This window comes from Lithobates pipiens, unplaced genomic scaffold, assembly GCF_037356315.1.
Source record: "Lithobates pipiens isolate NorthernLeopardFrog02 unplaced genomic scaffold, aLitPip1_a1.2 Scaffold_28, whole genome shotgun sequence".
Classification (NCBI taxonomy): Eukaryota; Metazoa; Chordata; class Amphibia; order Anura; family Ranidae; genus Lithobates; species Lithobates pipiens.
This window is the reverse complement of record NW_027507789.1, coordinates 170,339,214-170,411,302: the sequence shown is the minus strand read 5'-3', so window position 1 is coordinate 170,411,302 and position 72,089 is coordinate 170,339,214. Positions and strand designations below refer to the sequence as shown.

General features: G+C 43.0%; 2 protein-coding genes across 2 annotated transcripts; both read left to right on the top strand.

Moving 5' to 3' along the window:
- The first annotated feature begins 3,807 nt into the window (after positions 1-3,807).
- LOC143935784 (keratin, type I cytoskeletal 19-like) lies at positions 3,808-12,945 on the top strand. Its single transcript, XM_077459894.1, has 8 exons — positions 3,808-4,569; positions 5,123-5,205; positions 5,286-5,442; positions 6,291-6,452; positions 7,032-7,157; positions 7,765-7,985; positions 8,314-8,348; positions 11,574-12,945. The coding sequence occupies exons 1-8, from the start codon at positions 3,808-3,810 to the stop codon at positions 11,672-11,674; spliced, it is 1,647 nt and encodes a 548-aa protein (XP_077316020.1). The 3' UTR covers positions 11,675-12,945.
- A 14,736-nt stretch (positions 12,946-27,681) lies between these two features.
- On the top strand, positions 27,682-39,186 carry LOC143935783 (keratin, type I cytoskeletal 19-like). The gene is made up of 8 exons (XM_077459893.1): positions 27,682-28,404; positions 28,938-29,020; positions 29,101-29,257; positions 35,463-35,624; positions 35,912-36,037; positions 36,198-36,418; positions 36,751-36,785; positions 37,796-39,186. Exons 1-8 carry the CDS (start codon positions 27,682-27,684, stop codon positions 37,894-37,896), a joined length of 1,608 nt encoding a protein of 535 aa, XP_077316019.1. The 3' UTR covers positions 37,897-39,186.
- Positions 39,187-72,089: the final 32,903 nt, after the last annotated feature.

Here is a 72,089-nt window from a genome sequence, read left to right as displayed (position 1 = left end):
TGACTTTAATGACTGTTCTAAACACGGGAAACATGTGCCACTTCACAGGCATACTATAGACACCCCCCCCCCCCCCGACGGGCACGATATTTAAAGGAATATTTCACTTTTTTTTTCACTTTAATCATCATTAAAATCAGTGCTCCCAAATTTTTGGCATTGACCCATGTCCCCTGGGGCAGGAGCCGGGTCCCCAAACCCATTTAAGGACACTATCTTGCATATCAGCCATTAAAATTAGAACTTTTGATTTCGAATGTTCGAGACCCATAGACTTCAATGGGGTTCTAAAGTTCGAACAAATTTTCAGTTAGTTCGAAAGTTCTGGTGTGAACCGAACCGGGGGGTGTTCAGCTCATCCCTAATGGACAGCTTTCTCATCCCTGAAGATCCTAAGAGAAAACATAAAACATCACATCCTACACTCACATCTACCTATATACTGTAAAAGCTTCTGCTGGAAGGGGGTTAGCATTCTTCCACCAAATAATAAAAGGCAACACAACATGTACATTTTTGCTTGCTTTGTTCTGTCAGAAGGGAACTATAACCTAACAAACAGAGCAACAACAACAAAACATACATATTTTCACAATGAACAATCCTTCTTCTGCTCTGCCCCTCCCTGAAGAAACAGGTTCCCAAAGAGGTGAGCAGGAACAGTTACACCCAAAGTGTCCATGAACAGACAGTCCCTTTGTTAGTCACACAGGGTGGCAGGCATAGTCTGTTCCTGCAAGTCAGGGAAATAAGGAAGAAAGGGCACAGTCTGCCTCTCCCACAGTTCAATTACCTAGAGTTTAGGCGTTGTACCGTGGGGCTGGTAGTCTCTTCCAGCCTTTCTCTCCTCTGCGGAAAACAATTGTATAGATGCTGCAACCTTCCCACATAAAAGCTTTGTCTGGTGCTCAGACCTTGAGGCTGCGGACACCTTTAATGTACCAGATTAAGAAAAAAAGATGGGCGCCACCCAGGATGACATCCAAAATAGTATTCCTTTATTAAATACATCTACAGAGCTGTAAAACAGCCTACGCGTTTCGGACCTTAGTCATAGCTGATAAAAAACAAAATTAGTAACACCTAAATAGTATATAGAGTGCAAAAGTCACATGATTAACCAACACAGATGACTTGGCAATCCTAGTTGGGGTTTGGTCAGGGCTCCCAGATACACCCTATATCACTCCAATCAGCCCCCAGATCAAAACAAACAGGCCTAGCTTTTATCTAGGGCTGCCTATATTTACCTGCACTGGCTGAAACAAAAAGACTTCTATCTCTAGCAACCTACCTACCTAAGATAGAAGGTGCTACACTTGCATGATAGAATGTCAGTTATAAAGCAGCATTATCACTCATGTGTGCCCAGAACAGCTTCATCAAGCTATGAACCTCCATAAACAATCTACCTAAACCACTGTGTATTCTTAAAGAAAACTAATTATTTGAAGTGTGCAACATAAGTGTGGTTGAAAGTGGAAATATTAGTCGCGGTGAACAAACAATTCTTAAAAATGTTCTGTGAATATTTTCCTTATGTCCAGAGCAAATCAGCTAGTTCTATTTAGAAAAAAAAAGTATATTTAAGCTCCTAATAATTTCCTGTATTTAGTTTAGCTCAAAGTACACAAATGTAAACCTAACTGTCATTAACCCTTGCTTGGCTTTCATGCCAAGTACAGTTAGAATAAAAAGAAATGTGCCTAAGAAAGAGAAATATTAGTTACGGTGATCAAAAAAAATAATTAAGGTGATCAAAAAAATCCTTAAAGATTTTCTGGGAATATTTCACATACAATATATCCAAAGCAAATCAGCCAATTACATTTTGAAAAAAAGTACAATTAAGCCCCTAATAATTTCCTGAATCCGGGGTCATGTTATTCTCTGGACTGCAGAGTGGAAGGGCTCTTCTTTGGGTATCCACGCTGTTACCTATATTATGTAGACGCTTCTTGATTGTCCAGTGGCAGAGTCCCCTCAGGCTCTAGAAGACTGCAGTAGCATTCTGATGTCAGGGAAAGTAGCAGCAACAAAATTGCTAATGGCAGTCCCAAACTGTAGTCTTGGATCGCTGGTCTCCCAGAAAGGAATCAGAGAGAAATGTCCCTCAGTAGATCTTCCTCAGCAACAATATACCTCGACAGCATTAATGAACCCCCCTGTAACAATGGATTGCCCCCAGTGACAATTGATTCCCCAGCAGCCAGCATCATTGAACCTTTCAGCACACTGCAGCACCCCTCTGCATTACATAGATTCAGTGCTGAAGGTGCCGGAGCTTCCATCCCCTGTGTTCCTACTGAAAAAAAATCCTGTATATGGTACATCTGCAAAGAGGCATCTGTATCTTCAGACAACCTTAGCTTGCAGCATTTATTTCAAAGGACCAAAATCTCTAACTCAAGGTGCTCTTGGACAGATAGGTTTTTCAATTTTTGTTTTGTAGAATAAGCTATGAAATTCTGTGGAGAACATTGTTTCCTCTATTTGTAACTAAACCTTGTTCTCATTATTAATAAACGTAGGTTATGGCAATGCATTGGTACAGTGGCTTTAAATTGTCAATTTTAGCTTTTCTGCCAAAAATTGAACTGTGGGTTCTGGTCTATTCTGCTTATTAACGTTTTTAAATTGTTTTACAGCCTTCTAAATAAAAGAATAATAACTTACATTGAGAAACATCTTAAACATGCTTCTTTAACTGCTCAGCTGTGTGGTCAGCAATTTCTTATTTTCGCTCAGCACAACTTGAAAGCAGGTCCTCTGTCCTTTACCTAATTTCTGAACAATTTGTGAGAACTTCTTCTGAACCACAAGTTCTTGCAAATGGCCTTTTCAGAATATACTATGTCTGAGTATTTTCTTCTGCAAATTTACTTGCTACCACCTTTTCCATTAAGCTCTATTGGTCATAGATTTTAAAGGGTGTTTCTGAAACCAAAGACTTGCATGTAAACCATTTCAACACAATAGCGTAAAGACAAGCTAAAGAGGCCTGTCAGTCAATATTATAATATAACTTTTAGTGTGCCTTTAGTGATACTTAAATGCTAAAGAAAGTTAGTGATTTAGGGCCAATGACGGTAACTTTACTAAGGACACTGGGTAAGCTTTATCAGAGAGGTTCTCTTGTGTCTAACTGCACTCTCAATAGGAATCAATTTACAGACTGTGCCTATTTGCCTAAACAGTGTCCAAAATACAGGTCCTCAATACAGTAAGGAATATTTTGAAATCTTGACTCTTTATTGAACAGAATAGAGAAATTATATTTTCATAAAGAAACAAAATCTGCCTGCTGATAAGTGCATAGGCTACCTAAATATATATAAATGGAATACCGAACATTGTTTGGGTAGTACCCAACACTTTACCACTGTAGTTATATATTTCAGACAAGCTTGATCAAATTGAAAATACATCTAATGCATTGTGTCCAGCTTTAGACCAAACTGTATACTGTTATTATACGTTTCATTGGTTTATCATTGCAATATTGCATTTTGAGTGTTTTATTTGAGGTGTGTTCAGCCAAGTCAGTTTTATTTTCCTTTATAGTTTTTTCTTTATGGTGGAACGAGCAAAAGTTTCTAATGAGCTGGGCAGCACTAAACTAATTATTGTGAAGTTATTTTTACAATTCTCTAAAGCTTTCCAAGCAGATTACCAAATGTTTAATGTTAAATCCTAATGTCAAGCATGTAAAGCAGTGGATAGATGAGCAGTCAGATACTTGTAAACATTAGTATTAGTAATTAATGTTTTGAGACACTCCCAGTCTTCCATATATAAGAAAGAAGAATGAATAGAGACCATATTGTGAAGGAAATCCATTTAGAAACACACACTTTTTGGTCATCTGTACCACCTAAACCCATCATCATGAGTTACAGTGGTCACCCCTCTGCTGGATCACACCATGGAAGCTGCCATGTTGGTAGTCATCTGTCTAAGATCCCAAACCACACATATGGTGTTCCTCATGGAGGATCTTCTATTAGCCATCATGGAGGATCCCCCTCTTCTCACCACCATGGGGGATCTTGTGCTTCTCATCATGGTGGATCCCACTCTTCTGATCACCACGTGGGTTCTAATGCTTCTCATCATGGAGGATGTCCTAATTTACATCATGGAGGTTCCCATACTTCCCACCATGGATTTTATTCTACAGGTTGTCATAGTTCTCATCATAGAGGATCCCATGCCACGCACCATGAAAGTTCCCATAAAGTCCATCATAGTAATCACTACAGAGCCCCCAGTGTACATGGAGGATCAGGAGGCAAAGGAATCTCCATATCCAAGCACACTCATGGAGGTGCTCACAGCAGCAGCCATAAAAGCATTATTAGCCATCATGGTTTGTTCAATGTCAATGGGAAGGAAACCATGCAGCATTTAAATGATCGTTTGGCTTCCTACTTGGACAAAGTCCGCTCCCTAGAGCAACAGAACGCCCAGCTTGAAAGGAATATCCGGGAGTGGTATGAGAGGAATCAGCCCAGCACTTTACCTGACTACAGCAGCTTCTTCAGAATCATTCAAGAGCTTCAAGGCCAGGTAAATAAATGATACATTTATATTTTTTAAACTCACCCTGACACTTACATATTTAAAATATAAAAACAGATTAGGAATATTAGGCATCTCAAAGGATATCAGATTATATATGTTATACAGCACCCGAAATGGGTCTCAGTGCATTTCGTTCATACTTTTGAGCACTCTGATGTGCATTACAGAAAAATACTCACATGCGCTTTTTTTCGCCAGCACACTAGATGACACTGGAGGATACTGCAACCCAGGGCTGTGTAAAGAGCTGAATCGAGTGTACACTTTGAACACTTTCAATAAAGTTAATAAAATCATAAACAATGTCTTGCATTGTAAAACCCATGGCACCGCTCATCACCATTGCTGAATACCAGCTGGATTCTAAAAGGGAATGTTTTAGCATGTGGCTAGTGTAAATGTACCCTTAAGTCTTATTACAGTGCAAGCCATTATAGATATGCAGTAAGCTACCTTAATTGACACAGAATAAAGCTTAGGTAAATACACTCTATGAATTTATCCTTTGCAATAAATAATTAACACCTATAATTTCCAGATTTCCTCAACTTCTGTGGAAAATGCCAGGATTGTATTACAAATAGACAACGCTCGTCTAGCAGCAGATGACTTCAGAAACAAGTAGGCCTTTCTATATTTCATGTCTTTCATGATTATTATCAATATCAGCATTAATTGCTTTGTCTTTCTTTTGTCACCAGGTATGAAATGGAACGCCAACTGGCAAGCAGTCTTGAGGCTGATGTGAATGGACTTCGTATACTCCTGGAAGAACTTACCAGGGAAATATGTCATCTACAGGCACAAGTAGAAAACCTTCAGGAGGAGCTGCAGCTAATAAAGAGGAACCAGGGGGAGGTGGGATAGCTGTTACCCCTTTTCAAGATAAATCAGACATTTATTTTAAGAAAAATAATTCTATAATGTGTTGTTACAGGGCAGGTGTAAATATTGTTGACATCACTTTTGCTTTATAGGTAGGCTGTCATCCTGGGCTATCTGTGAGAAATTGACAACTGTTAACACATTTTGTTATTTTTTTTAATCTTTTTTTATTTGTCAATGAATTTGAAGTGTTACTAAACCCAGGACACTGCATTCACTATATCAGGTCTCCCACAGTACACAGAACATGGAAATGAAATTATTTTAGTAAATAAAAACTGCTAAATATATTTTCTCATTAGCAGTCAGAGCAGTCTTGTGACTTCTATCAGTGTCAAGCTGAGCATTGGTTAAAGCTGGTAGGAGGAATTTTCTGACTGTCCTATAAAACTACAAGACTCCTGACCCTCTGTTTGTTTAGTGCCGATTGGCCCTGTGCTGATCACATGCACTTTACCAAGAAAAATAAAACTCTGTACTAATACACACCAAACTGTGCATATGCAGCTTGACTCCATAGGCTCTGTGTTATCGGGAAATTATCAGGGGACATTGGAAGGAGAGGAGGATCAGAGAAGCCATAATCAGTCTTTTTACACAATGCAGAGGATGAACCCCTTAGGTTCCACAGGGGGTTTAGTAACACTTTACATTATCTCAGAAAGGCCTCAATCAATTCTCAAATGCATCTAAAAACCCACTACATTTTCGCATTGACATAAGCCCAAAAGCCGAGTCAACACAGGTTCTAAAACACACATTATGGAGATCTGCAGAAATGCACCCATAACACAACTAGATTCTAACATTTTTACTTACAGGAAGTAAACGCTTTGCAAGCTCAGTTGGGTGCCAGGGTCAATGTGGAAGTGGATGCTGCTCCATCAGCTGATCTGAATAGAACCTTGTTTGAGATCAGAGAGCAGTATGAGAATCTGATGGAACGGAATCTGAGGGAGGTGGAAACTATTTTCCGACAACGGGTAAGTCTTTTTGTAGACTAAAAAAGCTTCTTCAACCTGTTAGAAAAATAGTGGGATAGCAATCTATTACATTTTGATCATTAGGTCCTATTACTTCAAGGTTATATTCCAATAAACAATAAATATTGATGAGAACATGTTCAGCTTTAATGCTCAGTTGTAATGTACCACCCCAAGCTTCACATTTCAGTGAACATCAGGACCACTGCTCTCATACAAAAATCTTCATAGGTCCGCCACACCCCTTGCACAGTCACAACTACTCTGGCCAATGGCCATGCTCATGTGACCTGATCAGGGATGTGAGTGTTTATTGGGGCACTGATGCAAATGGGCTTTAAGGCTGTTGCCTAAGTAAACAAAGGAAAAAAAAATGCAGTGGCTCAACTTAAAATATATAAAAACTAATATAAATGTGCAAATCAACTTAAGCCTAGCTACTGTATAGTAAAAATTTGTGACATGTTTCTTCACAGAAGACCAGAGATAAACCTCCTTTGAGTTTATATATAAAAATGTGGAAATCAGCCTCCATATACTAAGTTGTACATGACTCTGATAAACTTTCTATTTATATAGACTGAGGAACTGAATCGTGAAGTTTCTTTTGGTTCTGAACAACTCCAGTCTGTACAAACTGAAGTCATTGACTTGAGACATTCCATCCAAACCTTGGAAATCGAACTGCAAAGCCAGCTCAGCTTGGTAAGTGTTATTGCCAGCCAATTAATAAAGCTTGTGTCAATGACCAGTTTCTGGTCGTTTTAGCCCCTGTACACACAGTCGGAGATTTCTACAACCAAATCCGTCGGATTTTCTCCATCGGATTTTGTCCATCTGGATCTTGTCCGAAACTGTTGCATACACACAGTCGGACTAAGTTGTCGAAAAATCCGATCTTTCAGAATGTGATGACGTAATTTCGTTACGATGGGACTACATTCAGGCTAGTAGCCAATAGCTTTGATGTAGGAATTTGATCTGAGCATGCGTGGCACTTGGTCCAATCAAAATTCGCTACACATGATCGGAGTATGTCTGACTGGCCCAGTTGGTCAGGAAATATTTCCAACATGTTGGAAAATTGGGTCCGATGGATATTCCAACGGAATCAGTCCGATGCATACCACACACAGTCAGATTATCCGACGACACGGTCCGATAGGACACATTCCGACGGATTCTCCGACCATGTGTACAAGGGCTTAGTCTGTTTGCATTTTCAGTTCATTCTGTAAAGGCTAACAGTATTTACTGCAATTACCTGTTTTGTTTTGTTTTTCTGTACAAACTTTCTCTATATTTTCCCCAGAAATCAGCTCTAGAAAACACTTTGGCAGAGACAGAAGCCACATTTGGGGCTCAACTTGCCCAATTACAATGTTTGATAAACAATGTAGAGTCCCAGCTGGCCCAGATGCGATCTGACCTGGAACGTCAGAATCAGGAATACAAGATCCTGATGGACCAAAAGACTCACCTGGAGATGGAGATCGCCACCTATAAGCGCCTATTGGAGGGTCATGATATCCAGTATGTATTTCACACAGGACAAGTAACTGAACTAATATTCCTTAAAACATGCAGGCCTCAATTTATAGCAACATCTATTCACACCGAATCTTTTACGAGGAGAGAAATAATTGTTATATTTAATATCATTTTTATATAATTTATTTGCTATAATATTCAATCAGCTACCAGAATAGCACAATAGAATTTGGAGAACAGCTTAATTCTAAAACCAGACAGTTCATAAAATGTTTCCATTTTGTTTACCAATATATTATTTAAGCCATACAGAATAGTCAGAATACTATATATTTCTTCATTATTCTTTACTGTGTGTTTTACATTTCAGCACATCAAGTCAAGGTTTTTTAGGAGACAGCCATGGTATGTAAACATACATTGTCTTAAAGTGATTGTAACCCTATATATTTAAAAAAAAAACAATAGTAGCTTGCTATGGAGACACTTGTGGGGGCTTGCTCCCAACCTGTCCATAGACACACACACAATATGGCTTGACCCCCACCCCCGATCCCTCCTCAATGACTGTGAATGACTGTGATTGACTGTCCCTGTCTCTTAATCTATGAAGCGGGAGAGAGCAGAGAGAGCCACTGATCTCGTGCACAGGGTTAGATCAAGGTTGGGCTCAGGTAAGTATAAGGGAGGGCTTGGAGGTGCACAGAGACAGTTTTTTTTTTTTTTCCATAAAAGTTTTATTTTTCATAAAGGAAAAAATTACAGATTGTGTTACATAGTATGCCAGAGGTACAATCAGGCAGATAACATATAAGTAACCATCCCATACATAAAAAAAACTATAAGGCAAACTTGTTACTGGGTATGTGGTCTAATGAACCCGCAAAACGTTTCAATTGGAAAGGTAAAAAGGTAAAACGGTCCCCTAACCCCAAGAGCTTTGGCTAAAAAACGTGAGTGTAAGCTTCGGAGGGGAGAGAGGGGAGAAGGTGATTCCTAGATGTCAGCCTTTGCGCCGGAAAGAGTTCTATCCGAAGTCAGGGAAGAGAAAAAGGCACCTTGGCGCTTGATGTATTCGGGGTCTGATTGGTCCTTTCCTTGGAACAGGGTGAGCTGTCCTGGGTATAGCGTGTGCCTAATGGTCTCAGATTAACCCGGTAAATAGAGCGGTCGTGTCAGTCTTTCGTGTAAGGGGAAGGGGGGTAAGCATCTGGTGTCAAGTCATAGAGCACTGGGGTACTGTCAGGGGGTCTGGGATGGGAGGGGAAGGAAAAGGGGGAGGGGACAGGAGGGAAGGGGAACACATCAGAGGGGTCACAGAGAAGGGGAGAGGAGAGGGAATAAGGACCTTTGTGGTCTATCCTCTGACTCCCACCAAGACAAGTCTTTCATAGGGGCTGGGTATGGTAGCTCCAGTTCCGGGTGTGAGGAGCCCCATTAGCCTTGGGGCTGATATGAGGGTGATATGAGGGACCTCCTCCAGTCCCGGACGCGTCATCATGTCAGGGGGACATAGGGTCAGTTTCCTTCAGAGGCTTGGGCGTTCCTAGAATCGTGTGTGAATGGGCTTGTAGGGGAACCGCTATCCGCCGAGGAGCGGAATTGGGTCCAGCGCTCCCATGTACGTGCGTATTTGTGGGGGGAGTCTCGAGCAATATGGATGAGCTCCTCCATTTCCGCTATCTTCCCTACCCTGTTCAGTCATTCAGAGGTGGTCGGGATCTCAGTGGATCCCCAATGTACCGGAATGCATAACTTGGCAGCGTTCAACATGTGCATGCCCAGGGACTTTCTGTAGGAGGGAGTAGAGTTGGGGGAATGGTGTAGAAGAAGCCTAGCTGGTAGAAATTCAATTTGCTGATTCGTAACTTGAGAGGTGATTGTGTGGACCTGCGCCCAGAAAGTCTGGATTCTGGGGCATGACCACCAGATATGAATGAAGGATCCCGGTTCTGTCCGGCATCTCCAGCAAGTTTCCGGTATTGCGGCATTAAATTTATGTAAGCGAAGCGGTGTACGATACCACCTGGAGAGAAGTTTGTAGTTGTTTTCTTGTGTATCAGTTTTTTTATCTTAATGCAGAGAATGCCTTAAAACTTTTAGGCACTAGAACCACTTTAAAAAGCAGGGAGCAAGCTGGTGGAAATATGTGTAGAATGTAAATTAAGGGAAACATTTTAACTAGTACCTGGACATAAGTGGCATTTAGACATCATCCCATAGGGATTGGACCTCATTGCAGATCTTTTAAAAGGCGACCCCATACCTTTACCCGGGGGCTAGATTGCCAGGATGGGTGTGCCATCCTATTCCTTCCTTCCCTCCCTCTGAATCTCACCCCACCCAACAACCGTTGTCCTCCTATGCCCCCCTTTGGTTCTCCTATCATCCCTACCTCCCTTATTTGCTTTTGTCCCCATTAAGAAACTCTGACACAGAGACCTTCTTGAGAGATTGGAAAGGATGATTTATTTATCAATACTAACTCTTTTCCTATACATGTGCTGTACTTGGCCTATGGTAGCTTCCTCTATTTGCCATTATTATTCATTATTCCTTCTGGAATTCCAGCAAAACAAAAAAAGTTATTTTCCTACGTCTCATGTATATATTTATATGCCTCAGTCTGCCACCATTTTCTATCCCATATTTTCCCTACCTTTGAGACCCCTGTTTTGATGGTCCCCCATAAGACTTTTTGCTTTACAGTTATTAAACAAATCTTTTAGACTATTGGTTTATACTGACCTTTGTCAGATTATACAAAAATTATTACAATGACTTTTGTCTCCCGCAACTGTATCATTTTTTTGGCCACTTGACCTGCATTTTCTGTATAACTGTTGATCCTTGTTTTGTATTGTATTACGAAAACTTTTAAATAAAGTTCCTGTTTATTAAAAGGCCACCCCATCTATATGATCTCCATCTTAATGGCATTCATTTACGAAAACCCAGTACCAATCACTTTAATCAGTAGTTATACTCTATAAATATTTATTTTAGCCAAATATATTTCCAAAATGCTATCTGAAATTCATGTTGCATAAATCACTATGCCAGATATTTCCAGGCTCTTTTTGCTAAATTGGTCCATGGCATTTACATTATCTGCTGTGAATTTTGATATGCCCGGCTTGTATATGGGACAAACAGCATTCAAAGTGGCAATATTATGAATGATTAGCCAGCAACCTGCTTCCCTTCCTACCATGTGCCAATGGTGGGCTTTGGTCCAAAAACGACCCACTGTAGTTTTCGGCTGTGAAAATGTGGAATAGTCTTGCACAGGAAGTTATTCTAGCTGTAGACAGTTTGTACAAAAGTTGTGTGCAATACTTAAAGGAATAACTAAATTTTCAAATGCATAGTTGAATGTTTGTCCAAGATAACCTTTCTCAACTTGTTTACTAAATAAATACATTTCAGATCTTGAGGTACCCCTTTTTAAATTCAATATATCTACAACGCATGATACATAAGCATGTTTCTAAACTTGACCAATTATGTAACAATAACAATGATAATTGGAATATGGTAGATTTATATGAGAAACATAAATAATTTGCATCCCTTTATTATGTGACATAGACCTTTATTAATTTGAACTATCATATCTTCTACTTTCAGGATCTCACCACACAGTGAAAGTTCACCATGTGACTAGCCCCAATCATTATAGACATCATCAAAGTCATCATCAACATCATAATCACCATAATGTTTGCTAATGTGTTTCTGACTCTTCTGGAGAAACCTGTGGATAATAGTATTACACTATCTCTAGAACGTCTTTTGGTGTCTTCCGCTGTCTTCTTCTTATATGGCCATCAGTATCTGCTTCAACTAGACAAAACTTGGCATGAGACATGAATTAGATCCACCAAGATAACCAGTAGACACAACTGAAATTATGCAAGGTTTAGGATTAGTTAAATACAGTATGTGTTCATCTTTAGATGTTAGTGGTAAACTATTCAAGTTTACCTAAATTGCAAGTTAATTTCAAGATGTTAACACATGTGTTACAAAAGCAATGGAGTTCAGGCCTTTGAACACTTTTAAAGATCCAAAATGAAAGAAGATATTTCCGTGTACCCAACATTATTTAGGGATTACATTATGCTAGCACATAAGATATGACTTTTCATTTCACTTTTTTCTTGGAGCACTTTCAATACTTTTAGGACCCAAGCACATTCATCTTGTTACAATAATGCCTTTTAATATGCAGATGTTGTGCCAACATGTAGTACAATGTGTTGAAGTGCCATTTATTGTGTAACAGCATTGAATGCCATGCAAACGCATGAACAGAATGCATCTATGCGATAGTATGATACAGTACACAACATGGTATGATATGGGTTACATTGTAGTGCTTTGGAGAAAACAATAGAGCGCAAGCATTTTTACCTAGGACCCTTTCAGAAAAAATAACCTGTGGTACCACTATGTCCTAAAAAAGTAAGTTGTGGTGAATGTGTTACCGTAACACTTTCAAGTGTAAACATGCCCTTATGTTACATGCAGTTGCAATGAAGTTTTCTTTATTCAGAAGAAGTGAGTTGTTTCATAATCGGTCATTTTGAATTACAATGATCATATGCAAAATGAGTTAGAATATGAACCAGTCTGATCAGTATAGAATAGAATGTGAATTTTTGCTGAATTCTCCTTTGCAATGTAGTTTCCGATTAAAAAGACCCAAAAACAGCATCTTGAAATGTGCCTATAGTATGTGAATGCACTTATAAAACATGTGCTTAATTCAAGTGGAATTCTAGTTTTAGGTTGTGAATTTAGTGGGTATTATTAACATAATTGTTTGCAGGTTTTATTATAGAGTTGAAGCATCGGTTTTATAATAATATGATATGAACCCATTTGTATTGTCTACCATTGTACATATTAATGGACTATTAGCATGCAATATGCATATTTTATTGTGGTGGACATACTAAGCCCTAGATTCTGGTCATTTAGAATGTTTTTGGATTATTGTGACTATATATATATATATATATATATATATATATATATATATATATATATATATATTCTGGTGTACTACTGCAGTAATTTGTTGAATTTTGATCATCATTCTCTTGTCCTTGTCACCTACTATTTTTTCAATAAAACAAATCCTATCTTCATGCAATCAGCTGTGTGTGTGGTATTAATGATGTATATGATTTTTCCATACTAAAAAAATAATAAAATAAAAAAAATTCTGAATAGTCTTTCATATAAGTTCCCACAAGACACTCTTGGACCAGTGCTTAGGGCACCAAGATTGCAAGGGCCAGCATATCTCCTTTGGAAGCATAGCCCAAATGCCACCTCTAGTAGTTTCTATTGTATAATTGTGTAGTGGTGTCCCTGTGGAGTCACTCAATGTAGTTGTTCCACCCGCCACCCTGCTCAGTCCAGCATTCACCTCCAGTTACTCCTCACTGAACAATGAACAATCCATCAGCTTGTTTTTGTGGTTTTATTGAGGGATTTGACTTGAAGGGAACATGAGATGCCAAGATAATTGAATTTAAGTGAATGAAAGATATTTGGAATCTGTATTTGCAATCTCTGAAGCTCCATACTCCTCCAGCACATCACTTATGAATCATCTTTGCTTCCTCTACTGCACAATACTTGATTTCTGGCACAGCTAGCACATGGTTAGGCCCCACACTGACCATGCCCCAACAGTTCTGGATGTCAGGGCTGGACTCAACCTTCCTTCTCTTTCAGCCTTTCAGCTGTCGGCCAATTGCCAGATCCTATCTCTCCACAGTTGCTCAGCTGTTGATGATATCCTGCTCGACAGCCCTACCTACTTAAGAAGTCCAATTCAGAGGAGCTCCTGGGCTTGATCACATCACAGAAACTATCTCCTGCGTTCATTTTCAAGACATATTTTGCTGACATCCCTTCTGGCTTCAGATCCTGCTTGCTGTTCTACTATATTGAACTCTGACTTCTGGCTTGGCTGACTATCTGTTCTGGCTACTCAACTTTGGCTATGTTTTGACTACGTTTGTTCTTTTTACTTTTATTATTAAACAAGTGTGATTTAACTGTACTTCTGTCTTGACCTGATTTAATGGTTTCTGACACTGGATTCACCATTTGCTGGCAGGGGTCTGTAGTCTCCTTTGGTGTAACAACCAATAGCAACTAAAAAGAGTCTTTTATTCTAGCTGTGTTCTAAGTGAACTACTGGTCCCAGTCAGTCCTGTGAAGACTCTGCTAACCCTCCAGGCTGCAGAAGCCTGTCTCTATCCCCAGCGACATCACAGTCTCTCTGGCTCTACATACACTCCTGGCATGTCTCTCCCAGATCTCCTCACTGTGCCTGTCAATCACCGATCCCGGATGGATCCCCCCCCGATGACTTGCCCTGCCATGATCCCCGCTGTCCTTCTCCTGCTCCTGTCCAGGACATTCCTCATTTGCGTTGTACGGAGAGATTCCTTCCCAGCTCCCGAACTCCAGGCCAGGCACACTCCATCACTCAGTTCTTTGACCCGACAGCTCCTCCCCCCAGCAGGCCGACCCTAGGTATATATAGGAGGCCTGCCCCCTACCAATCCTAGTTGGGGATTGGTCAGGGCTCTCAGATACACCCCCATGTCACTCCAATCTTCTCTCCCCACCTCTTTTCCAGAACCTTCCATAAACCAGAGGGAGGCGTCACAGAGATGAAGCCACATGACCAGATTAAAACAAACAGGCCTAGCTTTTAGCTTTTAGCTAGACCTGCCTAAATTTTCCTGCACTGGCTTAAACAAAAAAACTACTACCTATAGCAACCTACCTACCTAAGGTAGACAGTGCTAAATTCACCCCCCCCCACACCAGAAATAAGCTGGTCCCCAGCTGAGAACATGTGAAAAAATGGCTCCTGAACTCAGGAGCAAGGGCATCCCATGAAATAAGTTGGATGGTGGAAGGGAAACAACTTGGATCGGGAACTGCACAAATAAATATCAATACAAAAATAGATATATGCATTTTTGGTGGGTATTTACAACTGTACAGCACAACTAAGACACTCCTAACTACAGGTCCCTGCAGCTAATAACATATACACATTTTTGAGCCAGAGAATCTCTTTCTAAAGCCGCGTACACACGGGCGGACTGTCTGGCCAACTAAGTCCGTCAGACAATCCGACAGACAGTCCGTCCTACTTTCGAATGAACGGACTTGACCACACACGATGAACAAACAGTCCACTGAAAGCTTGCGTGATGACGTGTACAGCACGTACGACGGGACTAGAAATACGACGTCCAATACACTGCAATGCAACCTTTCGCCGTGTAAATCCTTTCTGAGCATGCGCCATACTTAGTCCGTCCAACTTGCCTACTCACGAGCGGACTGTCCGCTGAAACCAAAGTTGGACGGACTGTATTATGGAAATTCCGAAAAACTTAGTCCGCCAGACTGTCCGCTGAAAAAGTCAGCTGAAGCCCACACACGAGCGGACTGTCCGCTGAAATGTGTTTCAGCGGACTAAGTTGGACAGACAGTCCGCTCGTGTGTACGCGGCCTTAGAAAAGATACTCTCGCTGGCATTCTTGTCCTCTGGAACGTTTGGGAAAGACTGCCATCCCATCCCTGAAGATCATAAGAGTAAAAATAAAATCTGATCGTGTGTGGGCTCTATCGGACTTTTTCCATTGGAAATTCCGACGGGAAAAATTTGAGAACAGGATCTCAATTTTACGACAACAAAATCCGATCAGGCTTTTTCCGATCGCTTGCAGAGAATTCCGATCGGACAAAGTGCCACGCATGCTCAGATCAAAGTAAGAGAGCAAAGCTATTGGCTACTAGGCTGAACGTAGTCCCGTCGTAAAGAACGAACGTCATCACGTTCCGAACTATCGGATTTTCTGACAACTTTGTCTGACCGTGTGTATGCAACACCAGTTTTGCACAAAAATTTTGTAGTCGGAAATTCTGACCACGTGTACAAGGGCTAAGTCATGGCTGATAAAAAAATAAGTGACACTTCAATAGTATATACAAAAGTCCCATGATTAACTAACACAGGTGAATGCCTATACATGCAAAAGGGGAAAACCCGGCATGGAACACATAAAGTAAACATATGAAAAACCAGGCATATGAGTTACCCATAATAGCATGCGTAGTTTTGTATTTTTTCCAAAATGGAACATCATAAAGATAGTGGGTGCTATAACATATATTTTTAATTCACCTGTGTTGGTTAACCACTAGGAGCCTGCGCTATAGCCAAAAAAAGACAGCTACAGCGCAGACTCCAATTGCTGGGAGGACGTCCCTGGACATCCTCCTGTTTACTTCCCCAATGCGCACCACCACGCATTGGAGAAATTCTGTGTTGGCCATGTCCCTTGGTAAATGGGCAAACAAATACTGGTTCAATGTCTTTCTCTGTTCTTATGCTGGAAACCTGAGGTAAAGACTTCTCAGATACAGCTGTATAAACATGTGCTGGTGTACTTTCCTGAAGATGTCTTCCTTTACATCCATCTGAATGTGTTTGGATGATAAAGCTCTGAATCTTAGAGGATATGTTTTCCGACATTCTCTAAAACTATCTTTCTCAAAAATACCTTTTAATGAGCAGTCAGGTGTCTGTACAATGATTTTGTTTGATTTTACTATGCTCTCTGTAGCTTTAATTGAATAGTAAACATTTAGCAGTTGCTTTACACCTGAATCAAAAGTTTTTTCTAAAAATTATAAAGGTCTAGAGAAGTAGGCAATTATTTTCTCCTTACCGTTTTGTAATTGAGACAACGTTACTGAGATGGCATTCTCAGATACATGAGTTTTCAAAACAAAAGATGCTTCAAAACAAACCTCTATTGTACAAACCTCTATTGTATAGTTTTATGAACGACACCATCACCAATACCTAGGCCAGGTATTAATCAAGTGAACGTATAAGTCTCTTTTCTGAATGTGAGTTTGTATTGATAACTTTTAGTTAAAGGGATTGAAAAATGACTATTAGCGATTTCTAGTACAAAGAATACTGTACTCAGGATTCAAATTTAACATTATGTTCAATTTATCAGGAAGGACTGGGTTATTTCTGATATGTTTATTCAGTGTCCTTAAGTCAACTGATAAAGAATATGAATTATCAGCTTTATTGATAGGCCAAATACAGTTATTAAAAAAAAAAAACAAGCAGCACCAACCTAAGTGCAGTAGTATTGTCATACTTTTTAATTTTAGTAGAAATGCACTCACTCTGAGTAGAATAAAAGCAGGCACGTCGTAATACAGTCCAGTGGACACGAACACGAACATGAATAACCAAAAGTGCTAATTTTAAAGGCTTATATGCAATGTATTGTCATAAAAAGTGTTTGGGGACCTGGGTCCTGCCACAGGGGACATGTATCAATGCAAAAAAAAAAGTTTTAAAAACTGCCATTTTTTTCAGGAGCAGTGATTTTAATAATGCTTAAAGTGAAACAATAAAAGTGTAATATTCCTTTACATTTCGTACCTGGGGGGTGTCTATAGTAAGCCTGTAAAGGGGCACATGTTTCCTGTATTTAGAACAGTCTGACAGCAAAATTACATTTCTAAAGGAAAAAAAGTCATTTAAACCTACTTACGGCTATAATGAATTGTCGGTCCGACAATACACATAAAAGTTCATTGATAAAAACGGCATGGGATTTCCCACAGGGTAACCCCGAACCAAAATTACCAGGTCTGGTATGGATATTAAGGGGAACCCCGCACCAAAATCTTTTTAACCACTTTCAGACCGGACCATTTTGCTGGTAAATGACCAGAGGTCTTTTTACACTTTGGCACTGCGCTGCTTTAACTGGTAATTGCGCGGTCATGCAATGTTGTACCCAAACAAAATTTGCGTCCTTTTCTTCCCACAAATAGAGCTTTCTTTTGATGGTATTTGATTGCCTCTGCGATTTTTATTTTTTGCGATATAAACGTAAAAAGACCGCAAATTTTGAAAAAAAATGATATTTTCTACTTTTTGTTATTAGAAAAATCCAATAAACTCAATTTTAGTCATACATTTAGGCCAAAATGTATTCAGCCACATGTCTTTGGTAAAAAAAAAGTCAATAATTGTATATTTATTGGTTTGCGCAAAAGTTGTCACATCTACAAACTAAGGTACGTTTTCTGGAATTTACGCAGCTTTTAGTTTACGACTGCCTATCTCATTTCTTGAGGTGCTAAAATGGCAGGGCAGTACAAAACCCCCCCAAATGACCCCATTTTGGAAAGTAGACCCCCTAAGGAAATTGATAAGAGGCATGTTGAGCCCATTGAATATTTTATTTTTTTGCCTCAAGCGATTGAATAATGACAAAAAAAAATTTTTTATTTTTTTTTTACACAAAGTTGTCACTAAATGATATATTGCTCACACATGCTATGGGCGTATGTGAAATGACACCCCAAAATAAATTCTGCTGCTTCTCCTGAGTATGGGGATACCACATATGTGGGACTTTTTGGGAGCCTAGCCGCGTACGGGGCCCCGAAAACCAAGCACCGCCTTCAGGCTTTCTAAGGGCGTAAATTTTTGAGTTCACTTCTCACTACCTATTACAGTTTTGAAGGCCATAAAATGCCAAGATGGCACAAAACCCCCACAAATGACCCCATTTTAGAAAGTAGACACCCCAAGCTATTTGCTGAGAGGCATGTTGAGTTCATGGAATATTTTATATTTTGCCACAAGTTGCGGGAAAATTACAAACTTTTTTTTTTCTTTTTTTTTTTAACAAAGTTGTCACTAAATGATATATTGCTCATGCATGCCATGGGCATATGTGAAATGACACCCCAAAATAAATTCTGCTACTTCTCCTGAGTACGAGGATACCACATATGTGGGACTTTTTGGGAGCCTAGCCGCGTACGGGGCCCCGAAAACCAAGCACCGCCTTCAGGCTTTCTAAGGGCGTAAATTTTTGAGTTCACTTCTCACTACCTATTACAGTTTTGAAGGCCATAAAATGCCAAGATGGCACAAAACCCCCACAAATGACCCCATTTTAGAAAGTAGACACCCCAAGCTATTTGCTGAGAGGCATGTTGAGTCCATGGAATATTTTATATTTTGCCACAAGTTGCGGGAAAATTACAAACTTTTTTTTTTTTTTTTTTTTTTTCACAAAGTTGTCACTAAATGATATATTGCTCACGCATGCCATGGGCATATGTGAAATGACACCCCAAAATAAATTCTGCTGCTTCTCCTGAGTATGGGGATACCACATATGTGGGACTTTTTGGGAGCCTAGCCGCGTACGGGGCCCCGAAAACCAAGCACCGCCTTCAGGCTTTCTAAGGGCGTTACAGTTTTGAAGGCCATAAAATGCCAAGATGGCACAAACCCCCCCCAAATGACCCCATTTTGGAAAGTAGACACCCCTAAATTTAGGGGTACACTAGTGAGACTAGGTAATAAATGGCGGGTGCCCTGAAACTATAAAAAAATAACTAACCAACCAGCGTCACCTGTAACAGTTATATGGTGATCACTGGTGAAAGGGTTAACTAGGGGGCAATTAGGGGGCTTTATGCGGTAGTATATGGGGGTCCCTGGCGCTATAAAAAGCTGCAGCGAACCTAAATACCTACCTGCCTAACTAGCGTCACCTGTGACACTAATACAGCGATCAGAAAAACGATCGCTTATTAGGCTGGGTTCACACTGGAGCGATGCGGGAACGCCACGAATGCGCGGCGGGTTCCCGCATCGCATGCCTCCCGGCGGCAGTTCACACTGCCCTATGCGAACTGCTGGGAGTGTCAGTGAAATGTTAATGACACCCCCAGATCAGTTCGCATATCGCAGTGCGATCTGCAAACTCGGATCGCATGGTGTGAACACCCATGCGATCCGATTCTGCTGCGGGCCAAAAAAAGGGTCCCGTGCGAATTTGCGGCGGGTGCGGCGAATGGCTGAACTCGAATCGCACAGAGATCGGATGTGATTTGCACTGCAGTGCGGTGCGAATCACATCCGTTCTCATAAACCGCTGCAATGTGAACCCAGCCTTAGTGACACTGGCGACGGGGGGTGATCACGGGGTTAAACCTTTATTGGGGGGGTTAGGGGGGTACCTTAGAACTAAAGGGGGCTAACCCTAACTGCCCTAACAGTTATTAGTCACAAATGACACCCGCCGGGTGATCAGGGGGTTAAACCTTTATTAGGTAATAAATGGCGGGTGCCCTGAAACTATAAAAAAATAACTAACCAACCAGCGTCACCTGTAACAGTTATATGGTGATCACTGGTGAAAGGGTTAACTAGGGGGCAATCAGGGGGCTTTATGCGGTAGTATATGGGGGTCCCTGGCGCTATAAAAAGCTGCGGCGAACCTAAATACCTACCTGCCTAACTAGCGTCACCTGTGACACTAATACGGCCATCAGAAAAATGATCGCTTATTAGGCTGGGTTCACACTGGAGCGATGCGGAAACGCCGCGAATCCGCGGCGGGTTCCCGCATCGCATGCCTCCCGGCGGCAGTTCACACTGCCCTATGCGAACTGCTGGGAGTGTCAGTGAAATGTTACTGACACCCCCAGATCAGTTCGCATATCGCAGTGCGATCTGCAAACTCGGATCGCATGGTGTGAACACCCATGCAATCCGATTCTGCTGCGGGCCAAAAAAAGGGTCCCGTGCGAATTTGCGGCGGGTGCGGCGGGTGTGGCGGGTGCGGCGGGTGCGGCGAATGGCTGAACTCGAATCGCACAGAGATCGGATGTGATTTGCACTGCAGTGCGGTGCGAATCACATTCGTTCTCATAAACCGCTGCAATGTGAACCCAGCCTTAGTGACACTGGCGACGGGGGGTGATCACGGGGTTAAACCTTTATTGGGGGGGTTAGGGGGGTACATTAGAACTAAAGGGGGCTAACTCTAACTGCCCTAACAGTTATTACAGTCACAAATGACACCAATGCAAAAAAAAAAAAAAAAAAAAAAAAATGACATTGGTGTCACTGTGACTGGGGGGCAGGGGTAATTGGGGGGGTGATCGGGGGGTAAAGGGGGGGTGTGAGTGTGCCTGGCATGTTCTACTGTGTGTGTAGAGTGTTGGTGCAACTTACTGATCCGCTCTCCTCCGTGTCGGAACGAAAAATACCGACACGGAGGAGAGAATACATCACTTCCTCTCCTGTGTTTACATTACAGGAGAGGAAGTGATGTCACCGGGGATTTCTATTCGTCGGGAGCGATCGCGAGGGGGTGGCCATGAATGAATGGCCGTCCCCTCGTCCGGGATCGCTCCCGTACGAATACCGACCGCCGCAGGCACCGGGCGGGGGCCCGATCGGGCCCCCGACCCGCGGGAGGCAAGGGACGTACATGTATGTCCTTATGCCTGCCCGTGCCATTGTACCGACGTACATCGGCGTGCGGCGGTCGGCAACTGGTTAAATTCCATATCAGGCTCTTCAGGTCTGGTATGGATATTAAGGGGAACCCCAAGCCAAAATGTAAAAAAAAATGGCATGTGGGTCCCCCTCAAAATCCATACCAGACCCTTCAGCCCTGGTATGGATTTTAAGGGGAACCCCATGCCAAAATGTAAAAAAAATGGCGTGGGGCTCCCCCAAAAATCCATACCAAAACCTTATCCGAGCAAGCAACCTGGTAGGCTGCAGGAAAAGAGGGGGGATGAGAGAGCGCCCCCCTCCTGAACCGTACCATCCCACATGCCCTCAACATTGGGAGGGTACTTTGGGGTAGCCCCAAATCACCTTGTCCCTACATTGATGGGGAGAAGGGCCTCATCCCCACAACCCTTGCCCAGTGGTTGTGGGGGTCTGTGGGCGGATTACATGTGAATGTCATAACCTCGCAAAAACTTAGAACCTTGTGTGGCATACATTAATTTCTGCTAACTTCAGCAATATGCTATACAAAAGGAGATACTAACTCAGAGAGTCATATATAGAGTTTGATTGACAATCCCATATGTAACACTTATATAACCAAATATCTTCTAATATGAACACATTTTACCAATTTTAACTAAATGAAGTAACTATATATTAATACTTATTAATATGACTGAGAATACAATAAACTATCTTAACAGGATATAAACAAATATGTATTATTCCTTTAGCTACATCAATATGTATCTATTTTAGTCTTCTCATAACATTCTATTCCAAGATACCTTATATGTCATTCTCATACACCAGAAACTTCCAGCAATACTCAACTTTAGATGAAGAATCATATCAAATCAATTGATCAAGATAATTCACACATTCTATATTTATTATGACTAATCATAAAACCAAGAATGTTTTGCAAGCTTGCCATGAATAATATATAACACCTATACGTGCCGAATTATGAACTTGGAATGATATTCTAACAACCCTGGGGATTGGGGATTGGTCAGGGCTCCCAGATACACCCCATGTCACTCCAATCCTCCCTCCCCATCTCTTTTCCAGTACCTTCTAGAAACCACAGGAAGGCACAAGAAAGATGAAGCCCCCAGATCAAAAAAAAAGCCTAGCTTTCATCTAGGCCTGCCTAAATTTACCTGCACTGGCTGAAACAAAAAACACCACTACCTCTAGCAACCTACCTACCTAAGGTAGAGGGTGCTACACTTGCATGACAAAAGGTTATAAAGGAGCATTATCATTCATGTGTGCCCAGAACAGCTTCATCTAGCTATGGACCTGCACCCAAATTTTCTGGGAATATTTCACATACAATATAGCCAAAGCAAATCGGCCAATTACATTTTGAAAAATGGACTGCAGAGTGGAAGGGCTCTTCTTTGGGTATCCACACTGTTACCTATATAATGTGGACGCTTCCCCTTAATTGTCCAGTGGCAGAGTCCCCTCAGGTTCTAGAAGACTGCAGTAGCATACTGATGTCAGGGAAAGTAGCAGCAACAAAACTGCTAATGGCAATCCCAAACTGCAGTCTTGGATCGCTGGTCTCCACTCCCAGAAAGGCATCAGAGAGAGATGTCCCTCCGTAGATCTCCTTCAGCAACAATAGACCTCCCCAGCATTAATAAACTCCCCTGTAACAATTGAACATCCCCAGTGATAATAGATTCCCCAGCAGCCAGCATCAATAGACCATTTAGCACCCTGCAGCACCCCTCTCCATTACATTCAGTAATGTAGACTCAGTGCTGGAGGTGCCGGAGCTACCATCCCCTGTGTTCCTACTGAAAAAAATCCTGTGTATGGTACATCTGCCAAGTGGCATTTGTATCTTCAGACAACTTTAGCTTGCAGCATTTATTTCAAAGGACAAAAATCTGTAATTCAGGGTGCTCTTGGACAGGTTTTTTATTTTTTGTTTTGTAGAATAAGCTATGAAATTCTGTGGAGAACATTGTTTCCTCTGTTTGCAACTAAACCTTGTTCTCATTGTTAATAAACTTATATTATGGCAAGGGGCTTTAAATTGTCAACTTTAGCTTTTCTGCCAAAAATTTAAAACTGTGGGTTCTGGACTAATCTGCTTGTTAACTTTTTTTTATTTTTTTACAGCCTTCAAAAAAAAAGAATACTAAGAACATTTAGAAACATCTTAAACATGCTTCTTTAACCACTTCCAGACCGGCGCACGAAGATGTACGTCAGCAGAATAGCATGGGCAGGTACATTGGCGTACAGGTACATCTATTTTAAATTGCTGCCATACCATCATGTGCGCGGCCCGGCGGGATGCACATGTGCTGGTCGGGACCCCCGTGAGTTCAGTCACGGGTCTCGTGGACTCGATTGCCGTGGGGATATCCGCGTTCGTCTCACGGGGAGATGTAAACAGCATCTCCCCGTTCTGCCTAGCAACAAGTGACACTGATCTCTGCTCCCTGCGATTGGAGCAGAGATCAGTGTTCACTAACACACAGCCACTCCCCCCACAGTAACATGCCCCTAGGACACACATAACCCCTACACTGCCACCCCCGGTTAACCCCTTCACTGCCAGTGTAATTTACACAGGAATCAGTGCATTTGTATAGCACTGATTGCTGTATAAATGACAGTGGTCCCAAAAATGTTTCAAAAATGTCTGATGTGTCCACCATAATGTTGCAGTCACAATAAAAATCTCTGATCGCCGCCATTACTAGAAAAAAAAAAATTATTAATAAAAATGCCATAAAACTATCCCCTATTTTATAAACGCTATAAATTTTGCACAAACCAAAAATGGATTGCTTATTGCAATTTTTTTTTACCAAAAATATGTAGAAGAATACGTATCGGCCTAAACTGAGAAAAAAAATGTTTTTGGGGATATTTATTATAGCAAAAAGTAAAAAATAATGAGTTTTTTTCAAAATGTATGCTCTTTTTTTGTTTATAGCGCAAAAAATAAAAACCGCAGGGGTGATCAATACCACCAAAAGAAAGCTCTATTTGTGGCCATTTATGCCATGTCTGAGTATTTTCTTCTGCAGATTTACTTGCTACCACCTTCGTCATTTAGCTCTATTGGTCATAGTTTTTAACCACTTAACAACCGGCCCATAGCCGAATGACGGCTACAGGGCGGTTGTTTAACTCTGGGAGGCAGTCATATGACGTCCTCCCAGAATTCCGCTCTCGCGCGCCCCCTGGGGCGCGCACTCGAGAGCATCCGGGACCGCCGGGTCTGCATCACGGATCACGGTAAACGGCCGCTCATCACGGCCGTTTACCATGTGATCGCTCCGTCAAATGACAGAGTAATCACTTGTAAACAAACCGGCGTCATGTTATGACGCCGGTTGCTCCCTCCCCCTCTCTGTACCGATCGGTACAGCGGAGGGGGAAGAGATCAGTGTCAGCAGCGCTGTGGGCTGCATCTGCTGTGCCCACATCGCTGCTCACCGAAATGTAACCCCTCAATTCCCTGCCATTGCTCTGCAATACCCAGCAATACTCTGCAGTACTCTGCAATACCCTGCCATTACTCTGCAATACTCTGCAATACCCCGCCATTACTCTGCAATACCCCGCCAATACTCTGCAATATCTCGCAATTACTCTGTGATACCCCGCCATTACTCTGCAATACCCCGCCAATACTCTGCAACACCCGCCAATACTCTGCAATACCCTGCCAATACTCTGCAATACCCTGCCATACTCACCATGCTCGGAGATACCCAGCCATACTCGGAGATACCCAGCCATACTCGGAGATACCCAGCCATAGACACCCCCCCCTCCCGCCGCCCTCCGGTGCATCTACCGACTCGCCAATACGATCAAAGCCAGAATCTTTTTTTTTTATTTCAGGCTTCCCAGCTTAGAGGTGAGATGTGGGGTCTTATTGACCCCATATCTCACTGTAAAGAGGGCCTGTCATGCCATATTCCTATTACAAGGGATGTTTACATTCCTTGTAATAGGAATAAAAGTGATCCAAAAATTTATTTTTGGGGAAAAAAAAGTCAAACTAAAATAAATAAAGTAAAATAAGCAATAAAAAAAAAAAAAATGTTTTAAAGCGCCCCTGTCCCAATGTGCTCGCATGCAGAAGCGAACGCATATGTAAGTCCAGCCCACATATGAAAACGGTGTTCAAACCACACATGTGAGGTATCACTGCGAACGTTAGAGCGAGAGCAATAATTCTAGCCCTATACCTCCTCTGTAACTCAAAACATATAACCAGTAAAAAAATTTAAAGCGTCGCCTTTGGGGATTTTTAAGTAGCGACGTTTGGCACCATTCCACGAGCGTGTGCAATTTTGAAGAGTGACATGTTAGGTATCTATTTACTCAGCGTAACTTCATCTTTCACATTATGCAAAAATTGGGCTAACTTTACTGTGTTTTTTTTTTTTTAAGCACAAAACAGTTTTTTTCCAAAAAAAAGCATTCGAAAAATTGCTGCGCGAATACCGTGCGAGATAAAAAGTTGCAATGACCACCATTGTATTCTCCAAGGTGTTTGCTAAAAAAACATATATAATGTTTTGGGATTCTATGTCATTTTCTAGCAAATAAATGATGATTTTTACATGTAGGAGAGAAATGTCAGAATTGTCCTGGGTGCTCCAGAACGCCTGATGGCGCTCCCTGCATGTTGGGCCTCTGTATGTGGCCACACTGTGTAAAAGTCTCACACATGTGGTATTGCCATACTCGGGAGTAATAGCAAAATGTGTTTTGGGGTGTAATTTGTGGTATGCATATGCTGTGTGTGAGAAATAAACTGATAATATGACAATTTTGTGAAAAAGAAATCTTGATTTTGCAAAGAATTGTGGGAAAAAATTACAACTTCAAAAAACTCATCATGCCTCTTACTAAATACCTTGGGATGTCTTCTTTCCAAAAAGGGGTCATTTGGGGGGTATTTGTACTTTTCTGGCATGTTAGGGTCTCAAGAATTGAAATAGGCCGTCAGTACTTCAGTTGTGATCAATTTTCAGATATTGGCACCATAGCTTGTGGACTCTATAACTTTCACAAAGACCAAATAATATCCACCAATTTGTACTTTTTTTACCAAAGATATGTAGTAGTATACATTTTGGCCAAAATTTATGAAGAAAAAATTACTTATCTGCTAAATTTTATAACAGAAACAAAGAAAAATTAATTTTTTTACAGAATTGTCGGTATTTTTTCTTTTATAGCACAAAAAAAAAAAAACGAGCGGTGATTAAATACCACCAATAGAAAGCTCCATTTGTGTGAAAAAAGGACAAAAATTTCATATAGGTCCAGTGTTGCATGACTGAGTAATTGTCATTCAAAATATGAGACCACCGAAAGCTGAAAATTGGTCTGGTTATTAAGGGTGTTTAAGTGCCCAGTGGTCAAGTGGTTAAAGGGTGTTTCTGAAACCAAAGCTTTGGACGTAAACCATTTCAACACAACAGCGTAAAGAATAGCTAAAGAGGCCTGTCAGTCACTATTATAATTTAACTTTTAGTGTGCCTTTAGCGATACTTAAATGTTAACGCAGGTCGATGATTTAGGGCCAATGACGGCAACTTTACTAATGACACTGGGTAAGCTTTATCAGAGAGCTTCTCTTGGGTCTAACTGCGCTCCTAATAGGTATCAATTTAGGGGCTGTGCCTATTTGCCTAAATAGTGTCCAAAACACAGGTCCTCAAGTAAAATAATACAGTAAGACATATTTTGAAACCTTGATTCTTTATTGTACAGAAGCGAGAAATTATATTATGACAAAGAAACAACATTTGCCAGCTGATAAGTGCACAGGCTACCTAAACAGATATAAATGGAATACTGAATACATTGTTTGGGTAGTACCTGACACTTTGCCACTGTAGTTGTATATTTCAGACAAGCTTGATCAAATTGAAAATAAATCTGATGCTTTGTGTCCAGCTTTAGATGAACTGCATACTGTGATTAAACTTTTCATTAGTTTATCATTGCAATATTGCATTTTTGAGTGTTTTATTTGAGGTGTGTTCAGCCAAGTCAGTTGGCTTTTCCTTTATTGTTATTTCTTTATGGTGGAATGAGCAAAAGTTTCTAATGAGCTGGGCAGCACTAAACTAATTATTGTGAAGTTGTTTTACAATGGTCTAAAGTTTTCCAAGCAGATTACCAAATGTTTATTGTTAAATCATAATGTCACGTATGTAAAGCAGTGGACAGATGAGCAGTCACATACTTGTAAACATTAATATTAGTAAATAATGTTTTGTGGCACTCCCAGTCTTCCATATATAAGACAGCAGAATGAATAGAGAACATATTGTGAAGGACATCAATTTAGAAACACACACTTTTAGGTCATCTGTACAACCTAAATCCATCATCATGAGTTACGGTGGTCACTCCTCTTCTGGATCACACCATGGAAGCTGCCATGTTGGTAGTCATCTGTCTAAGATCCCAAGCTACACAAATGGTGTTTCTCATGGAGGATCTTCAATTAGCCATCATGGAGGATCCCACTCTTCTTACCACCATGGGGGATCTCATGCTTCTCATCATGGAGGATGTCATAATTCACATCATGGAGGTTCCCATACTTCTCACCATGGAGGCCCCCACAGATTCCATTCTACAGGTTCGCATAGTTCTCATCATAGAGGATCCCATGCCACCCACCATGAAAGTTCCCATAAAGTCCATCATAGTAATCACTATAGAGCCCCCAGTGTACATGGAGGATCAGGAGGCAAAGGAATCTCCATATCCAAGCACGTTCATGGAGGTGCTCACAGCAGCAATCATAAAAGCATTATTAGCCATCATGGTTTGTTCAATGTCAATGGGAAGGAAACCATGCAGCATTTAAATGATCGTTTGGCTTCCTACTTGGACAAAGTCCGCTCCCTAGAGCAACAGAATGCCCAGCTTGAAAGGAATATCCGGGAGTGGTATGAGAGGAATCAGCCCAGCACTTTACCTGATTACAGCGGCTTCTTCAGAATCATTCAAGAGCTTCAAGGCCAGGTAAATAAATGATAAATTTATATTTTTTAAACTCACCCTGACACCTACATATTTAAAATATAAAAACAGATTAGGCATATTAGGCATCTCAAAGGATACCAGATGACACATGTTATACAGCACCCGAAAAGAGTGTCAGTGCATTTCGTTCATGCTTTTGAGCACTCTGATGTGTGTTACAGAAAAATACAGACATGCACCTTTTTTTTGCAGCACACTTGATAGCACTGGAGGACAAGACCTGAATAGAGTGTACACATTGTATACTTTCAATAAAGTTAATAAAAAGGTAAACAATGCCTTGCATTGTAAAACGCATGGCACTGCTCATCGCTATTGGTGAATACCAGCTGAATGCTAAAAGGGAATGTTTTAGCATGTGGCTAGGTTAAATGTACCCTTAAGTCATATTACAGTGCAAGACATAATAGATATGCAGTAAACTACCTTAATTGATAAAAGAACAAAGCTTAGGTAAATACACGCTATGAATTTATCCTTTGCAATAAATAATTAACATCTATAATTTCCAGATTTCCTCAACTTCTGTGGAAAATGCCAGGATTATATTACAAATAGACAACGCTCGTCTAGCAGCAGATGACTTCAGAAACAAGTAGGCCGTTCTATATGTCATGTCTTTCATGATTATTATCAATATCAGCATTAATTGCTTTGTCTTCCTTTTGTCACCAGGTATGAAATGGAACGCCAACTGGCAAGCAGTATTGAGGCTGATGTGAATGGACTTCGTATACTCCTGGAAGAACTTAACAGGGAAATATGTCATCTAAGGGCACAAGTAGAAAACCTTCAGGAGGAGCTGCAGCTAATGAAGAGGAACCAGGGGGAGGTAAGATAGCTGTTACCCCTTTTTCAAGATAAATCAGACATTTATTTTAAGAAAAATAATTCATAATGTGTTGTTACAGAGCAGGTGTAAATATTGTTGAAATCACTTTTGCTTCAGAGGTATGCTGCCACCCTGGTCAATCTGTGGGAAATTCATAAACTTTTTAACACCTTTTGTTATTTTTTTATCTTTTTATAATTGTCAATGAACTTAAAGTGTAACTAAACCCAGGACACTGCAATCACTATATCTGATCTTCCACAGTACACAGAACATGGAAATGCAATTATTTTAGCAAATAAAAACTGCTAAATACATTTTCTCATCAGCAGTCAGAGCAGTCGTGTGGCTTCTATCAGTGTCCAAATGAGCACTGGTTAAAGCTGTTGGGAGGAATTTGCTGACTGTCTTGTAAAACTGAAAGACTCCTGACCCTCTGTCTGTTTAGTGCTAATTGGCCCTGTGCTGATTAGTGATGGACGAACGTTTCGCCCGGCGGTCGTTTCGCGGCGAATTTCCGACTTTCGCCGTCCGCGGGTTCGAACGCCTTTTTCCGTCGTTCGCCCCGGCGGACTTACGTGTTTAATGTATACAAGAACTTTAACCTTTCGTGACACGTTTATCATGTGTTACAGGACAACCAATTGAGACATGACAGCTCATGGACACTTGGACATTCCCCCTAACCTATAAATACACCCGATCCGGTGGCCATTTTACATTCTTTCTTCTGTCACTGTAGGGAAAGGATCCTGTGTGGAGTAGGGACAGAGAAAACGCTAGCTATTTGGTACACAAAAGTTCTTTTCAGGACTGGTATAGGTGTTAGGTCAGCAGCCTGAGTTTCTTTTGTCAGTTTAGATAAAGGGACAGAGCGCTGTATGCTGCTATTTTAGGGACAGCTCAGCCAGATTAGTCTTTCTTCATCATCATCATCATCATCATCATTAGCTGTTACTATCAGGTCCACAAAAGAGCTGTTCCAGCTAATCGTTCCAGCCTACTCTTTTTTGCCAATTTGTATAGGGACAGGCAGGAAGCAGTGTGTCAGGCAGTGAGGATAATTTTAAAGACTTGCTGTTACTATTAGTTCCACAAAGGTTCTTTTCAGGACTGGTATCAGTGGTACGGTAATAGGCTTGTACACGTATAATATTCTTTCTTCCAAATATAGAAAGAATATTATACTTGACTGCTGCCCTTCTGCTGCAGTCTGCTAATCATTCACAACTCACTTGTTCCACAAAGCTCTTTATCAGGACTGGTAACTTGGTCTGTCTAGGGTGCTACGGTACATAGGCTTGGGTGCGGTACAGTCTGCTGTTCTGTAAGGACCGCTATCGGTCCACAATACATAGGGTTGCCGTGCACTACTGCTGACCGCTGCCCTATACTGCAGCAGTCCTTCAGCGGTATAGGGACTGACGCACAGTCTGCTAAACACTAATACACAACCTGCTTGGTCCACAAAAGTTCTTATAAGGACTGGTAACTTGGTATAGGGTGCTACGGTACATAGGCCTGAGTGCGTTACAGTCTGCTGTTCTGTAAGGACCGCTATCGGTCCACAATACATAGGGTTGACGTGCACTACTGCTGACCGCTGCCCTATACTGCAGCAGTCCTTCAGCGGTATAGGGACTGACGCACAGTCTGCTAAACACTAACACACAACCTGCTTGGTCCACAAAAGTTCTTATAAGGACTGGTAACTTGGTATAGGGTGCTACGGTACATAGGCCTGAGTGCAGTACAGTCTGCTGTTCTGTAAGGACCGCTATCGGTCCACAATACATAGGGTTGCCGTGCACTACTGCTGACCGCTGCCCTATACTGCAGCAGTCCTTCATTGGTATAGGGACTGACGTACAGTCTGCTAATCACTAACACACAACCTGCTTGGTCCACAAAAGTTCTTATAAGGACTGGTAACTTGGTATAGGGTGCTACGGTACATAGGCCTGAGTGCGTTACAGTCTGCTGTTCTGTAAGGACCGCTATCGGTCCACAATACATAGGGTTGCCGTGCACTACTGCTGACCGCTGCCCTATACTGCAGCAGTCCTTCAGCGGTATAGGGACTGACGTACAGTCTGCTAATCACTAACACACAACCTGCTTGGTCCACAAAAGTTCTTATAAGGACTGGTAACTTGGTATAGGGTGCTACGGTACATAGGCCTGAGTGCGTTACAGTCTGCTGTTCTGTAAGGACCGCTATCGGTCCACAATACATAGGGTTGCCGTGCACTACTGCTGACCGCTGCCCTATACTGCAGCAGTCCTTCAGCGGTATAGGGACTGACGCACAGTCTGCTAAACACTAACACACAACCTGCTTGGTCCACAAAAGTTCTTATAAGGACTGGTAACTTGGTATAGGGTGCTACGGTACATAGGCCTGAGTGCAGTACAGTCTGCTGTTCTGTAAGGACTGCTATCGGTCCACAATACATAGGGTTGCCGTGCACTACTGCTGACCGCTGCCCTATACTGCAGCAGTCCTTCAGCGGTATAGGGACTGACGCACAGTCTGCTAAACACTAATACACAACCTGCTTGGTCCACAAAAGTTCTTATAAGGACTGGTAACTTGGTATAGGGTGCTACGGTACATAGGCCTGAGTGCAGTACAGTCTGCTGTTCTGTAAGGACCGCTATCGGTCCACAATACATAGGGTTGCCGTGCACTACTGCTGACCGCTGCCCTATACTGCAGCAGTCCTTCAGCGGTATAGGGACTGACGTACAGTCTGCTAATCACTAACACACAACCTGCTTGGTCCACAAAAGTTCTTATAAGGACTGGTAACTTGGTATAGGGTGCTACGGTACATAGGCCTGAGTGCGTTACAGTCTGCTGTTCTGTAAGGACCGCTATCGGTCCACAATACATAGGGTTGCCGTGCACTACTGCTGACCGCTGCCCTATACTGCAGCAGTCCTTCAGCGGTATAGGGACTGACGTACAGTCTGCTAATCACTAACACACAACCTGCTTGGTCCACAAAAGTTCTTATAAGGACTGGTAACTTGGTATAGGGTGCTACGGTACATAGGCCTGAGTGCGTTACAGTCTGCTGTTCTGTAAGGACCGCTATCGGTCCACAATACATAGGGTTGCCGTGCACTACTGCTGACCGCTGCCCTATACTGCAGCAGTCCTTCAGCGGTATAGGGACTGACGCACAGTCTGCTAAACACTAACACACAACCTGCTTGGTCCACAAAAGTTTTTATAAGGACTGGTAACTTGGTATAGGGTGCTACGGTACATAGGCCTGAGTGCAGTACAGTCTGCTGTTCTGTAAGGACCGCTATCGGTCCACAATACATAGGGTTGACGTGCACTACTGCTGACCGCTGCCCTATACTGCAGCAGTCCTTCAGCGGTATAGGGACTAAGAGTTTTGTCACAGGGTGATTTAAAAAATGACAGGCAGAGGAAGAGGCAGGCCCTTCCGCAGGGGTGGTAGGGGTAGGGCAGGAGCAACAGCCTTGAGCCAAAGTGGGAAGTTGCAGAAGGTGCGTTCAATTACTTTAAAGGACGCACCAGACTTGGTTGAGTGGCTCACTCAGCCTTATTCTTCTGCACCCTCCTCATCCTCTCGATCTGCACCCTCTTCTTCACTCTCTGCTATGTGCACCCCCAAAGACACTACCACCAACAACACCACCACCACCACATACCTTCCGCTTGAGTGCAAATGGGGGCCTTCATGCTCCAGTGTTTTAATAGGGACCCCCGTATAAAAAGCATGAGGGTCAAGGACCAGTACTGGGTGGCAACGTACTTAGATCCCCGGTACAAACACAAAATGGCGGAAATGTTACCGCCGTCGCAGAGGGCTGTCAGAATGCAGCACTTCCAGGCCTTGCTTCGAGAAATGCTGCATTCTGCTTTTGCGTGCGCTGGCAGAGGAGCAATTCCCACTCCCAGAGAAGGATTTGCGGGTACCAATCCAACAGCGCCTGCAAGAAGAGGCCGGTTTGAAGATGTGTTGGTGACTTCGGATATGAGGTCATTCTTTCAGCCGACCCATCGACAGGTGTCATCCGGATCCAGCATCAGGGAACGCCTAGACCGTCAGGTGTCCGACTACATTGGGTTAACGGCCGATGTGGACGCTCTGAGGAGTGATGAACCCCTAGACTACTGGGTGGGCAGGCTTGACCTCTGGCCAGAGCTTGCCCAATTTGCAATCGAACTGTTGGCTTGCCCCTCATCCAGTGTCCTGTCCGAAAGGACGTTCAGCGCAGCAGGGGGGATTGTGACCGATAAGCGTACTCGCCTAGCTCACGACAGTGTTAACTACCTCACATTTCTAAAAATGAATGAGGCATGGATCTCGGAGGAATTCAACACATGTGATCAGTAGACCATGTATATGTCTATAAACAATTTTTGGAATCAAGCACACAGACCTTCTTAATTCATTTGGCTCACTTCCCTGACCCAAAAAAGCACACCGTACTATATGCCCCTACCCTCCTCTTTGAAGAGGTTGAGCGGTGTCATATTTCTACTGGGGCTGCTTATTATGAGGGGTTCCCACCATCCCTGTGCTGTGCTGACTTCCTCCTGGGTGTTCTTATTATGAGGGGCTCCCACCATCCCTGTGCTGTGCTGACTTCCTCCTGGGGGTTCTTATTATGAGGGGATCACACCATCCCTGTGCTGTGCTGACTTCCTCCTGGGGCTGCTTACGGTGCTGCTGTCAGCGCTGTATGTCACGGAGCTGCTGTCAGCGCTGTATGTCACGGAGCTGCTGTCAGCGCTGTATGTCACGGAGCTGCTGTCAGCGCTGTATGTCACGGAGCTGCTGTCAGCGCTGTATGTCACGGAGCTGCTGTCAGCGCTGTATGTCACGGAGCTGCTGTCAGCGCTGTATGTCACGGAGCTGCTGTCAGCGCTGTATGTCACGGAGCTGCTGTCAGCGCTGTATGTCACGGTGCTGCTGTCAGCGCTGTATGTCACGGAGCTGCTGTCAGCGCTGTATGTCACGGAGCTGCTGTCAGTGCTGTATGTCACGGAGCTGCTGTCAGCGCTGTATGTCACGGAGCTGCTGTCAGCGCTGTATGTCACGGAGCTGCTGTCAGCGCTGTATGTCACGGAGCTGCTGTCAGCGCTGTATGTCACGGAGCTGCTGTCAGTGCTGTATGTCACGGAGCTGCTGTCAGCGCTGTATGTCACGGAGCTGCTGTCAGCGCTGTATGTCACGGAGCTGCTGTCAGCGCTGTATGTCACGGTGCTGCTGTCAGCGCTGTATGTCACGGAGCTGCTGTCAGCGCTGTATGTCACGGAGCTGCTGTCAGCGCTGTATGTCACGGAGCTGCTGTCAGCGCTGTATGTCACGGAGCTGCTGTCAGCGCTGTATGTCACGGAGCTGCTGTCAGCGCTGTATGTCACGGTGCTGATGTCAGTGCTCTGTATTACGGTGCTGCTGTCAGTGCTCTGTATCTCCTGCACCCTCTTGTTTGCCTACCCTGGTCCCTGACCTTCCCTCTCCTCCATTGCCTTCATTAGCTCCATAGTCCTGAATTGTCAGAACAATTTCCCAAATAAAAAAAAAATGCTTGTAGTTATCGATCCCAAATTCACCTCATACATGTATTATGCTATTGTCCAGGTGGTGGGACTACGTGCTACCCCCTAATAATTACCCCGTGGCCGCAAATTCGACCTAAAGGTTTGCGAAATTCGCCTCCCATTGAAGTCAATGGAGCCCGCGGCGAACGGTCGTTTTCGCGAACGTTTGTGTCCGTTCGCGTTTCGCGTTCGCGAAACGTCCCGTCGGAAGTTCGTCCATCACTAGTGCTGATCACATGCACTCTACCAAGAAAAAGAAAAATCTGTACCAATACACACCAAACTGTGCATGTGCAGATTGACTCAATAGGCTGCATTATCATTAAATTATCAGGGGACAAAGGAAGGAGAGGAGGATCAGAGAAGCCAGAATCACTCAGTGTTTTTTTACAATCCAGAGGATGAACCCCTTAGGTTTGACAGGGGGTTTAGTAACACTATAAATTATCTCAGTAATATCTCAAACTATTCTCAAATGCATCTAAAAGTCCACTACGTTTGTACATTGACATATAAGCCCAAAAGCCGAGTCAACGCAGGTTCTAAAGCACACATTAAGGAGATCTGCAGAAATGCACCCATAACACAACTAGTTTCTAACATTTTTACTTACAGGAAGTCAACTCTTTGCAAGCTCAGTTGGGTGCCAGGGTCAATGTGGAAGTGGATGCTGCTCCATCAGCTGATCTGAATAGAACCTTGTTTGAGATCAGAGAGCAGTATGAGAATCTGATGGAGCGGAATCTGAGAGAGGTGGAAACTATTTTCCGACAACGGGTACGTCTTTTTGTAGACTAAAAAAGCTTGTTGAACCTGTTAGAAAAATAGTGGGATAGCAATCTATTACATTTTGATAATTAGGCCCTATTACGTCATGGTTATATTTCAATAAACAATAAATATTGATGATAGCATGTTCAGCTTTAATGCTCAGTTATACTGTACCATCCCAATCTTCCCATCACAGTGAACATCAGGACCACTGAAATATTCAGAGGTCCCCCACACCCCTTGCACAGTCACAACTATTCTACATGACTCTAATAAACCTTCTATTTATATAGACTGAGGAACTGAATCGTGAAGTTGCTTCTGGTTCTGAACAACTCCAGTCTGTACAAACTGAAGTCATTGATTTGAGACGTACCATCCAAACCTTGGAAATTGAACTGCAAAGCCAGCTCAGCTTGGTAAGTGTTATTGCCAGCCAATTAATAAAGTTTGTTTCAATGACCAGTTGCTGGTTGTTTTAGTCTGTGAGCCTCTTCAGTTCATTCTGGAAAGACTAACAGTATGTACTGCAATTAACTGTTTTTTTTTGTATTCAATCTTTCTTTATTTTTTCCCCAGAAATCAGCTCTAGAAAACACTTTGGCAGAGACAGAAGCCACATTTGGGGCTCAACTTGCCCAATTACAATGTTTGATAAACAATGTAGAGTCCCAGCTGGCCCAGATGCGATTTGACCTGGAACGTCAGAATCAGGAATACAGGATCCTGATGGACCAAAAGACTCACCTGGAGATGGAGATCGCCACCTATAAGCGCCTATTGGAGGGTCATGATATCCAGTATGTATTTCACACAGGACAAGTAACTGAATTAATATTCCTTAAAACATACAGGCCTCACTTTATAACAACACCCATTCGAATGAATCTTTTAAGGGAAAATAAATAATTGTTATATTTAATATAATTTTTATATAATTTATTTGCTATAATATTTAATCATCTACCAGAATAGAGCCATACAATTTGGAGAGCAGCTTAATTCTAAAACCAGACAGTTCATAAAATATTTCCATTTTGTTTACCAATATATTATTCAAACCAAGCCATACAGAATAGTCAGAATACCATATATTTCTTCATTATTCTTTACTGTGTGTTTTACATTTCAGCACTTCAAGTCAAAGTTTTCAAGGAGACAGCCATGGTATGTAAACATATATTGTCTTAAAGTGATTGTAAACCTATATTATTTTTAAAAACAAACATGTCATACTTACCTGCTATGTGCAATGGTTTTACACAAAGCAGGCCCGATCCACCTTTTCTGCCTGCTCTCCTGGCTCCTCTCCTGCAAAGTGCCCACCATAGTGGCTTGCAATGGGGGCATTTGTGGGGGATTGCTCCCAACCTGGCTATGTGTGTCCATAGACACACACACAGTGTGGCTTGACCCCACCCTCCGATCCTCCTCACTGACTGTGATTGACAGCCAGTGGCTCCTGCTGCTGTCTCTGAATCTATGAGGAGGGAAAGAGCAGAGAGAGCCACTGCTCTAGTTCACAGGGTTAGATCGAGGCCGGGCTCAGGTAAGTATAAGAGAGGGGTTGGGGCTGCACAGAGAAAGTTTTTTATCTTAATGCAGAGAATGTCTTAAGGTGAAAAAAATCTTTAGGCATTAGAACCACTTTAAAAAGCAGGGAGCAAGCTGGTGGAAATATGTGTAGAATGTAAAATATGGGAAACATTTTAACTAGTACCTGGAAATTAATGCCATTTAGACACCATCCCATAGGGTTTGGATGATTAGACAGCAACCTGCTTCCCTTCCTACCATGTGCCAATGGTGGGCTTTGGTCTAAAAATGACCCACAGTAGTTTTCAGCTGTAAAAATGTGGAATAGTCTTGCACATGAACTTATTCTAGCTGTAGACAGTTTCTACAAAAGTTGTGTGCGTTCATGATACTGTAAAAACATAAAGGAATAACTACATTTTCAAATGCATAGTTTAATGTTTGTTGAGGTACCCCTGCTAAAATCAATATATCTACAACTCATGGTACATAAGCAGGTTTCTCAACTTGACTAATTATGTAACAATAACAATGATAATTGGAATATGGTGGATTGATATGAGAAACATAAACAATTTGCATCCCTTTACAATGTGACATAGATCTTTATTAATTTGAACTATCATATCTTCTACTTTCAGGATCTCCCCACACAGTGAAAGTTCACCATGTGACTAGCCCCACTCATTATAAACATCATCAAAGTCATCACCAACATCATAATCACCATAATGTTTGCTAATGTGTTTCTGACTCTTCTGGAGAACTCTGTGGGTAATAGTATTATCCTAGCTCTAAAAAGTCTTTTGGTGTCTTCCTCTGACTTCTTCGTATGTGGCCTTCAGTATCTGCTTCAGATAGGCAAAACTTGGCATGAGACATGAACTAGATCCACCAAATTACCCAGTGCACAAAAATGAAATTATGCAAGGTTTAAGATTAGTTAGATACAATATGTATTCATTTTTAGATGTTGGTGGTAAACTATTCAAGTTTACCTAAATTGTAAGTTAATTTCAAGATGTTAACCCACGTGTTACAAAAGCTATGGAGTTCAGGCCTTTGAACCCTTTTAAAGATCCAAAATGAAGGAAGATATTTTCGTGTACCCAAAATTATTTAGGGATTACATTATGCTAGAGCATAAGATATGAATTTTCATTCACTTCTTTCTTGGAGCACTTTCAATACTTTTAGGTCCCAGGCACATTCATCTTGTAACAATAATGCCTTTTTATACGCAGGCATTGTGCCAACATGTAGTGCAATGTGTTGCAGTGCCATTTATTGTACAACAGCATTGAATGCCACCCAAAGGCATGAACAGAATGCATCTATGCTATAGTATGATGCAGTACACAACATAGTATGATATGGGTTACGTTGAAGTGCTTTGGAGAAAAAAATAGAGCGCAAGCATTTTTACCTGGGACACATTCAGAACAAATAACCTGTGGTACCACAATACCCTAAAAAAGTAAGTTGTGATGAATGTGTTACTGTAACACTTTCAAGCATAAACAGGCCCTTATGGTACTTACAGTTGCAATGCAGTTTTCTTTACTCAGAAGAATTGAGTTGTTCCATAATCTGTCATTTGGAATTACAATGATCATATGCAAAATGAGTTAGAATATGAAGCAGTCTGAACAGTATAGAATAGAATATGAATTTTTGCTGAATTCTCCTTCGCAATGTAGTTTCCGATTAAAAAGACGCAAAAACAGCATCTTGAAATGTGCCTATAGTATGTGAATGCACATAAATCACGTGCTTAATTCAAGTGGAACTCTAGTTTTCTGTTGTGAATTTAGTGGGTATTATTAACATAATTGTGTGCAGGTTTTATTATTGTAGAGTTGAAGCATTGGTTTTATAATAATATGTTATGAACTCATTTGTATTGTATACCATTGTACACATTAATAGATTATTAGCATGCAGTATGTACTACAGTAGTAATCTGGTGAATTTTGATCATCATTCTCTTGTCCTTGTCACCTACTAAATTTTCAATAAAACAAATCCTATCTTCATGCAATCAGCTGCTTGTGTGGTATTAATGATGCACATGATTTTTCCATACTAAAAAAATAAAAATAAAAAAACAAAACATTTCTAAATAGTCTTTCATATAAGTGCCCACAAGGACCAGTGCCTAGGGCAGCAAGATTGCAAGGGCCAGCATCCATACTCAGACATTACTATCCATCTGGTCTGTGGCTTAATTGAGCAAGAATCTGCAGGAAAGGGGGTGCAAGGGATTCTGAGAGGGGTACAAGACTCTTTATAGTTGAGGAAACATAAAAAGTAGACCATATGCCACCTCTAGTAGTTTCTATTATATAATTGTGTAGTGGTTTCCCGTGGGGTCACTGAATGTAGTAGTTCCTCCCGTCACCCTTCTCAGTTCAGCATTCACTTCCAGCTACTCCTCACTGAACAATGAACAATCCACCAGTTTGTTTTTGTGGTTTTATTGCAGGATATAACTTGGATGGGGTAAAGGGAACATGGGATGCCAAGATAATTGACTTTAAGCGAATGAAAGATATTTGGAATTCGTATTTGCAGTGTCTGAAGCTCCATACTCCTCCAGCACATCACTTATAAGTTATCTTTGCTTCCTCTACTGCACAATACTTGGTACAGCTAGCACATGGTTATGTCCCACACTGAACAAGACCCAACAGTTTTGTATGTCAGGGCTAGGCTCAGCCCTTCCTTCTCTAAGCTGGTTGCTCAGCTGTTGGCTAATTGCCAGCTCCTATCTCTCCATAGTTACTCAGCTGTTGATGATACCCTGCTCGTCAGTCCTGCCTACTTAAGCCGTCAAAGTCAGAGGAGCTCTTCGCCTTGGTCATATCACAGAAACTATCTCCTGCGATCCTGTTCATGACTTGCTTTGCTGACATCCCTTCTGGCTTCAGATCCTGCTTGCTGTTCCACTATATTGACCCCTGACTTCTGGCTTGGCTGACTATCCATTCCAGTTACTGAACTTTGGCTATGTTTTGACTACAGAAATGGAAAACTGCGCCAACCCTATACTAAAATAAATAACAAAAAATAGTGACAAAATATATAAGTAATTATCATTAAATGATTATAACGATAAAAAAACACCTTAAGTGCATAAAAAACACAGCAATACATAAAGTAAAAATATCATAAACAAAAGTCCAATCATGGAAAGTTCATAAGTGAGTCCGGATAAACGTTTGTGACACCACAGTGATTCAACACGATCCAAAAAGCGCATAAAGTGCCCGTCACCGTATATTCAATGCGCTTACCAGAAAGTAAACAAATTAGGGCGTTTGTATATATTCGATGGGTCCCTTCAAAAGATATCCTCCTTTTTAGTGGGTCAGCTCTCCATCTCCTAATAGTACCTTCCAGATACTAATATACTTCGTGGTCCCAATAAGGAGCTCTTTCCTTTTCAATCTGTAGCTGCTGTCATTTTCTGAAAATTCAATGCAATGTGGCTACCTGGAGTTGTTCTGTACACATAATGTGTACTGAACTCACCCCGCCCAGACACAACATTTACTGCTTGTGTGATTGGCTCACCAATTTTCCTAGAAGTCACTAAGATACAAGTCAGATTTCAAGCATCTCATTCAGTGCTGGAGGTGCCGGAACTGCGTTCCCGCTTTTTTTTTTTTCAGCGGGAACGCAGTTCCGGCACCTCCAGCACTGAATGAGATGCTTGAAATCTGACTTGTATCTTAGTGACTTCTAGGAAAATTGGTGAGCCAATCACACAAGCAGTAAATGTTGTGTCTGGGCGGGGTGAGTTCAGTACACATTATGTGTACAGAACAACTCCAGGTAGCCACATTGCATTGAATTTTCAGAAAATGACAGCAGCTACAGATTGAAAAGGAAAGAGCTCCTTATTGGGACCACGAAGTATATTAGTATCTGGAAGGTACTATTAGGAGATGGAGAGCTGACCCACTAAAAAGGAGGATATCTTTTGAAGGGACCCATCGAATATATACAAACGCCCTAATTTGTTTACTTTCTGGTAAGCGCATTGAATATACGGTGACGGGCACTTTATGCGCTTTTTGGATCGTGTTGAATCACTGTGGTGTCACAAACGTTTATCCGGACTCACTTATGAACTTTCCATGATTGGACTTTTGTTTATGATATTTTTACTTTATGTATTGCTGTGTTTTTTATGCACTTAAGGTGTTTTTTTATCGTTATAATCATTTAATGATAATTACTTATATATTTTGTCACTATTTTTTGTTATTTATTTTAGTATAGGGTTGGCGCAGTTTTCCATTTCTGTATATCTGTTTGGTGTTATATCACATCTATTGCTGCTGCCTGTTTCACATATAGTTTATTTGTTTTCACGTTTTTTCCTAGCGCGGCATAATTTTTTCCATATGTTTTGACTACGTTTGTTCTTTTTACTTTTAAAGTGTGATTTAACTGTACTTCTGTCTCGGCCTGATTTCATGGTTTCTGACACTGGATTAACCATTTGCTATTAGGGGTCTGCAATCTCATTTGGTGTAGCAACCAATAGCAACTAAAAAGAGTCTTTTTGTGCTAGCTGTGTTTTAAGTGGACTACTGATCCCAGTCAGTCCTGTGCAGACTCTGCCAACCCTCCTGGCTGCGGCAGCCTGTCTCTATTCCCTCTATTGTCTCTATTGACATCACAGTCTCTCTGGCTCTACATACACTCCTGGCATGTCTCTCACAGATCTTCTCACTGTTCCGGTCATTCACCAACCCTAGATGGATCCCTCCCCATTACTTGCTCTGCAATGTTTCCCTCTGTCCTTCTGCTCCTTTCCAGGACACCCCTTGTTTGGATTGTATGGAGAGATTCCTTCCCAGCTCCCAAGCTCCAGGCACACTGCATCACTCGGTTGCCAGTCAAGGGGAGGAGTTGTCAGTACCCAACAACTCCTCACCCCAGCAGGCTGACCCTAGGTATATATAGGAGGCCTGCCCTCTGCCAATCCTAGTTGGGATACTCTCAAACCACTCCCAGCCGACCAGATCAAAACAAACAGGCCTAGCTCTTTGGTTAGGCCTGCCTACATTTACCTGCACTGGCTGAAACAAAAAACTACTACCTATAGCAACCTACCTTCCTAAGGTAGAGGGTGCTAAACTCACCCCCACCAGAAATCAGCTGGTCCCCAGCTGGGAAAATTTGAAAAAAATCAGCAAGGTCATCCCATGAAATAAGTTGGATGGGGGAAGGCAAACAACTTGGATGGGGAACTGTACAAATAAATATCAACACAAAAATAGATATACACATTTTTGGTGGGCATTTACAACTGCATGACTAAGACACTCCTAACTACAAGTCCCTGCAGCTAACAACATATACACATTTTTGAGCCAGATCATCTCTTCCTAAGAAAAGATACTCTGCTCGCTGGCATTCTTGTCCTCTGGAACTATGGGGAAAGACAGCCATCTAATCCCCGAAAATCCTTAGAGAAAACATAAAACATCACATCCTACACTCACATCTACCTATATACTGTAAAAGCCTCTGTTGGAAGGGGGTTAGTATCCTTCCAACAAAGAATAACAAGCAACACAACATGTACATTTTTGCTTGCTTTGTTCTGTCAGAAGGAAACTATAACCTAAGAAACAAAACAACAACAACAAAACATATATATTTTCATGATGAACAATCCTTCTTCTGCTCTGCCCCTCCCTGAAGAAACAGGCTCCAAAAGAGGTGAGCAGGAAGAGTTACCCCCAAAGTGTCCATGAACAGACAGTCCCTTTGTCAGTCACACAGGGTGGCAGGCATAGCCTGCTCCTGCAAGGCAGGGAAATAAGGAAGAAAGGGCACACACTGCCTCTCCCACAGTTCAATTACCCGGATTTTAGGTGTAGTACCGTGGGGATGTTAGTCTCTTCCAGCCTTTCTCTCCTCTGTGGAAAACAAGTGTATAGATGCTGAAACCTTCCCACATAAAAGCTCCGCCAGGTGCTCAGACCTTGAGGCTGTTGACACCTCCAACGTACCAGAATAAGGAAAGGGATGGCCGTACTCAGGATGACATCCAAAATAGTATTCCTTTATTAAATAGATGTACAGAGCTGTAAAACAGTCTACGCATTTTGGACATTAGTCCTTAGCCATGGCTGATAAAAAAAAAAAAAAGTAACATTTAAATAGTTTATATAAAAGTCAAATGATTAACCAACACAGCTGAATTAAACATGCAAAGGGGGAAAACTCCATTCAATGGAACACATCACAAAAAGTAGGTATATGAAAAAGACATGTGCGCCGTCAATAAATTTGTTTTGTTTCGTTCCGTTTTGTATTACCTGTTAATTCGTATTCGTAATTGGTGCCCGAAATTCAATTTGGATTCGTACGAAATACGAATTTTCATTAGGTTCGTTAACTTTTCGTAACAATTATGAATGTTCATTATGATAAATTTAAAAAGCTAAAACCTTTCTCAATATGGCAGTCGTCGACTCATTATGCTCACTATGAGGGGCTCCCACCTTCCCTGTGCTGCGCTGACTTCTTCCTGGGTTTGTACCCCTGCTGTGCTCATTATGAGGGGCTCCCACCATCCCTATGCTGTGCTGACTTCCTGGGTTTGTACCCCTGCTATGCTCATTATGAGGGGCACCCACCATCCCTGTGCTGTGCTGACTTCCTGGGTTTTTAACTTCATCATAACGAATAATCGTAATTATTATGACGATAATAAAATGATATTAACGAACATTCTTATTTTGTCCGTCTGTCAGTACCAGTCTTCCACTCCCATATTAAAAAAAGGTAATTTTCCCAACCCTCACTCAGCAGCAGAATAAAACCTCTGATTGGTCAACAAAACACCAGTCACGTTTCCATTGTAACAGAATTTGGATCCGAACTTCGTCAATGAAATTTTGTATACAATTCGGAAGCATAGAAATTCGTATTTCGGATGCTTCTGAATATACAAAACCAACCGCACATGTCTATGAAAAACCAGGCATACAAAAAGTAACCCACAATAGCATGAGTAGTTTGTATTTTTTCCAAAATGGAACATCATAAAGATAGTGGGTGCTATAATATATATTTTAATTCACCTGTGTTGGTTAATTATGTGGCTTTTGTATATACTCTTTAAGTGTTACTTATTTTGTTTTTTAGCAGCCATGACTAAGGAAACGCGTAGACTGTTTTACAGCTCTGTAAATGTATTTAATAAAGGAATACTATGTAGGATGTCATCCTGAGTGCCAATCATCCCTTTCCTTTCTCTCCTCTGTCCCTGGGGACTAAATAACTCTCTACAGGCAGACCCGCTCTGCATATCACCACCTGGTTCTTGTAAATGATCCTTCTAAGTCACCATTCCTCTTTAATATCCAGGGGCCAGGCTGCACCACCTGGCACCCGTGTTAGCTTGGGGATGCGTAACTACTCCCAGACCATGTCATCCTCTCACCCTCCCCGGGAACTTTCAATGCAGGCATTGTGCCAACATGTAGTGCAATGTGTTGCAGTGCCATTTATTGTACAACAGCATTGAATGCCACCCAAAGGCATGAACAGAATGCATCTATGCTATAGTATGATGCAGTACACAACATAGTATGATATGGGTTACGTTGAAGTGCTTTGGAGAAAAAAATAGAGCGCAAGCATTTTTACCTGGGACACATTCAGAACAAATAACCTGTGGTACCACAATACCCTAAAAAAGTAAGTTGTGATGAATGTGTTACTGTAACACTTTCAAGCATAAACAGGCCCTTATGGTACTTACAGTTGCAATGCAGTTTTCTTTACTCAGAAGAATTGAGTTGTTCCATAATCTGTCATTTGGAATTACAATGATCATATGCAAAATGAGTTAGAATATGAAGCAGTCTGAACAGTATAGAATAGAATATGAATTTTTGCTGAATTCTCCTTCGCAATGTAGTTTCCGATTAAAAAGACGCAAAAACAGCATCTTGAAATGTGCCTATAGTATGTGAATGCACATAAATCACGTGCTTAATTCAAGTGGAACTCTAGTTTTCTGTTGTGAATTTAGTGGGTATTATTAACATAATTGTGTGCAGGTTTTATTATTGTAGAGTTGAAGCATTGGTTTTATAATAATATGTTATGAACTCATTTGTATTGTATACCATTGTACACATTAATAGATTATTAGCATGCAGTATGTACTACAGTAGTAATCTGGTGAATTTTGATCATCATTCTCTTGTCCTTGTCACCTACTAAATTTTCAATAAAACAAATCCTATCTTCATGCAATCAGCTGCTTGTGTGGTATTAATGATGCACATGATTTTTCCATACTAAAAAAATAAAAATAAAAAAACAAAACATTTCTAAATAGTCTTTCATATAAGTGCCCACAAGGACCAGTGCCTAGGGCAGCAAGATTGCAAGGGCCAGCATCCATACTCAGACATTACTATCCATCTGGTCTGTGGCTTAATTGAGCAAGAATCTGCAGGAAAGGGGGTGCAAGGGATTCTGAGAGGGGTACAAGACTCTTTATAGTTGAGGAAACATAAAAAGTAGACCATATGCCACCTCTAGTAGTTTCTATTATATAATTGTGTAGTGGTTTCCCGTGGGGTCACTGAATGTAGTAGTTCCTCCCGTCACCCTTCTCAGTTCAGCATTCACTTCCAGCTACTCCTCACTGAACAATGAACAATCCACCAGTTTGTTTTTGTGGTTTTATTGCAGGATATAACTTGGATGGGGTAAAGGGAACATGGGATGCCAAGATAATTGACTTTAAGCGAATGAAAGATATTTGGAATTCGTATTTGCAGTGTCTGAAGCTCCATACTCCTCCAGCACATCACTTATAAGTTATCTTTGCTTCCTCTACTGCACAATACTTGGTACAGCTAGCACATGGTTATGTCCCACACTGAACAAGACCCAACAGTTTTGTATGTCAGGGCTAGGCTCAGCCCTTCCTTCTCTAAGCTGGTTGCTCAGCTGTTGGCTAATTGCCAGCTCCTATCTCTCCATAGTTACTCAGCTGTTGATGATACCCTGCTCGTCAGTCCTGCCTACTTAAGCCGTCAAAGTCAGAGGAGCTCTTCGCCTTGGTCATATCACAGAAACTATCTCCTGCGATCCTGTTCATGACTTGCTTTGCTGACATCCCTTCTGGCTTCAGATCCTGCTTGCTGTTCCACTATATTGACCCCTGACTTCTGGCTTGGCTGACTATCCATTCCAGTTACTGAACTTTGGCTATGTTTTGACTACAGAAATGGAAAACTGCGCCAACCCTATACTAAAATAAATAACAAAAAATAGTGACAAAATATATAAGTAATTATCATTAAATGATTATAACGATAAAAAAACACCTTAAGTGCATAAAAAACACAGCAATACATAAAGTAAAAATATCATAAACAAAAGTCCAATCATGGAAAGTTCATAAGTGAGTCCGGATAAACGTTTGTGACACCACAGTGATTCAACACGATCCAAAAAGCGCATAAAGTGCCCGTCACCGTATATTCAATGCGCTTACCAGAAAGTAAACAAATTAGGGCGTTTGTATATATTCGATGGGTCCCTTCAAAAGATATCCTCCTTTTTAGTGGGTCAGCTCTCCATCTCCTAATAGTACCTTCCAGATACTAATATACTTCGTGGTCCCAATAAGGAGCTCTTTCCTTTTCAATCTGTAGCTGCTGTCATTTTCTGAAAATTCAATGCAATGTGGCTACCTGGAGTTGTTCTGTACACATAATGTGTACTGAACTCACCCCGCCCAGACACAACATTTACTGCTTGTGTGATTGGCTCACCAATTTTACTAGAAGTCACTAAGATACAAGTCAGATTTCAAGCATCTCATTCAGTGCTGGAGGTGCCGGAACTGCGTTCCCGCTTTTTTTTTTTTCAGCGGGAACGCAGTTCCGGCACCTCCAGCACTGAATGAGATGCTTGAAATCTGACTTGTATCTTAGTGACTTCTAGGAAAATTGGTGAGCCAATCACACAAGCAGTAAATGTTGTGTCTGGGCGGGGTGAGTTCAGTACACATTATGTGTACAGAACAACTCCAGGTAGCCACATTGCATTGAATTTTCAGAAAATGACAGCAGCTACAGATTGAAAAGGAAAGAGCTCCTTATTGGGACCACGAAGTATATTAGTATCTGGAAGGTACTATTAGGAGATGGAGAGCTGACCCACTAAAAAGGAGGATATCTTTTGAAGGGACCCATCGAATATATACAAACGCCCTAATTTGTTTACTTTCTGGTAAGCGCATTGAATATACGGTGACGGGCACTTTATGCGCTTTTTGGATCGTGTTGAATCACTGTGGTGTCACAAACGTTTATCCGGACTCACTTATGAACTTTCCATGATTGGACTTTTGTTTATGATATTTTTACTTTATGTATTGCTGTGTTTTTTATGCACTTAAGGTGTTTTTTTATCGTTATAATCATTTAATGATAATTACTTATATATTTTGTCACTATTTTTTGTTATTTATTTTAGTATAGGGTTGGCGCAGTTTTCCATTTCTGTATATCTGTTTGGTGTTATATCACATCTATTGCTGCTGCCTGTTTCACATATAGTTTATTTGTTTTCACGTTTTTTCCTAGCGCGGCATAATTTTTTCCATATGTTTTGACTACGTTTGTTCTTTTTACTTTTAAAGTGTGATTTAACTGTACTTCTGTCTCGGCCTGATTTCATGGTTTCTGACACTGGATTAACCATTTGCTATTAGGGGTCTGCAATCTCATTTGGTGTAGCAACCAATAGCAACTAAAAAGAGTCTTTTTGTGCTAGCTGTGTTTTAAGTGGACTACTGATCCCAGTCAGTCCTGTGCAGACTCTGCCAACCCTCCTGGCTGCGGCAGCCTGTCTCTATTCCCTCTATTGTCTCTATTGACATCACAGTCTCTCTGGCTCTACATACACTCCTGGCATGTCTCTCACAGATCTTCTCACTGTTCCGGTCATTCACCAACCCTAGATGGATCCCTCCCCATTACTTGCTCTGCAATGTTTCCCTCTGTCCTTCTGCTCCTTTCCAGGACACCCCTTGTTTGGATTGTATGGAGAGATTCCTTCCCAGCTCCCAAGCTCCAGGCACACTGCATCACTCGGTTGCCAGTCAAGGGGAGGAGTTGTCAGTACCCAACAACTCCTCACCCCAGCAGGCTGACCCTAGGTATATATAGGAGGCCTGCCCTCTGCCAATCCTAGTTGGGATACTCTCAAACCACTCCCAGCCGACCAGATCAAAACAAACAGGCCTAGCTCTTTGGTTAGGCCTGCCTACATTTACCTGCACTGGCTGAAACAAAAAACTACTACCTATAGCAACCTACCTTCCTAAGGTAGAGGGTGCTAAACTCACCCCCACCAGAAATCAGCTGGTCCCCAGCTGGGAAAATTTGAAAAAAATCAGCAAGGTCATCCCATGAAATAAGTTGGATGGGGGAAGGCAAACAACTTGGATGGGGAACTGTACAAATAAATATCAACACAAAAATAGATATACACATTTTTGGTGGGCATTTACAACTGCATGACTAAGACACTCCTAACTACAAGTCCCTGCAGCTAACAACATATACACATTTTTGAGCCAGATCATCTCTTCCTAAGAAAAGATACTCTGCTCGCTGGCATTCTTGTCCTCTGGAACTATGGGGAAAGACAGCCATCTAATCCCCGAATATCCTTAGAGAAAACATAAAACATCACATCCTACACTCACATCTACCTATATACTGTAAAAGCCTCTGTTGGAAGGGGGTTAGTATCCTTCCAACAAAGAATAACAAGCAACACAACATGTACATTTTTGCTTGCTTTGTTCTGTCAGAAGGAAACTATAACCTAAGAAACAAAACAACAACAACAAAACATATATATTTTCATGATGAACAATCCTTCTTCTGCTCTGCCCCTCCCTGAAGAAACAGGCTCCAAAAGAGGTGAGCAGGAAGAGTTACCCCCAAAGTGTCCATGAACAGACAGTCCCTTTGTCAGTCACACAGGGTGGCAGGCATAGCCTGCTCCTGCAAGGCAGGGAAATAAGGAAGAAAGGGCACACACTGCCTCTCCCACAGTTCAATTACCCGGATTTTAGGTGTAGTACCGTGGGGCTGTTAGTCTCTTCCAGCCTTTCTCTCCTCTGTGGAAAACAAGTGTATAGATGCTGAAACCTTCCCACATAAAAGCTCCGCCAGGTGCTCAGACCTTGAGGCTGTTGACACCTCCAACGTACCAGAATAAGGAAAGGGATGGTCGTACTCAGGATGACATCCAAAATAGTATTCCTTTATTAAATAGATGTACAGAGCTGTAAAACAGTCTACGCATTTTGGACATTAGTCCTTAGCCATGGCTGATAAAAAAAAAAAAAAGTAACATTTAAATAGTTTATATAAAAGTCAAATGATTAACCAACACAGCTGAATTAAACATGCAAAGGGGGAAAACTCCATTCAATGGAACACATCACAAAAAGTAGGTATATGAAAAAGACATGTGCGCCGTCAATAAATTTGTTTTGTTTCGTTCCGTTTTGTATTACCTGTTAATTCGTATTCGTAATTGGTGCCCGAAATTCAATTTGGATTCGTACGAAATACGAATTTTCATTAGGTTCGTTAACTTTTCGTAACAATTATGAATGTTCATTATGATAAATTTAAAAAGCTAAAACCTTTCTCAATATGGCAGTCGTCGACTCATTATGCTCACTATGAGGGGCTCCCACCTTCCCTGTGCTGCGCTGACTTCTTCCTGGGTTTGTACCCCTGCTGTGCTCATTATGAGGGGCTCCCACCATCCCTATGCTGTGCTGACTTCCTGGGTTTGTACCCCTGCTATGCTCATTATGAGGGGCACCCACCATCCCTGTGCTGTGCTGACTTCCTGGGTTTTTAACTTCATCATAACGAATAATCGTAATTATTATGACGATAATAAAATGATATTAACGAACATTCTTATTTTGTCCGTCTGTCAGTACCAGTCTTCCACTCCCATATTAAAAAAAGGTAATTTTCCCAACCCTCACTCAGCAGCAGAATAAAACCTCTGATTGGTCAACAAAACACCAGTCACGTTTCCATTGTAACAGAATTTGGATCCGAACTTCGTCAATGAAATTTTGTATACAATTCGGAAGCATAGAAATTCGTATTTCGGATGCTTCTGAATATACAAAACCAACCGCACATGTCTATGAAAAACCAGGCATACAAAAAGTAACCCACAATAGCATGAGTAGTTTGTATTTTTTCCAAAATGGAACATCATAAAGATAGTGGGTGCTATAATATATATTTTAATTCACCTGTGTTGGTTAATTATGTGGCTTTTGTATATACTCTTTAAGTGTTACTTATTTTGTTTTTTAGCAGCCATGACTAAGGAAACGCGTAGACTGTTTTACAGCTCTGTAAATGTATTTAATAAAGGAATACTATGTAGGATGTCATCCTGAGTGCCAATCATCCCTTTCCTTTCTCTCCTCTGTCCCTGGGGACTAAATAACTCTCTACAGGCAGACCCGCTCTGCATATCACCACCTGGTTCTTGTAAATGATCCTTCTAAGTCACCATTCCTCTTTAATATCCAGGGGCCAGGCTGCACCACCTGGCACCCGTGTTAGCTTGGGGATGCGTAACTACTCCCAGACCATGTCATCCTCTCACCCTCCCCGGGAACTTTCAATGTCCTCCATGATCTGAGAGGGGGCATACAGGAATTCCAAGCCCCACTCCAGGGCCACTCTCTTCTGCACCATCCGCTGAAACCGGGAGAACCTAGGATATTTCTTTTGGGATCCCCTTTCCAAGCATGACAAAGGCAGTAAGGGCCCAACTGACCCACCGGCGATGAGAGGGTTCCCTGGTCTGGGTTGTGGTAAGCCTGGGTTCAGAAGACTGCCTGCTCTCCATCTGGGTTCTTGCAGCTTACTTTGGTCCCACCACTGGCGCCGGTCTATCTCCTATTTCAAAGACTTGGGATTCCCCGCACTCCCACTCCTCTTGTGAACTCTCACAGGGGGATGACCACTCTGTCAATCATTCCAGGGACCCAAACTCCGCTTGCATTCTGGGTGAATCCCAATCTATGACCCGGCCCTTGCTTACCTCGTTCATCTCACCTGGAGGTGCACCTCCCTCTGGTAAAGGCTCCTTCCGGACAGGTACAGCAAGGTGGCCGGCTCTTCAGGGATATCATCTGGCTCCTGCACCGCAGTACACACAATCGCCAGGCCCCTGGCCAAGCCATAGGTCTCAGCAGTCTCTCCTCCTCATATGTCCCTCATTTTCACAGGGAAGTCACCAGGCCGTAATTCTGGGTCCTCCCTGGCCCTCCTATACCTCCACGGCTGCAGGCTACAAAGTCCTGAAAGCAGGTCTATAGTGTAGTACCTTCCTTCTTGTTGAAAGGGTCCCAGCCGGGTAAGTGGCTCCCCACAATGGCTGCACCAGGCCCAAGCAGCGACCACCATGTTCAGAAGCTGGCAATCCGGGCATAGCAAGCAAAAGTCGCTCTGCTTCATCAATCACCCCAAGGGCAGGACCCCCTTGAAGCTCCAGATGGCACTGGTGTCCACCAGTGTCCTACCCTGCTCCCCAGGCAGCCACTGATAAGTGGGCTCCTCTTTGTGCACACTGTTGTAACCCCTTGTTTAGAGGAACTGAAGTTTGCAGGCATGCTGATGCTAGCAGAATTGGCCCAGACATGTCGCTCAGCGCTGACCACGCCCAAGCGACTTAACACAGACAGCAGATGGCTAGGTCCCACTCTGAATACGTGTATAATAGTTCTGGATTCAACATTTGCTGGCAGGGGTCTGCAGTCCCCTTTGGTGTAGCAACCAATAGCAACTGAAAAGAGTCTTCTTCTGCTAGCTGTGTTCTAAGTGGACTACTGGTCCCAGTCAGTCCTCTGCAGTCTCTGTCAACCCTCCTAGCTGCAGCACCCAAGCTCTATTTCTCCCAGATCTTCTCACTGTGCCTGTCACTCACCCCGGGTGGACCCATCCTGATGACTTGCCCGGCAATGTTTGCCACTATCGTTCTCCTTCTCCTGTTCAGGACACCCCTCATTTGGGTTGTATGGAGAGGTTTTTTTCCGGCTCCTGAGCTCCAGGCCCAAGATCACCCCCCCCCCCCCAAAGGAGGGCTCCCTCAAAGGCCATGACAGCCTAACACTCTGGCACTCAGTTCTTCCACCTGACAACTCCTCCCCCAGCAGGCTGACTCTTGGAGAATATACTTAATATCTATTATTCTTGTATCTCAAGGGCAGTGTTGGTCATCTTACTTTAAAAAAGCAATTAGTTAAGTTACAAATTACTTCTCCCAAAAATTTATTGCGTTACTATCTCAGTTACTACATTGGAAAAGTAATTAGTTACTCAGCAAAGTAACTGTGACTTTTTTAAAAATATTCTAAGGGGCAGGTCTAGTATTACTGTAAGCAAGGGGCACGTTCCCCCATACACGTCTATTTCCCCCCCACATACATATATCTGTTCCCCCTCTGCACCCCACTACACGTCTGTCACCCCCCCACACACATATATCTGTTTCCCCTCTGTACATCTGTCCCCCCCAATTGCAGATTGCAGAGTATTGGCAGGGTATGGCAGAGTATTGGCAGGAAATTGCAGGGAATTGCAGAGTATTGGCAGGGTATGGAGGGATGGCTGTGACTACACTTGTCACAGAGCACTACAGATCCAGCCCGCAGCGCTGCTGCCATCCGATCTCTCCCCTCCACTGTACAGATCCATACACAGAGGGGAGAGAGGAACCGGCATCATCATGAGCAATCACATTGTAAACGGCTGGCGGGTGCACCAAGATGGCCGCCGCTCCGGAGCTAGGCTAAGGCCAAGGCCGCGGAGCACTCTTCGCCCCTAGTGGCGGTAGATGTAATTGCAGTAACGCTGCCCAAGTAATGGGAACAACGTTACCATGAGGGGAAGAGTAATCAGTTAGATTACCCGTTACCCTCTAAAGTAACAGCGTTAAGTAACGCCATTTACTTTAACTCCATTCGTTACATCACTGCTCAAGGGTGTTTCTGGATGAATAGCATTGGTAGTCGGACTGACTTAAAAACAAAGTGTGAGTTTATTGTCACAGTTGGCATCATAAATACAATGTAAAAAATATAATAGTTCAGTTCAGTGTAGGTAAAAATATATGAAATAGAATAAATAGCTATAAAGCTGTAATAAGCTTATGAAAGCATGTGTGCATCATGACTGCGGCCTTCTGGCTCCATGCTGTCTTGTGTAACCAAAAAGAAGCAGGAAATTACATTCTTAGCCCTTGTACACACGGTTGGAGATTCCGACAACCAAATCCGTCGGAGTAATTCCAACGGATTAATTCCGGAAGAGGTCCGGAAGTGATGTTGCATACACACGGTCGGACTAAATTGTCGGAAAATCCGATTGTATATAACGTGATGACGTTATTTCGTTACGACGGGACTACGTTCAGGCTAGTAGCCAATAGCTTTGGTCTAGGAATTTGATCTGAGCATGCGTGGCACTTTGTCCATCGGAGTAGGCTACACATGATCGGAGTATGTCCGATAGGAGCATTTTGTCGGAAAATTTTACCGGCAAGTTGGAAAACTTGGTCCGATGGATATTCCGACGGAAACAGTCCGATGCAGACCACACACAGCCGGAATATCTGACAAAACGGTCTGATAGGACACATTCCGTCGGATTCTCCGACCGTGTGTACAAGGGCTTACACTTCTGGTAGCATTCAGCTGTTTCAACTTGTCAAAGTCTTTGTGTAAATATGTCTGTGTCATCTCTGCTAGTGTGTGTGTGTGTGTGTGTGTGTGTGTGTGTGTGTGTGTGTGTGTGTGTGTGTGTGTGTGTGTGTGTGTGTGTGCGTGTATGTCTGCCCTTCAATATGGAAGTGTTGACTTTATATGTTACATGTGAACGTCAAAACCACACAAAAACTTAGGACCTTGTATGGCACACATGAATTTCTGCTAACTTCAGCAATATGCTATACAAAAGGAGATACTAACTCAGAGAGTCATATATAGAGTTTGATTGACAATCCCATATATAACTCTTGTAGTAATGTGCTGATCGTATAATCTCATATATCCAAACATCTACTAATATAAACACATATTACCATCATTAACTAAATTAAGTAACTATATACTAATACTTATTAATATGACTGAGACTACACTAAACTAACATACCGTATATACTCGAGTATAGGCCGACCCGAATATAAGCCGAGGCCCCAATTTACCCCCAAAAAACTGGAAAACTTATTGACTCGTGTATAAGCCGAGGGTGAGACATGGCTGTCCATCCCTGTGTGTCCGTCCATCCCTGTGTGTGTGTCCGTCCATCCATCCCTGTGTGTGTGTCCATCCATCCATCCATCCATCCCTGTGTGTGTGTCCGTCCATCCATCCCTGTGTGTGTATCCATCCATCCATCCATCCCTGTGTGTGTGTGTGTGTGTGTGTGTGTGTATTCATCCATCCATCCATCCCTGTGTGTGTGTGTGTGTGTGTGTGTGTATCCATCCATCCATCCATCCATCCCTGTGTGTGTGTGTGTGTGTGTGTGTGTGTGTGTGTGTGTGTATCCATCCATCCATCCCTGTGTGTGTGTGTGTGTGTGTGTGTGTGTGTGTGTGTGTGTGTGTGTGTGTGTGTGTGTGTGTGTGTGTGTGTGTGTCCGTGCAGCCTTGTGAGTGTGTCCAGCCTACCTGTGTCCCAAGCCTCCGTCCCGAGCCGCCGTCGTCCCGAGCCTCCTCTGTCCCGTGCCTCCTCTGTCCCGTGCCTCCTCTGTCCCGTGCCTCCTCCGTCCCGTGCCTCCTCCGTCCCGTGTCGTGCCGATGGATCGCCGCTCCAGGATCGCCGCTCTTCTCGGCGGCCATTCTACAATTCAAAAGCCGCGCCTCCGTCCTCCGCCTGTGATAGGCGGAACACTCAATTTCCCAGCAGCCTGTGTTCCGCCTATCACGGACATCCTCTCATACTCGTCCGTAGTATGAGAATGAACGGATGTCCGTGATAGGCGGAACACTGACTGCTGGGAAATTCAGTGTTCCGCCTATCACAGGCGGAGGCGGAGAAGGAGGCGCGGCTTTTGAATTTTAATGTCCGCCGTCTGTCTGCTCGATACGCTGATCGAGCAGTCAGACAGCGGTGACTCGAGTATAAGCCGAGGGGGCACTTTCAGCCTCAAAAAAGAGGCTGAAAATCTCGGCTTATACTCGAGTATATACGGTAACAGGATATAAAAAAATATGTATTCTTCCTTTAGCTACATAGATACGTATCTATTTTAGTCTTCTCATGACATTCCATTCCAAGATACCTTATACGTAGAGATGAGCCGAACACCCCCCCGCCTCGGTTCGCATCCAGTTTAGTTTAAACATGTGAACACTGTTAAAGTCTATGGGACACGAACATGAATAATAAAAAGTGCTCATTTTAAAGGCTTATATGCAAGTTATTGTCATAAAAAGTGTTTGGGGACCCCGGGTCCTGCCCCAGGGGACATATATCAATGCAAAAAAAAGTTTTAAAAACTTCAGTTTTTTCGGGAGCAGTGATTTTAATAATGCTTAAAGTGAAAAAATGAAAGTGTAATATTCCTTTAAATTTCATACCTGGGGGTGTCTATAGTATGCCTGTAAAGGGGTGCATGTTTCCCGTGTTTAGAACAGTCTGACAGCAAAATTAAATTTCTAAAGCAAAAAAAGTCATTTAAAACTACTCGCTAATATAATGAATTGTCGATCCGACAATACACATAAAAGTTCATTGATAAAAGTGGCTTGGGATTTCCCACAGGGGAACCCCAATATTTAATTTTAGACCTTCAGCTTGTAACATCATAAACAAAAGAATCATATGCCCATTGATATTCTCAGCAAAATCGTATCCACATGCTGACAAATACAGTTTGACCTAGAAAATTTAGAAAGTATTTTTGCTGTAGTTTCATGAACTACACCATCACCAATACATAGGCCAGGTATTAATCGAGTGAACGTATCAGTCTCTTTTCTGAATGTGAATGCAAATTTGTATTGACAACTTTTAAAGGGATGGAAAAATTACTATTAGCGATTTCTAGTACAGAGAACACTTTGTCCACAGCATTCAATTCATTATGTTCGATTTATCAGGAAGGACTGGGTTATTTGTGATATGTTTATCCAGTGTCCTTAAGTCAACTGATAAAGAATATGAATTATCATTTTTGATAGGCAAAATACAGTTATTTACCACTGATTTAGCTTTCTTTACAATTCCATGTTGTACAAACTCTTGCATAATAGCAGAGAGTTGATCAATTGATTCTATTGGTAACTCATACTGACTTATGCCGCGTACACACGATCGGAAATTCTCGTCGGAAAAAGCGCTGATGGTTTTCCCGACGGAATCCGGCTCAAACTGTCTTGCCTACACACGATCACGCCAAATTCCGATCGTTTATAACGCGGTGACGTACGACGGGACTAGAAAAAGGAAGTTCAATAGCCAATAGCTTCTGTCTCGTAGTTGTGAGCATGCGTGATTTTTGGCATGTCGGAATTGCATACACACGATCGGAATTTCCGATAGAACGTTTTTCCGTCTGAAAAATTTAGAACATGCTATCAATTTTTGGCTGGCGGAAACTTGGACAACTAAATTCCGATGGAGTATACACAGGGTCGCATTTTCCGATGAAAAGCTCTCATCTGTCTTTTTCTGTCTGGAATTCCGATCGTGTGTAGGCGGCATAAGGGGTTCTGGATCTTTTCCCTCAATATTTAATTCTGTATTTTTCAAAGTTCCAATGTCATTTTGAACTTTGACCACAAACTTGGAAAACGTTGTACCACTTCTTTTAAAGCACAATTACCATCAATATCAGGCCACTTTTGTTCTTTAGACATATTGGTACCAACATTACTGTATAAAGAGGGATCAATAAGCACTGATTTGGGCCTAGATGGATCTTTCCAACTACTTTTTTTAGCCAAATCAATCGCCCACTTTTGTTTATTGATTACATCAATGGCAAGTATATTCTCTGCATCGTGACAGATTCAAATGTTAATATTAGTTTTCACTAATCCAGGTACTTCAAATGTTACTTTAGATACCTGTCTAGCAGTGGAATTACCTGTATTATTAAAACCCACTATATTACACATAGGAGAATTAGGTTTCACAGGTATGTTTTCTCTGGTAAGGCTAATCTCAGATTAATTGTCAATGAGACAATTAAAGCGGTAGTAAACCCAGTTTCAAAAAACACTTTTGCTCTCAACCAAACTTTCAAACAGTCCAATGGCTGGTTTCATAACTGATCACATGTGCAGCATTATGGCAGTTGAAGCATCATTAGAGGACAAGATGGCAGCTTCCTTGACTGAAAACGATAGAAGGGTTTACGTCCACTTTAATATTTTTACCATCCAGCAAACCTTGTGTGTATGGTCTACGATCCTCATCCAATATAATTGGTGCTACAAAATGTAATGGCAGAGACATTGAATCTCGATTTCATACTATTTTTGGCAATGGCAATAAACCCTCTCTTTCAGTGACAGCTACTTTTTCCATGTTGTCTGAACTGCTGTTAAAAGTCAAATTACTGATCTGTTTGACTTCAGTGGCATAAGGCAATTCATTCAAAATTGTATCTTGACATAAAAAAACAGGTTTTGCAAAAGCTGCTTTTTCATTCTTTATATCTTTAGTTTTTATTTGTGAGTGTCTCTTAAATTTACAGCTATGTTCTCATACGGCCAGATCTATGACAGTAAAGACACCTGATAGGCCCTCCTTGCCTCACTTGTCTCCACCTGCCATCATCATTCTTGCTAAGAACTGTCGTTTCTGACATGACTGTAGCCTGACTATTTTTGTCACATTGAATTATAGCTACCTCATGTGTGAAATAGCTTTGACTCAAATGTCTCCTGATTTTATCAATGAAGATTACAAAAAATCTCACAGTTTAGACAACTAAGGGACACATTTTCATGTATTCCTGTGTTCTGTACATTGTTAGTCTCTGTTTGATTAGTGTACACTAGGGATGAGCCGAACACCCCCCTGTTCGGTTCGCACCAGAACCTGCGAACAGACCTAAACTTCGTGTGAACTTTAGAACCCTATTAAAGTCTATGGGACTCGAACCTTCACAATCTAAAGTGCTCATTTTAAAGGGTAATATGCAGGTTACTGTCCTAAAAAGTGTTTGGGGACCCGGGTCCTGCCCCAGGGGACATGGATCAATGCAAAAACAAGTTTTAAAAACGGCCGTTTTTTCAGGAGCAGTGATTTTAATAATGATTAAAGTGAAACAATAAAAGTGTAATATTCCTTTAAATTTCGTAGCTGGGGGGTATCTATAGTATGCCTGTGAAGGGGCGCATGTTTCTGGTGCTTAGAACTGTCCCTGCACAAAGTGTCATTTGTGCAGGAAAAAAAGTCTTTTAAAATCACTTGCGGCTAAATTGTCGGGTCTCCGTAATACAGAGAACACTCAATGAGTGTTCTCTGTATTAGCCGACAATTCATTCATTCATTGATAAAAAAAAAAAAAAAAAAAGCGTGGGGGTTCCCCTAAATTCAATTACCAGGCCCTTCAGGTCTGACATGGATATTAAGGGGAACCCCGTGTCAAATAAAAAAAAAAAATTGACGTGGGGGTCCCCCCAAATATCCATACCAGACCCTTCAGGTCTGATATGGATATTAAGGGGAACCCAGCATCAAATTAAAAAATTTTTTTACGTGGGGGTCCCCCTAAAAATCCATATCAGACCCTTTATCCGAGCACGCAACCTGGCAGGCCGCAGGAAAAGAGGGGGGGACGAGAGAGCGGCCCCCCCTCCCTCCTGAACCATACCAGGCCACATACCCTCAACATTGGGAGGATGCTTTGGGGGTCTGTGACCCCTCAAAGCACCTTGTCCCCATGTTGATAAGGACAAGGGCCTTATCCTCACAACCCTGGCCGTTGGCTGTGAGGGTCTGCGGGCGGGGGGCTTATCAGAATCTGGAAGCCCCCTTTAACAAGGGGACCCCCAGATCCCGCCCCCCCCTGTTTGAAATGGTAAGGGGGTACAAAAGTACCCCTACCATTTCACAAAGAAAGTGTCAAAATGGTTAAATAAGACAAACACACTTTTGAAAAATTCCTTTATTAAAAATGAAAAAAATAAAAAAAAGATTCCAGCGGTGCTAATCCACTCTTGCTATCCAGCGACGGATCTCCGGGGTCCAGCGATGGATGATCATATCCAGCGAGGGGGCTCTCTCAGTCCAGCACTGTCCATACATCCTTCTTCTGTCTCCACTCCGGAGACACTGCAGAGAGCCCAGCGCTGACGTTTCTTATATTAGGAGGGCGGGGCCCCCCGTCACCTGACCCGCCCCTCTGACGCTGGAGAGGGAAGCCAGGGGTTCCCCAGTGACGTGTGGGTGACCCCGCCCCCTCTGATGTAACGCAGGTTTCCGTTACATCAGAGGGGGCGGGGTCACCCACACGTCACTGGGGAACCCCTGGCTCCCTTCACCAGCGTCAGAGGGGGCGGGGTCAGGTGACGGGTGGCCCCGCCCTCCTAATATAAGAAACGTCAGCGCTGGGCTCTCTGCAGTGTCTCCGGAGTGGAGACAGAAGACGGATGTATGGACAGCGCTGGACTGAGAGATCCCCCGTCGCTGGATATGATTATCCATCGCTGGACCCCGGAGATCCGTCGCTGGATAGCAAGAGTGGATTAGCACCGCTGGAATCTTTTTTTTATTTTTTTCATTTTTAATAAAGGAATTTTTCAAAAGTGTGTTTGTCTTATTTAACCATTTTGACACTTTCTTTGTGAAATGGTAGGGGTACTTTTGTACCCCCTTACCATTTCAAACAGGGGGGGGCCGGGATCTGGGGGTCCCCTTGTTAAAGGGGGCTTCCAGATTCTGATAAGCCCCCCGCCCGCAGACCCTCACAACCAACGGCCATGGGTTGTGAGAATGAGGCCCTTGTCCTTATCAACATGGGGACAAGGTGCTTTGAGGGGTCACAGACCCCCAAAGCATCCTCCCAATGTTGAGGGTATGTGGCCTGGTACGGTTCAGGAGGGAGGGGGGGCCGCTCTCTCGTCCCCCCTCTTTTCCTGCGGCCTGCCAGGTTGCGTGCTCGGATAAAGGGTCTGATATGGATTTTTAGGGGGACCCCCACGTCAATTTTTTTTTTTTTATTTGATGCGGGGTTCCCCTTAATATCCATATCAGACCTGAAGGGTCTGGTATGGATTTTTGGGGGGACCCCCACGTCAATTTTTTTTGTTTATTTAACACGGGGTTCCCCTTAATATCCATGTCAGACCTGAAGGGCCTGGTAATTGAATTTAGGGGAACCCCCACGCTTTTTTTTTTTTTTTTTTTTAATCAATGAATGAATGAATTGTCGGCTAATACAGAGAACACTCATTGAGTGTTCTCTGTATTACGGGACCCGACAATAGCCACAAGTGATTTTAAAATACTTTTTTTCCTGCACAAATGACACTTTGTGCAGGGACAGTTCTAAGCACCAGAAACATGCGCCCCTTCACAGGCATACTATAGATACCCCCCAGCTACGAAATTTAAAGGAATATTACACTTTTATTGTTTCACTTTAATCATTATTAAAATCACTGCTCCTGAAAAAACGGCAGTTTTTAAAACTTTTTTTTGCATTGATCCATGTCCCCTGGGGCAGGACCCAGGTCCCCAAACACTTTTTAGGACAGTAACCTGCATATTACCCTTTAAAATGAGCACTTTAGATTTCTCCCATAGACTTGTATAGGGTGTTCCGGCTTTTCGAATTTGCTGCGAACAGCCCAAATTGTTCACTGTTCGCTGAACAGGCGAACAGGCAATGTTCGAGTAGAACATGAGTTCGACTCGAACTCGAAGCTCATCCCTAGTGTACACTAAGGATGAGCCGAACACCCCCCAGTTCGGTTCGCACCAGAACCTGCGAACAGACATAAACTTCGTGTGACCTTTAGAACCCTATTAAAGTCTATGGGACTCGAACGTTCAAAATCAAAAGTGTAAATTTTAAAGGCTAATATGCAAATTATTGTCATAAAAAGTATTTGGGGATCTGGGTCCTGTCCCAGGGGACATGTACCAATGCAAAAAAAAGTTTTAAAAACGGCAATTTTTTTGGGAGCAGTGATTTTAATAATGCTTAAAGTGAAACAATAAAAGTGTAATATTCCTTTAAATTTTGTACCAGGGGGTGTGTATAGTATGCCTGTGAAGGGGCGCATGTTTCCTGTGCTTAGAACTGTCCCTGCACAAAGTGTAATTTTTACAGGAAAAAAAGTCATTTAAAATCACTTGCGGCTATAATGAATTGTCGGCTCCCCGTAATACAGAGAACAGTCATTGAAAGTCATTGATTAAAAAAAAAGCGTGGGGTTCCCACCAAATTCAATTACCAGGCTCTTCAAGTCTGGTATGGATATTAAGGGGAACCCCGCATCAAATAAAAAAAATCACGTGGGGTTCCCCCAAAATATCCATAACAGAGCCTTCAGGTCTGGTATGGATTTTAAGGGGAACTCCATGCCAAATTAAAAAAAAATTCATACCAGACCCTCTATCCGAGCATGCAACCTGGCAGGCCGCAGGAAAAGGGGCGGACGAGAGAGCTCCCCCCCTCCTGAACCATACCAGGCCACATGCCCTCAACATTGGGATGATGCTTTGGGGTCCCCGCCAAAGCACCTTGTCCCCATGTTGATGAGGACAAGGGCTTCATCCCCACAATCCTGGCCAGTGGTCGTGGGGGTCAGCGGGTGGGGGGCTTTCCAGAATCGGGAAGCCCCCTTTAACAAGGAGACCCCCAGATCCCGCCCCCCATTTGAAATGGTAAGGGGGTACAAAAGTACCCCTACCATTTCACAAAGAAAGTGTAAAAAATTTAAAAAAAACACACACACACCAGTGGGAAAAGTCCTTTATTAAAAATATAAAAAAAAAAAAAAAAAAAAAAAAAAAGATTTCTTGCTATACAGCGATGGATGATCATCTCTCCGGGGTCCAGCCATGGGTGATCTGATCCAGCGATGGGTGATCTCTCCCTCCAGGGCAGCGCATCCATCCTGTCTCCACCGGACACACTGCGGGAATCCTGGGAGCCTGACACTTCTTAGCTGAGGAGGGCTGAGGGGGGTGGGGCCACCTGTCACCTGACCCTGCCCCCTCTGATGCAAGGGGAAAACCGGGCTTCCCCAGTGACGTACGGGTGACCCTGCCCCCTCTGATGTAACGCAGGTTTCCGTTACATCAGAGGGGGGCGGGGTCACCCACACATCACTGGGGAAGCCCGGCTTTCCCTTTGCGTCAGAGGGGGGAGAAGTCAGGTGACGGGTGGCCCGCCCTCCTCAACTAGGAAGTGTCAGGCTGCCGGGATTCCCGCAGTGTCTCCGCAGCCTGCAGACCCCCACAACCACTAGCCAGGGTTGTGGGGATGAGGCCCTTGTCCTCATCAACATGGGGACAAGATGTTTTGGGCGGACCCCAAAGCATCCTCCCAATGTTGAGGGCATGTGGCCTGGTATGGTTCGGGGGGGTGCTCTCTCAGGTTGCATACTCGGATAAAGGGTCTGGTATGGATTTTTGGGGGGAACTCCACGCCATTTTTTTTTTAATTTGGCGTGGAGTTCCCCTTAAAATCCATATCAGACCTGAAGGGTCTGTTATGGATATTTGGGGGGAATCGCACGTCATTTTTATTTTATTTTATGCGGGGTTCCCCTTAATATCCATACCAGACCTGAAGGGCCTGGTAATTGAATTTGGGGGAGCCCCAGGTTTTTTTTTTTATCAATGACTTTCAATGACTGTTCTCTGTACTATGGGGAGCCAACAATTCATTATAGCCGCGAGTGCTTTTAAATTACTTTTTTTCCTGCAGAAATTACATTTTGTGCAGGGACAGTTCTAAGCACGGGAAACATGTGCCCCTTCACAGGCATACTATAGACACCCCCCAGGTATGAATATTTAAAGGAATATTACACTTTTATTGTTTCACTTTAAGCATTATTGAACTCACTGCTCCCAAAAAAACGGGTGTTTTTAAAACGTATTTTGCATTGATACATGTCCCCTGGGTGAGGACCCAGGTCCCCAAACACTTTTTATGACAATAACTTGCATATAAGCCTTTAAGACTTGTACAGGTTGTTCCGCGGCTTTTCGGATTTGCCGCAAACACCCAAAATTGTTCGCTGTTCGTTGAACAGGCGAACAGGCAATGTTCGAGTCGAACATGAGTTCGACTAAAACTCGAAGCTCATCTCTAGTAGGGTTGGCCGAACGGTTCGCCCGGCGGTCGTTTCGCTGTGAATTTCGGCTGTTCGCCGTCTGCCCGATCGGCGGACTATTGCCGCCGTTCGCTCGGCGGACTTCCGTGTTTACTGTGTAAAAGAACTTTGACCTATGATGACACATCCATCATGGGGTACAGGACAGCCAATTGAGACATTACAGCACATGGACACTTGGACATTCCCCCTAACTTATAAATAGACCCGATCCGGCGGCCATTTTACATTATTTCTTTTGTCACTATAGGGAGAGGTTGCTGTGTGGAGCAGGGAGAGATTGCAGTCACCCAAATCGCTAGCTATTTGGTCCACAAAAGTTCTTTTCAGGACTGGTATAGGTGTTAGGTGTAGTTCAGGATATAGGTTTGAGGCACTGCTGTGCTACTAATTGTTGCAGCAGCCTGTCTTTTGTCAGTGTAGAGAGAGGGACAGGACGCTGTGTGCTGCAGGGACAGTCAGTTTAATCATTAGCTGTTACTATTAGGTCCACAAAAGTGCTATTCAAGTTATTGTTCCAGCAGCCTCTGTTTTGTCAGTTTAAATAGAGACAGGCAGGAAGCTGTGTGTGAGGCAGTGAGGGACAGTCAGTTTAATCAGTAGCTGTTACTATTAGGTCCACAAAGGTTCTGTTCAGGACTGGTATGGTATTAGGCTTGTACATGTATAATATTCTTTCTTCCAAATATAGAAAGAATATTATACTTGACTGCTGCCCTATACTGCAGCAGTCCTTTATGAGTATAGGGACTGAGGTACAGTCTGCTAATAATTCACAACCTACTTGTTCCACAAAGGTCCTCATAAGGACTGGTAAGGTTTAGGGTGCTACAGTACATAGGGTTGAGTGAGGTACAGTCTGCTATTCCTTAAGGACTGGTATAGGTCCACAATACATAGGAGGTGCACTACTGCTGAGTCTGACTGCTGCCCTATACGGCAGCAGTCCTTTATCAGTATAGGGGCTGAGAGTTTTGTCACAGGGTCATTTAAAAAATGACAGGCAGAGGAAGAGGCAGGCCCTTCCTCAGGGGTGGTAGGGGTAGGGCAGGAACAACAGGCTTGAGCCAAAGTGGGAAGTTGCAGAAGCTGCGTTCAATTACTTTAAAGTACGCACCAGACTTGGTTGAGTGGCTCACTCAGCCTTACTCTTCTGCACCCTACTCATCCTCTCGATCTGCACCCGCTTCTTCACTCTCTGCTATGTGCACCCCCAAATACACTACCACCAACAACACCACCACCACCACCACCATCACATACTTTCCGCTTGAGTCACAGGAATTATTTTCCGATCCATATCAAGACATTTCTGATGCGCAGCCACTCTTGGTATTGGATCAGGAAGAGGAGGTAGCATCAACCGCTACTCAGCAGTCTGACGACAGTACCCAGATCAGCCCAAGGAGGAGGTTGGTCCCCGGGGTTGCTGCCTACTCCGAGATCTCTACTTATAGCGGTGGGGAAGGTGACGTCGATGATGACGTGTAGGGATGAGCTTCGTGTTCGAGTCGAACGTACGTTCGACTCGAACATTGGCTGTTCGTGCGTTCGGCGAATTCCGAACGTTTTGGCCGTTCGCGTCAAAATTCGAGTGACGCGCGCGCGGACCACAATGCACTGCGTTGGCGCAGTGCATTGCTGTCCGATGATTGGCCAAGCATGCACTGTGACCCCGCATGCTTGGCCAATCGCAGCGCCGGCAGCGAGGAGAGCCATGATTGGCCACAGGCATCCTGCCTGTGGCCAATCATAGCTCAGACTGTGTAGTGCACGCCCCACACTATATAAGGCCGCCTTTAAGGCGGCCTCCTGTAGTGTGTTACTTTGCATCTGAAGCAGTGGGTGTTCTGTGTACCTTCAACACAGTACACACCAATCGTTTTTGGCTGATTTCCTATCTTGCTGCTGTGTAGTGGTTGTTGTCTGTGCCCTGACTGCAGTATACACCACTATATTCACCTCACCTATATAGCTAGTGATCTAGCTTTAACCACTTAACAACTGCCCATTGCCGATTAACGGCTTCAGGGCGGTTGTTTAACTCAGAGAGGCCGTTAATTAACGGCCTCCCAGAATTCTGCTCTCGCGTGCCCCGAGGTGTGCGCACTCGAGAGCATCCGTGACCGCCGGGTCCATAGGACCCGGCGCATCACGGTAAACGGCCGCTCATAGCGGCCGTTTACCACGTGATTGCTCCGTCAAATGACGGAGTGATCACTTGGAAACAAACCGGCGTCATGTTATGACGCCTGTTCCTCCCTCCCCTTTCTGTACCGATCGGTACAGCGGAGGGGAAAGAGATCGGTGTCAGCAGCGATGTGGGTTGCATCTGCAGTGCCCACATCGCTGCTCACCGAATTTAACCCCTCAATTCCCTGCCAATACTCTGCAATACCAGTGCATACTCTGCAGTACCCTGCCATTACTCTGCAGTACCCCGCCATTACTCTGCAGTACCCCGCCATTACTCTGCAGTGCAGTACCCCGCCATTACTCTGCAGTGCAGTACCCCGCCATTACTCTGCAGTGCAGTACCCTGCCATTACTCTGCAGTGCAGTACCCTGCCATTACTCTGCAGTGCAGTACCCTGCCATTACTCTGCAGTACCCTGCCATTACTCTTCAGTACCCCCCATTACTCTGCAGTAACCCTCATTACTCTGCAGTACCCCCCAATACTCTGCAGTACCCTGCCATTACTCTGCAGTACCCCGCCATTACTCTGCAGTACCCCCCATTACTCTGCAGTAACCCCCATTACTCTGCAGTACCCCCCAATACTCTGCAGTACCCGCCATTACTCTGCAGTACCCCCAATACTCTGCAGTACCCTGCTATTACTCTGTAGTACCCCGCCAATACCCCGCCAATACTCTGTAATACCCTGCCATAAATTGCCATACCCAGCCATACTCAGAGATACCCAGCCATACTCGGTGATACCCTGAAGTACCCAGCCATAGACGCCCCCCACCCCTCACCGCCCTCTGGTGCTTCTACCAACTCGCCAGTACGATCAAAGCCAGAATCTTTTTTTTTATTTTTTATTTCAGGCTTCCCAGCCTAGAGGTGAGATGTGGGGTCATATTGACCCCCCAGATTTCACTGTAAAGAGGACCTGTCATCCCATATTCCTATTACAAGGGATGTTTACATTTCTTGTAATAGGAATAAAAGTGATCAAAAATATATTTTTGGGGAAAAAAATGTCAAACTAAAATAAAGTAAAATGAACAATAAAAAAATAAAATAAAAATTAAAGCGCCCATGTCCCCATGTGCTCGCATGTGCCACACATGTGAGATATCGCCGAGAATGTTAGAGCGAGAGCAATAATTCTAGTCCTAGACCTCCTCTGCAACTCAAAACATGTAACCAGTAAAAAAATATTTAAAGCGTCGCCTATGGGGATTTTTTAAGTAGCGACGTTTGGCGCCATTCCACGGGCATGTGCAATTTTGAAGAGTGACATGTTTGATATCTATTTACTCAGCATAACTTCATCTTTCACTTTATGCAAACATTGGGCTAACAAGTGGTTAATAATAGAGCTTGCAGTCAGTAGTGTTAGGAGATAGTGCGTGCTGTCTGCGTGCTCTGTACCCAGTACATACCGCTATAATATAGGGCAGGCCCCTACTTTCAAACATCCAACTTACAAACATCTCCTACTTGCAAACGCAAGGAGACAGCAGCAAGTGAGATGAAAAAAGATGGACGACAAAACAAAATTATACAGGGGTGATAACCCTTCCCTATGTTTTCCAAAAAGCTTAAAGATATTTTTTTTGACTGGAGCTACACTTTAAAAATGTACCGGTTGAAAATGACAAACAGATTCAACTTAACACAACAAACCTACACAGTCCCTGTCTTGTTTGCACTGCCTGTATACTGCTGTTCTGAGTATATAGGGCCTGGGGGCCACACGCATTTCCTTTTTTTAATATGGGTACGGGGTTCCCCTTAATATGTGTACAAGACCCAAATAGGCTGGTAATGGGCAGGGAGGGCTACCCATGCCATTTTTCTGAATGATTTTCAACCATATTGCAGGAACCAGATATAACATTAAAACCGCAAGCAGTTTTAAATGGTGTTATTTCCGTTTAATGTCATTTTGTGCAGGGACTGTTCTAAACACGGGAAACACGTGGCACTTCACAGGCATACTATAGACACCCCCCAGGCACCATATTTAAAGGAATATTTCACTTTTTTTTTTTCACTTTAATCGTCATTAAAATCACTGCTCCCGCCAAAACGGTAGTTTTTAAAACTTTTTTTTGCAGTGACCCATGTCCCCTGAGGCAGGAGGCAGGTCGCCAAACCCTTTTTAGCACACTATCTTGCATATTAGCCGTTAAAATAAGCACTTTCCAATTCGAACGTTCGAGTCCCATAGACTTCAATGGGGTTCTAACGTTCGTACCGAACGCGGGGGTCGTTCGCAAGTTCTGGTGCGAACCGAACCGGGGGGTGTTCGGCTCATCCCTAATGACGTGTCTAGTGATGTCACGTGGGTGCCCACAAGAGAGGAAGAGGAGGGGAGTTCAGAGGGAGATATGGACCAGCAGATAGGGAGGAGAAGCAGGAATAACTTACATTGCACAGGAGGGACAAAGCAGACTGCAAATGTATCAGGAGTAGGGATGAGCCGAACACCCCCCGGTTCGGTTCGCACCACAACTTTCGAACGGACCCCAAATTCGAACGAACTTTAGAACCCCATTGAAGTCTATGGGACTCGAACGTTCGAAATTAAAAGTGCTAATTTTAACGGCTAATATGCAAGATACTGTCCTAAAAAGGGTTTGGGGACCTGGCTCCTGCCCCAGGGGACATGGGTCAATGCCTAAAATGTTTTTAAAAATGGCTGTTTTGGCGAGAGCACTGATTTTAATGACGATTAAAGTGAAAAAAAAAAGTGAAATATTCCTTTAAATATGGTGCCTGGGGGGTGTCTGTAGTATGCCTGTGAAGTGCCACGTGTTTCCCGTGTTTAGAACAGTCCCTGCACAAAATGACATTAAACGGAAATAACACCATTTAAAACTGCTTGCGGTTTTAATCTTATATCTGGTTCCTGCAATATGGTTGAAAATCATTGAGAAAAATGGCATGGGTAGCCCTCCCTGCCCATTACCAGCCTATTTGGGTCTTGTACGCATATTAAGGGGAACCCTGTACCCATATTAAAAAAAGGAAATGCGTGTGGCCCCCAGGCCCTATATACTCAGAACAGCAGTATACAGGCGGTGCAAACAAGACAGGGACTGTGTAGGTTTGTTGTGTTAAGTTGAATCTGTTTGTAATTTTCAACTGGTACATTTTTAAAGTGTAGCTCCAGTCAAAAAAACTATTTTTAAGCTTTTTGGAAAACATAGGGAAGGGTTATCACCCCTGTATAATTTGTTTTGTCGTCCATCTTTTTTCATCTCACTTGCTGTTGTCTCCTTCCGTTTGCAAGTAGGAGATGTTTGTAAATTGGATGTTTGAAAGTAGGGGCCTGCCCTATATGCTCTGCAGAAATGGCGGAACAAGGTGTTGGTTTTGCCACAACATTGTAAGCCCTCAAAGTGACTCTTGGTGGGCGCTGGAACGCCCTGCTGTGAACGATTATATCAAGAATTGTAATTACATGCCATTGTTGAACAGTGGTAGAAAAATTGACCTTTGGTGGTTGTGGTGCTGGTGCCCTCACCGTTACTCTGGGTGGGCACAGGAAGGGGCCCTCCTGTGAAATATTATATCAAGAATTGTAATTACATGTCCCTGTTAAACAGGGGCAGAAAAATTTGGCCTTAGGCACTGCTGCTGGTGCCACCACACTGCAACCTCTTCCATATACTCTAGTTTTATTGCAGGAATTAGCCCTGCTGCAAAGCATTGCATCAAAAATTGTACTTAAACGCCCCTGTTAAACAGGGGCATTAAAATTGGGCCTTAGGCACTGGTGCTGGTGCCACCACACTGCAACCTCTGCCATATACTCTAGTTTTATTGCAGGAATTAGCCCTGCTGCAAAGCATTGCATCAAAAATTGTAATTAAACGCCCTGTTAAACAGGGGCAGAAAAATTGGGCCTTAGGCACTGGTGCTGGTGCCACCACACTGCAACCTCCACCAACCGTCTTTGGGCAGACTATCTCCCCAAAGACCAAAGCGAAGAGTCTCGGGGTTATTTTAGACGCACAAATGTCAATGGATGCACAAATAGGATCTGTAGTCAGTCGATCTCACCATCTGCTGCGCATGCTTCGCAGACTCATCCCTTTTATCCCAAAGAATGACAAAGCAGTGGTAGTTGGAACAATCATTAATTCACGACTGGACTAGGCAAACTCGCTTTACATAGGATTACCACAATATCAACTTGCGCGATTACAACTGATCCAAAACACAGCGGCAAGGCTGATAACAGGAAAAAAACCCTGGGAATCCATTTCTCCTTCACTGAGGAGCTTACATTGGCTAACCGTAAAAAATCGGATCACGTTCAAGACCCTTTGCCTCACCCACAAATGCGTACATAGAGAAGCTCCGCAATACCTAATGGAGAAAATAAATCATTACACACCAAACCGCAGTCTTCGATCAGCCAACAAAAACCTCCTCCTCGTGCCCAAAGCCCGGTATAAATCCAAGGGTGATTGGAGATTCGCTGTCCAAGGGCCTCGGCTATGGAATGCTCTACCAATCAACATCCGCCTGGAAGAAAATCACCTGGCTTTTAGGAAAAAACTCAAGACCTTCCTCTTTTAGCAGATGATCAAAGCTCGCCACAGCGCCTAGAGGCGATTCAGTTCGCATTGTGCGCCATATAAGTATTTCATTCATTCATTCATTCAACCTCTGCCATATACTCTAGTTTTATTGCAGGAATTAGCCCTGCTGCAAAGCATTGCATCAAAAATTGTAATTAAACGCCCCTGTTAAACAGGGGCATAAAAATTGGGCCTTAGGCACGGCTGCTGGTGCCACCACACTGCAACCTCTTCCATATACTCTAGTTTTATTGCAGGAATTAGCCCTGCTGCAAAGCATTGCATCAAAAATTGTACTTAAACGCCCCTGTTAAACAGGGGCAGAAAAATTGGGCCTTAGGCACTGGTGCTGATGCCACCACACTGCAACCTCTTCCATATACTCTAGTTTTATTGCAGGAATTAGCCCTGCTGCAAAGCATTGCATCAAAAATTGTAATTAAACGCCCCTGTTAAACAGGGGCAGAAAAATTGGGCCTTAGGCACTGGTGCTGGTGCCACCACACTGCAACCTCTGCCATATACTCTTGTTTTATTGCAGGAATTAGCCCTGCTGCAAAGCATTGCATCAAAAATTGTAATTAAACGCCCCTGTTAAACAGGGGCAGAAAAATTGGGCCTTAGGCATCACCCAGAACCAGAAATGTTCTTCCAACATATCAGCGGAGGAGGAAGAGGATAGACAATCAATATAACAGGACAGTCACTCAGCATCAGCATAGGCAGTCTTGAAGGGATGTGATATTTCAAAAAAAATTATTCTGTTACATCAGCTTCAGGTGCTTGGTAGCTGTGGGTGATCCAAGACTGATTCATCTTGATGAAGGTCAGTCGATCAACTGATTCGGTGGACAGGCGCACCCTGTGATCGGTAACAAAGCCACCAGCAGCACTGAAGGTGCGTTCCGAAAGAACGCTGGATGCAGGACAGGCCAGTAGCTCAATTGCATACTGTGCAAGCTCTGGCCAGTGATCCATCCTCAAGACCCAGTAAGCCAGAGGATTTTCGGTGGGAAAGGTGTCCAAGTCTGACCTTGCCCCTAGGTATTCCTGCACTATGTAAATCAGACGCTGGCGATGGGTGCTGGAACCGATCATACCTTGGGGCTGCAGACTAAAAAATTGTCTGAAAGCATCAGTCAGACGGCCACCTTCTCCACCGCTCCTTCTGACCGATGCCTCAGCAACACGTTGTCCAGGACCAGGAGTTTGTAACCTCCCAGTCTCTGGGAACGCGTTGCACAGACCTTTCTGCAAGGCCTCCCGGAGATGTCTCATCCTCTGCTCCCTCTGCGATGGCAAGATAAGGTCGGCAACCTTACCCTTGTACCGTGGATCAAGGAGAGTGGCCAGCCAGTAATGGTCCCTCTCCTTGATCTGAAGAATACGAGGATCCTTCCGCAGGCTTTGCAGGATCAGGGAGGCCATGCAGCGTAGGTTAGCTGAGGCATTCGGTCCGGAGTCCTCTGGGTCACTAAGGACAACATGATCCGCAGCTACCTCCTCCCAGCCACGTACAAGTCCACGTGTTTCTTGGGACTGTAAATCATCCCTACAAGACTGCTGCTGCTGCTGATGCTGAGTGCCAGACTCCACCTCCATGCTGACACAATCATCCTCCTCCTCCTCTTCCTCCTCCTCATCCTCTTCCTGTGTGATGGGTGGCACAGCAGGAACACTGTCTGGATAAAGGGGGCCTTGAGAGGCAAGGAAGTCCTCCTCTTCCTGC

Excerpts from the sequence above, each read along its gene's own strand:
- LOC143935784 (XM_077459894.1), top strand. The coding sequence starts at position 3,808 with ATGAATAGAGACCATATTGTGAAGGAAATCCATTTAGAAACACACACT. Across the intron at positions 5,443-6,290 it reads TAAAGAGGAACCAGGGGGAG|GAAGTAAACGCTTTGCAAGC; the intron begins GTGGGATAGCTG and ends TTTTACTTACAG. Across the intron at positions 8,349-11,573 it reads TTTTTTAGGAGACAGCCATG|GATCTCACCACACAGTGAAA; the intron begins GTATGTAAACAT and ends TTCTACTTTCAG.
- LOC143935783 (XM_077459893.1), top strand. The coding sequence starts at position 27,682 with ATGAATAGAGAACATATTGTGAAGGACATCAATTTAGAAACACACACT. Across the intron at positions 35,625-35,911 it reads AAACTATTTTCCGACAACGG|ACTGAGGAACTGAATCGTGA; the intron begins GTACGTCTTTTT and ends CTATTTATATAG. Across the intron at positions 36,786-37,795 it reads TTTTCAAGGAGACAGCCATG|GATCTCCCCACACAGTGAAA; the intron begins GTATGTAAACAT and ends TTCTACTTTCAG.